Here is a 72,089-nt window from a genome sequence, read left to right as displayed (position 1 = left end):
TTTTTGGAATTTTATTATAAAAAACGTATGCAATTTCCAGAAAAGACTTTTTGGTTTTAGCCAGTTCTGTAAGATGGAACTTTAAGCTTCCCTGTGTTTCTAGTTGCCTTTGGCTTATCGACGTTAGTGGAAAATCACATATGTTCTTCCCTAACATACATGATTATTTTCAAAAACATAAAGCGACGGCAGGGTTAGGATATCTCTGTTTCCTTAAAAAAAAGATCTTAAAGATTCACGCGTCTTCAAATTGTAAATTGCTCTAATTGCTCTCTTTTGTAAGATAAAAATTGACTCAATGTCTGCAGCAGATCCCCATAAAATAAGCCGTACGAAATAATGCTATTAAAGTAAGCAAAATACACCAACCGTGCCGTCGCCACATCGGTTAGCTGCCGTATTTTCCAAACTGCAAAAGCAGCAGAGCTCAATCTACCCGCGATTGCTGTGACGTGAGGTCCCCACTGTAGTTTAGAATCGAGCGTTATTCCTAAAAATACTGTTGATTTTTACAAATTCAATAGTTTGACCATTTAACTTTATATTAGAACTGAATTCGAGCTAGATGAATTTATCAACGAGAATTTAATACATTTAGTTTTCTTAGGATTTAGTAACAAATTATTGGCAGCAAACCATGCGGATATCACGGACAGGGTTTCATTGGGCTCAATGAAGTCGGTATCTTTTCTACTAACCTTGAACAGTAAAGACGTGTCGTCAGCAAACATAACTATACCCGACTTTTGGCTTACCATATAAGTAAGGTCATTTACATAAATAAGATACAGGAATGGGGCAAGAATGGATCCTTGAGCCACTCCATTTCGACCACAGATCCCTCCATACCGTTCCGTTAATCGCTACTTTTGCTTTCTTTGTGTGAGGTAAGATTTAATGAGTTCTAAAGCGAGGCCACGAATGCCATAAAAATTTAACTTACAAATTAAAGTATCATGATCCACACAATCAAAAGCTTTCGAAAGGTCGCAGAATACACCTATAGCGTCATGTGATTCCTCCCAAGCTTGCAATATGAATTTAACTAAACTATGACCCGCGTCTGTAGTAGACTGCCTTTTGTGAATCCGAACTGCTGTGGATGCATGATTTTATGGGTATTAAAATGCGAGATCATTTGCGTCAGCATTATTTTTTCGAATATTTTGCTAAACGCTGATAGGATGGACACAGGACGATAATCAGAGGGATTATCTTTATCACCTGATTTAAAAATAGGAACTACTTTACTATATTTCATCAAATCTGGAAATACGCCTTCATCTATACAGCTATTAAATATAAATGCTAAAGTTGGAGCAACGACATCTAAAATGGAATGTAGAACCTTAACTGAGACGCCCCACAAGTCTTCCGTTTTTTTTACTTTCAATAATCTAAAAGTCTTAATGATGTCACAGGGAGAGACATGCGTGAATTTAAAATTACTTAAGTTTGGAATAGATACATTTTGTTTTAAGAGCGATTCAGCTAACTTTGAGGAAGACGCGAGACATTTTGTCGTTTCGATGGGGATTTTAGAGAAGTAGGTATTAAACTCGTTAGCTACTTTAACCGCGTCCGTTTCTAATACGTTGTTAATCTTTAATGATATAGAGGACTCCGCGTTCTTACGTCGACCGGTTTCAGTATTTATAATTTTCCAAACTGTTTTAATTTTATCATCAGAGGACTTAATTTTATTAGTTACATGGGCTGCTTTTGCTTTATTACATATAATTTTGAATAATTTTGAATAATCCCTGACATACTGGTGGAAACGTTCATCAGTGGTACACGATTTCTTATCATAAAGATCATATAAGACGTCCCTACTCCTACGTATTCCGGGTGTAGCCCATTCATTGAATGATAGTTTGTTTCCTATTTTAATACGTTTTTTACTACACGTTTTATCGTATTCCTCGCATACAGTATTTAACAATATCTTGAAATTTTCGTTTGGATTTTTAGTATTTACTTTTAAATTGTTTACTTTTTGCGCGATGTTTGTTTTGAGACGGTCAAGTCTTTGTTTGTTCAACGGCCTAATTTCTATGGTTTGATTAACACCGCCCCTAGCCCGAGGTAACTTCACTGTTTGAGCTTTGTGATCCGATCGTACTCCACTGATAACAGCTTTTTCTAAATACTTACAAGTTAACCAAATGTTGTCAATACATGTGGCCGAAGTGGTTGTGACTCTGGTGGGTTCATTAAATAAGAAATTTAAATTTAAAAGATTTAAAACAGAAATAAACTGGTCTTTTTCAACGGATTTGATAAAATATCGATATTAAAGTCTGCAGACCACCAGCGCTTTATTACGTTTTACTGATTTCCTTAGTCATCTTCCATAGTATTTATAAACAAAGTGAATACTCGGTTTATGGTCTTGTATATACATAAAATTAAATACTGTCGTTTCCGCAGAAGCGACTAATACACTCAACAGAAACGGCTGGACCGATTTTCATGGTTTTTATTTGTTGTATTTGTCTCCATCCCCAATAGCAGATAACTATTAAAACATTGGAAATCGCTGGCTATTGCATAATTATGTACACAAATTGCATTGAATCTTTTTTTGCCAGGTTTCCACAAGCAGATAATATCTAAGTTTAACTTTTCAGAGAGTAATTCTAAATCTAATATTTTGCCAGTGAAGCGATACCACAAAACTATAAAGGTATAATTCAAATAATTGAATAGGCACTATACCATTAAGCGATTCGAACACAATCCGGGAGTAACGTGAAGACGTCGCATAAAAAATGTATATCAAAAATGTATCAAAACTGAGTATTAAGTAATGAACTTTTAGGCAGATTTATATGGCGCGTGTATAGTTGATGGTTTGAAAACGCAATTCGACCCGCTAGATGTCGCTGTTGTTGGTATGTTATCATGATTTTAATGTTACTTGGGTATTCCGACATGATCATACTCATACCTTAACCTAATTTTTTAAGAAAACTGACTGGTGATTGACCCCTATCTCACCTGATGAAAAGTGCAGATGAGGCCAAAGCTGTATCTCACTGCTCTAGTAATAGCTTATTTTTAGAGTTTTACAAAACATCATCAAATACGTCATCATCATTATCACCACCGTAAGACGTCCATTGTTGAAGAAAGTTCTCCCTCTTGAACGCAACAACTTGCCACTTGCAACTCTCGCTAGTTCGTCGGTCTACCTAGTGGGAGATCTGCCAACGCTGCTTCCGTTTCAAGGTCGTCATCCGAGAACTTCTCTCTCCCCCGATTATTTGTTCTTATTTGGCCTGCCCACTTGCCCATTGCCATTTCAACTTCATCGAGCTATCTCGCCGACTCTAGTTACTGTCACCAGCACCAATATCTGACACAACAAAGTATCCATAAATTTCTGATACGACCCTATTTTCTAGGGCCAGTAGGACGTGTCAGATATTTTTGCACGCTCCGCTGTGGCAGATATTAATGCAGGTGGCTGTAAGACGTGTGAAAGACGGTCAATTAACCTGTCAACATTTGGGTTATTCCTACATTAGATATATTAGACTGGTAATGACAAAGCTATAACGTCAATTGTCGGCATATGACGTCCACGGCGGTAAACATCATGATAAAACGGGGCGTGAAGACCCTTGATTAGATTTCCTCATTACAACAATTAAATCATGTTTACCTAGTAAACATAAGACATATTATCTTCTTTTGCTGTATTCTTTGCGTCACAAATCTATGTAATTATTGCGGTCGATATTTGTTAATCTTATAAGCTTTTGTAACTTACCTTGTTAGGCATTACACGGGTATCTCGACGATGTTTTTATTATTATTATTTATTATTTTAAGAACTCATACAGTCGTACATTAATGAGTATACAGGTAAACCAAAAACAATATAAAGACCTCGAGGTTCATAAATATTCATAGGTACTAAAAGCTTTTCTTCACTAAAATTACGAAAAATTCAGAGGTTCAAAAGGGTATAAACCACAGATACAAACCAGTAGGCTAGCACGGCTTATATAATAATATATTATCTTGATTTTTATTACACCTATAAAAGATAATCGTTAGATACCTACCTACTGAATAATTGACAGACAGACAACGCACAGCCTAAGCCTCTGGAGCTGGAGACTTTTCATTTGACAGATATTCCTTTAGAGTCATATCGTAGAGTTATATAGGTGCATTAAGAAAGGATTTTACGAAATTTCCTCTAGAAAAAGATTTATATTTTTATTTCAAAGTGACTCTGGACCAAGAATTGTCTTGGAATTATTGGTTAATGCCGTCAACAACTTTAGGTACTACGAGTACTATCGTAAAGTGTATTACTTACGCGAAAGAAATTTCGAACAAAAGCTAGGTAGTTTACATGTATTATTTCCAGTCTTTGTAGTATTGTAGTTGTGTGTATTTTGGTTCTAAAACGTGTAAAACTTTTTTTCAGCCAGATCCTCTACATGGAGCAACAGGCCTACGACATACCTACAAACTATAACAGAAACATTCCACCCGGTGAGTTTTATTTTCTTAACTAGCGACCCGCGTCCCGGCTTCGCTCGATCAATTTTCAAACAAAAGATCTCTAATCAAAGGCACTTTTCATGTTTCCATTTCCCAAAAGCTACACCCCACCCGCGCGAAGCTGGGGCGCGTCGCTTATATATGTTATGTACCTATTTATGTAATATATAACCCTCCGGGAAAAATATCATCTGATGATGAATACCTCATTTAAACCCGTCGCTTAGTTTAAAAGATCAAAACGTACCTACCTGACTTTTATTTTATGTAAAAAAATTAACTACGCTATCTCAAACTAACAATGGTACTAACTATCAGTGTTATTCTCTCAAACTAACAATGGTACTATCAGTGTTATTCTCTCAAACTAACAATGGTACTATCAGTGTTATTCTTTTATGTTCCTACATATAAATTGCACTTAAGCGATCCAAAAATATTATAGTTTCAGAACTTTCAACTTATTTATTTCAATTTAATTTGTTTAAATTCAACAATATATATATACATATATATATATATACGATTACAATATACCGTGCCTTCTTGGTTCCGTTAAATTTATTTTTTAGGTCAAATTAAGCTAATTTCTCAGAAACATCATATTGAGGTACTACTTTGAACATAATAAATGTACGTGAAACCATCGATCGTAGTACATATATAAGACCGCGACGTGAATAGAATTAAAAGATTTGTCATTTCATAACTTCATAAGTACCTACGTAATAATAACAGTTTTCGTTACGATCTACTGCGTACTACAGCGGCTAACCGATAGTGTCATGTTCTGAATCAGGCGTTACTGCGGAGGTCCATATCAATGAACTGAAACATTTACTTCCTTTGGTTTTCTTTGCTAGCATGATGAACGATTGTGAAGATGGGTGTGAAGATGAGCTCTGATTGAGTTTGAAACGGGTCAGTATAGTTTAGTGGTGGTGATAGATGGGTTCGTGTGATTGGTGTAAATTCTTGTAGTGTGGTACTGTGGAGGTGGAGGAAATGCATGAACACACATTTCTTGCATAAACGTAGCTATCATAAGGTCGCGGGCGGGTGAGCAAAGTAATTGATTCAGTTTATTTAAAGGTGATACTGTTGGTTTCGGAGAATCGGGCCCATTTGTGCACTACAAGAAGGTTAACGGCGTAAGTTCGTATGATGATTAAAAAAAGCCAGCAGCGGATGCTGACATTAAGGTGGCGTCGGCCTTGCTAACGAACCCACCTTAATGAATGATTGGCTAAAAACCTCGGCATGTGGCTTCTGCTGAATAATATCCGGCCCTAAGTGGATGGAACGCCGTCATAGTTTGGTGAACGCTGTAATATCTGACAATATCTAGTCTAAAAATAGGTATTAAATTAAAGATTTTATTTGCTTTGCATACGTAGTAATTCCATGTTAAGAGTTGATAGTACAATTTAACTGCATTCAGTTGGTTAAAATACTTCAGTTGAAAAGAAAACTTGTTTGTATAATTGTCAGCAATAAAATCACATACAAAAAGTACATTTATAAGTAAAAATTCTCTTTTTTACAAATGTTTACTTACAAACCTTGAGGTACATAAGTACAAAGGCGAACTTTATATCTTTAAGGGGTCTCTAGCAGTCAACCTTTGAGTGGATGAAAGGAGCGTTCAATTAGTAAAGTCATGACATCTGTACCTATAACGAAGAACTCTAAAGTAAAAAAGTTTACCTACCTACCTACATTATAACCGTGTTCACAATTTAAATGTCTAAGAAGAACAGTAGGTAGGTAATTAAATCGGTTCAAAATTCCAAATAGCACCGACTTAAGCTAGACCCGTGATTTATTAACAATTATGCCTAACCTACGAACTAGACGACGCAATAAACATAATTTAATTTTGTTAGTTTAATAAATGTAATATCGATGATCTTAATTCAATGCTTGCCGCAACTAATACCAAATCAAATATAACGTTGTCCGTCGCCGCTGGATAAAACCTTTGAAAGTTTTTACAAACGATAGCAAAACTATTTGATAGTAATTGCTAGGTTTAATATTGGCCTATATTACAAACTGGACATAAATACTAAATATTTTCAGTTAGGTACACTGCGGATGAATGTCGGTGTCTATTGCCTGCCAACTCTGACGTAGTCATTTTAGCGGAATTGAACTTTAAGTATTGATTTAACAGTCGTGATAGCGTTTAAAGCTACAAAGTTACGATTTAGTACATGACAAACTGCTGCTGTAACAGCAGCATTTTAACTACTTAATAATGAAATGAAATGAAATGAAATGAAATGAAATGAAATGAAATGAAATGAAATGAAATGAAATTGTTTATTGCATGACCACAGGTATATAAATAAGATCCTCGTGTTTTGGTGTGTCCCTTTATGATCTACCATTTTCTTGGTGTACAATATAAAAAAAATTAAAAATTGAACAAAATTAAAAATCAAATCAATGAAATTAAATTAAATAGTTATACATTAAATGAAGTTAAAAATAAAAATAAACAAAACATAATCAATTAAAATACATTAGCTAGTCAAAAAAATAATAAAAATACAATAAAGTTCAATCACAATCACTCAACAAAAAATAAAAAAAAAATAAAAAAAATCATATACGCTACAATGTCAAAATTTCAAAACCATACATTAATAACCATAAATGTCAGTACTCAACTGATTAGTTAATTTATATTCCAGATATTCTTTAACTGTATAAAAACAGTTAGTCAAAAGCCATTTCTGCAATTTGGTTTTGAACACTTGTCCATTCAAAACCTTTAATTCGTCTGGAAGACTGTTAAACAGCTTTATTATAATAATAGCATATTAAAACCTATTTAGGGGGTTTACCTATTTAGTTAAGGGTATTGTGGCACTCTACTGTTGTTCTTCTTAATGAACATTTTTGGAACAAAACTCGTTAAAAAGAATCTAATATAAGTCATCATCATCATCATCATCCCAGCCTATATACGTCCCACTGCTGGGCACAGGCCTCCTCTCAGAACAAGAGGGCTTGGGCCATAGTTCCCACGCGGGCCCAGTGCGGATTGGGAACTTCGCACGCACCATTGAATCGCTTCGCAGGTTTGTGCAGGTTTTCTCACGATGTTTTCCTTCACCGCAAAGCTCGTGGTAAATTTCAAATGTATAATTCCGCACATGAATTTCGAAAAACTCAGAGGTGCGAGCCGGGGTTCGAACCCACGGCCCTCTGCTTGAGAGGCGATAGGTCAAACCACTAGGCCACCACGCCTTCGGCTTAATGTAAGTAAAGTCTGTAAATGTTAACTAATTTTCAACCGACAAAATAATCGTAGGTCTGTACCTACTTGCACTGAAAACAATTTTTTAATTTCGAATAAACAGCATTTAAATTTTATGGTAATTGAATAATCTGGAAGTGCACAACTTACATTTTATAAATTGACTTTATTACCAAAGAATTAATAATAAATTAACTATATAAAGGACCTATTTATAACATCTGCAATGATGAGTTAGCCCGCATTTTACATTCCACTTTCAAAATACAGCAATAATAATAAGGTTTATGCAAATGCTCGCTTGATGAATGTGGGTCTCAAGCGGTTGGCGCATCCCGGCACGGGCCTATGCTATATATAGGACATAGACAAACATTCTGTCCTGTATATAAAACAATACGTAGCCACTTTCCCCTCGACCCTCCACGCTAATCGCTAGACATGATTTTGTGGTAATAAATCCTTTTGATATGCCATACATTTTGTTATTTATTAAAAAAAACATAAGCGTAGTGTAAGTAGTAGTTATGAAATCAAAGAAAGACATCCTACATGATTCTAAAGGATAAAGGATAGGTAGCAAATTTATTAAAATTGATAGATACTTAATTTAAAACCTCTTAGCCTAAAATTCATTTCACTTCTCATGCTCGTAAAGTTCGTACTTATGCTAGATCTAGGCGACATAAAATGACTTTTTATGCTCTAGTGCATAAAATAAAATCTTCGTCTAAGACCAACGCAATCAGATGTAGGTTTGTAAACAGCTACAAGCAAAGAAGTTTCTACACACGCCTTGTATATATTTTTAATCATTTTTAATTTATATAAAACTAAAAATCAACCAAATCAATCAAAATAGATCATAAAAAATATATAAAATGGTTCATAAAATTATATAGTAATGCATGAACAATAAAAGGTACATAGTAAGTGAACAATTATTGTTTCCACTTTTTCTATTCATTTCCACGCCATCGGAGTGAAAAGCAGAGCGTGCCGGCTCTGGTGGCTATATGAACGTCTCGCGTAAAATGGCTCGTTTTATGCTCTTCTTGTACAATCTACTGTTGGACAAAACCTGAACATTTCAAAATTATTCGATTTTCGTTATATTTTTAGTGTCCTTCTAATGAAATGCTTTACGTTTTCCAGGAAAAAATACAACCGTGTACATAGGACTTAATGTCAACCGAGTTTCAGGAGTCGACGAAAACAAGGAGGTGAGTTAGAACAAATTTTTATCGAAGAATACACATACATCGATATCTTTAACATCATTCGGTAATGTAGTTTTCCGAGCGTTCAGAACATATATCGATCTAATAAACTTTCGTTTCTGATGAGCGGCACATTAGTTGCACTACTGTGGTTAGTCGACTCTACATGTCTAATCCGTGCCGCCTCAATGAAAGCCAACCTAAGGCCGTATTATTTAGCGCACGGTGTAGGATGAGGGTAGAAAGAGATAGGTAGTGAATGCGATCGCTTGCGCCCGCGTCTTAGAGCCGTTGAAAACGAGGCGAGCGCGCAGCGATTGTAGACTCTCGTACAATAATAATAAGACGCCCGTCTTCAGCAAACTCGCTGCGTGTTCGCGGCGCAATCGTCGCGCGAACGGAGCGAACTCGCTGCGCGCTCGCTTCGCTTTCAACTCGCCTGCAAATCGCTAGTGTGATAAGGCCCTTAGGTTATGCGGTCTTTCATCGGTGATCAATAAATAAATAAATACTTATGGCGAAATGTGCACTGGTTAAAAAGGGTTACTTCACACCGACAAGCGACGCTACGCTGCATGCATGTATCATTGAGAGAATAAGTACGTCAAAGTGTAAATGTTTGACGCGTTCTCTATAAAACGTGCAGTGTTGCGTGTCGGTCTGAATCGACCCTTAGTCTTCTTAGATCTATGCACGAAAGTGACTTGCCATGGTACGACTTTAAACTCATATATTATCCATGCTAAACGGTTATGCCTTTATTTCTCCAGGAAATAACCCTCGATGTGTTCCTGCGAGTGTCGTGGCAGGACGCGCGGCTGCGTGTGGGCATGCCGTTCATCGACCTGCCCTGGGAGTTCCGCCAGCTGATCTGGACGCCCGATCTCTACATCTGGCAGCTCCAGACTATGCGCATCCAGTCCGTGCTTCAGGAGATGGCCTCGCTAAGGCTCTACTCGAATAGCACCGTCTCAGTCAGTATTGGGTTCGTCCATTATTTATTTCCTTCAAGTTTCTTTCATCTTCATCATCATCATCCCAGCGTATATAAGTTCCACTGCTAGGCACACCCCTCTCGCAGAATGAGAGGGCTTGAGCCGTAGTTCCTACGCGGGCCCAGTGCGCGTTGGGATCTTCACACAATCCATTGAATTGCTTCACAGGTTTGTGCAGGTTTCCTCACGGTGTTTTCCTTCGCCGTAAAGCTCGTAGTAAATCTCAAGTGTAATTTCGTACATGAATTTCGTAAAACTCAGAAGTGCGAGCCGGGGTTTGAACCCACGATAAAACGCTAGGCCACCACCTAGGTAGTTTCTTTGGTTTTGCCGGACGTAACGTAACGATCGTTAAATAGATTACTAGGTGACCCTCGCATGATATCCCCAAACAGGTCTCGGAAGATGATTTTCGAGAATTAAAATTTTACAATTTTCTGTTACGTAGAGAAATCTTGACAGTTGGGTTGATCGACAACTTAATCAAGACGATCTCTATATTCTTTTGATCTAACTATTAAAGCACTCTTGTAACAAACAAATTTGTGTCTGTACCGTTGTCCAGCAGTGGTGTAGCGGTATAGCACGCGGCACGGAATGCCGAGGACCTGGGTTCGATTCCCAGTGCTGGTCTTATTTTTCTGGTTTTTCTGTGCATCTATATTTCAGTTTGTATTTTCAATTTAGATTTTACGGGATGACCGTAAAAGAAAAAAATTGGAATTGAAATAAAAAATACAAAAAGATTCCAAAAAAAACAATCTTAAATTGGTATGAGGCATCGATGGATTTAGTGATTTTCAAAAAATTTAAAAAGTACTTAAGAGAAGCTACAGCACCCTAAAGTTGACAAAACCTATAAAAGTGCAGGTTGAATATTTTGTACACATAATTTATTAGGATACTCGTATGTCTAGGATATGTAGCTATATGCAGATCAGAATAGGTAACATCAGGGACACATCTTAAAGTACATAATACCTAAGTAGCTAGTCGAAAAATCACAAGTCGAATAACGATAGAGCAGATATTGTATAGTCAAGTAAGTAACTGCTTACCAATTTTTATGAAATCAGAATAAATATAATAAGGCTGACTGTCACATTGATAATTTTAAATAACCTTTAATGTCTAGCTTTAACAACTGGTATTAAACGTTAAGGCGGTAAAGCTATTTCTTTATCGACTACACACCTCAGTAAAAAATGTAGCGCTCTAATTTTAATCGCAGACGAAAGCTGAAAATAAAGTTTCAAATTAACTTTTAATGTTAGCGACACATAAAACTTGCTATTGTGTCTAATGGTGTTGACATCTACACTGAATTTATTAGACGTTGAAAGTTTAGTTTCTGATACAATTCTGCTGACAGGTTAATAGTTTCAAGCCGTGTATTTAACATATGATTTGTGTGTTGGTAAAATTCTTTTTAATTATTTTAGCGCGACGATTACAATAAAATGCCAGATGGACTTCGTCCTGTATCCTTTAGACGTGCAAAACTGCAACATCGATTTTAGTAGTTGTAAGTAATAAAAACCATTTATCATTATATATTTTACTTTATTGCTTTTTAATAAAAATTACAAAAGCCCTACCTATATCGTATGATCTTCAGATACAAATAATCAATGAGTTTGAGTGTAATGCATGCCCTATGTGGATTTTACGCAGTATGTCAAAGCGGTTATTTGTTTAAATATCATATCAAGAAGTACCTACCACTAAATACTATCTGTACCGGTTCTGCATTTGTGTTTTGAAATACCTTTTTTATCATCCAGACAAATATACAGCAGAGGACGTCCGCTTCGAGTGGCGTGAGGTGCCGCCATGGATCGGCTGGGGACTGGTCGGCGGCCAGAAAAACCAGTTCCGCCTGCCCAAATACGTAGTCAGCTTCACAACGGACAAAAGTAATCATTTAGCCCAATATGGTGAAGGTAAATGTATATTTATTGCTTTGCGCTTAAGTTTGCGCCTCATAAATCACTAATCATGTACGTACCCCAATATTCAGACCGAGCGCGAGTGTGGTTTGTACAAATTATCCTGATCGTAATTTGCTTTTACGTTGACCATCTTAGCACTGATTTCACATGGTACCAACTTTGTGAAACGTTTCTCATTAATTAAGTACATATTGAATGAAGCTTTCAGCTACGTGGACGGTCCGAATTGTAATTCGTCTCGGTCTGACTCTACCTACTAATGTTGCTACGCGCTGTCGCTTGTCGCTGGCATGTCGCTAGGCCGCTAGGTACGGATGAAGCTATAACTTGCAACTATATACCAAACACCACTACATGCCAGATCGAGGCCTTACAGAAGATGTCAATTAAGGTAAACGTTACATGTTGTGGCCGAAAATTTATCCCTCTTTAACGTGTATGCCTGCTTGCCCGCTAGAGTGGGATAAAATATCACTCACGACATCTGGCGTAAATGCTTGTAGTGTATCTTGTCTAAAGTCACAGGAATCAAAAGTTCAATGTACCTCGCTCCTATGGGCAATAGTTTCTATGAGGATTAAACTCCTAATGCAGTCATGTTTGGTATACCTAGGTAGGCACATAATATAATCATTGCCTTTCTTGCGTATTAGTTAGCCATCCTGTCATCCGCGCCTAGCAAACTGTAGGGCTACTACGAAATTCGAAAATCGGAATTCGTATCGTACCACCCCGCTGACGCTAATATTATTTCATACGAGAGTGAGAGGGACGGTACGATACGAACTTCGATTTTCGAATTTGTAGTAGCCCTACTGAAACTTTTCTGTTCTTAGTGTTGGTGAAGTGTAGTCGGTTTATTTTCTGTTTCCTTCTAATTTATGTTTCATACTTAGTTATAGTGTGTGATTGTGAGAATTGTTGGGTATAGGTAAATTATGTTTTCTAGTACACAATTCCAATATCTGATCTAATTTGATCACATAATCACTAAATTCAAATACATGTACTAGACTGAGTAATTTACGTTATAGGCAGTCGTTAGTTTATCTGTGTCGTTGTCGTTAACATTAATAATATTAAATGTGATGTCCTGTGTTAGTTTGAAGATGTAAAGAGCTATTTTGTGTTTGTAAAAGTTGTTTGTAGCCTGTAATTAAATGTCAGTTGCAAGAAACGCTTTAGAAGTATATTTAAAGTGACAAAACTACAATTAGAAGTAAAACTAAGCAGCGATATAGTATAAGTGTCTACACAGTGCACAACGGTTCACCTTAATTGTATTACCAGCCAAAACACTTTGATTAACTAGTATGTACTGTACAATAGTCGTTTCACTTCAACAATCTGTAGAAAGAGATATGGGTCACTTGTAATTTCCAGCAAGATATTTTAATGATTACTATATCTCTAGGCGAGCATTCGGCGGCGCGGCTGAAGATCACTTTGTCTAGGGAGCTGCGAGGGTACCTCCTGGAGAGCTACTTGCCTTCGTCACTGTTCGTCATTATCTCGTGGGGCAGCTTCTGTGTCATCCCGGAGATCGTGCCGGGCCGGATGGTGCTGCTCGTGACCACGCTGTTGTCGCTCGTGACCATGTTTGATACGGTCAGGTATGTCACCCGAACAGAAGCCTACTTTTTTAGGAACTGCATGAACACGCATATCTTGCATAAACTTAGCTATCATAAGGTCGCGAATGAGCAGAGAAATTCTTTTAATTCATTGATATGGACCTCCGCAAAGTAACACCTGATTCAATTAATTATTCATATTACTTTTAATGAGCTTTATTCATTAAAAAGTGTTTTTCTAACTTTTTCACAGCACAAATTCGCCAGACGCTCTGGAATTGAAGTGCATCGAGGTCTGGCTGATCTCATGCACGATCTTTGTTTTCCTGGCTCTGCTGGAGTACTTCGTCGTGCTGTTCGGCATCCGCTACGACAAGAGCTGGTGCCAGCGGCGGCAGGACCTGCGGCGCGCAGCCTCCGCCGCGCAGCTCGCTCCACCACCTCTCCACGTCAATCATTCACAGGTACGAATGCTATCACAACATAGTGCATGCGAAGTAGCCTTCCACTCCATTTCCTCATTATAGTTCGCTTTTTCTGCTACACTATCTCACATAATCCGCCATAAGACGAGAGTGGATCTCAAAACCCCCTTATAAATCAGGTCAAACCGAACAAACCGGACGCAACTGCATGCAGTTGATCCCAGGCCATAAATTATTATTTTCTTGCGATTCCAGAGGTTGAGTTGCACTCCCGTGACAGGCACCCCTCAGGGCGGGGTCTTCTCCCCGCAGCTGAGCGTCGAAGACGAGGGCCTCAAGCAGCAGTTCTCGCACCAGACCATTCAGAGGGTAAATATTAAACGATCTTTACACCCCTGGTTCCTAATAAGTTTATTGCGTAGACTGTACTAGTACTGTAGAATGTTTTTGCAAATAATATTGAATGAGTACGCAAATCTGTGCCACTAACGTTTGCTCGGTGTGTTTAGGAATCTGCCTAAATTATGTTTTAAACTTAGGTAACCAATTTCTAGTCATCCCTCTCGGGAAAAAGGAATTGGAGAAAAAATAAAGTTGGAACTGAATCAAGATCAGGTAGTAAGGTAAAGACAAATCAAAAAAACACGCTGCACTGTGTGGCCGTAGCTCAACGCAGTATGGTTGTAGAAGGACACGACTAGGTGGACCAACCGTATTTTTTGTGGTAGATCACGATAAAAGTCAACATCACGCGCAAGACTAGGCTAAATTTCCGACAACTCTTCCAACGACTTTCCTTTGCTCCTGTTACTCTTGTGTTGACGCTCTGCTGTAAGTACCTATATATTGTGCAAGACGCTTATACCTACGTCCTTTGAAGCTCGCTTAGATACGTAGAACTTAATTTCAGATTTAATCAAACTGTATATTTTATTGTGTGCACAGCTTTCAGCGCATGTTAGGCCTACTCGATGTGTAACGGTATTTTAGGCTCGCGGAGGGAGGCTAAGTCTTATTAAAAGTGTAGGGCAGAAGTACCGTTTGTGGCCACTGTACCGTTTATGGACATTTATTGTTTAAATATACGTTTGAAATAAATGTATAGTAATAAATCATTATAAACTTTATTCGTTTCAGTATAAACTTTTGAAAACTCACTAAACATATTATTTTAATAATATAACTGTTTATATATGACGGCAAATGTCAACTGGCCAAAAACGGGCTTAAGGTGGCCAAAACCGGCACTTTTGCCCTATAAAGCTTGTGTATTTTTGTGAAATTATAATTTGTTTGTGGTCTGTTAAATGTTTGATGGTTGGTAGGATTCCCCTCCAATAATGGACACGCTGGAGCGGAACGGGTCGGAAGGCGTGATGGCGCGGCTCGTCGCCTGCGTGTACAAGGGCATCATGTTTTGTGGCGCCCAACATGGGGCCCTCGACCGCATCGCGCTCATGGTCTTCCCCTTGTGCTTCGTCCTTTTCGCCATCATATACTGGACCACATACCTAAGTGCTAACCGTTTTAACCAATAAGTGACATAGTTTTGATATGACGAGACATTTTTGACGCGCGCATTAAAATAGACTAAAAGTGCCTGTGCAAGGATGTTGTGAGTTATTTGTACATATTATTATTAGACAAATGCTAGTCGACTATACAACTTTAGTTTTACCTACGATCCTTCTACATGTAAGTTAGGTTAATTTTTACAACAAAATTTTAAATACAGAACGAGTTATTTGCAAGTGTTCCTGAGTAAAATAATTAGACAATTGATATCCTGCTGCTTTGTATGAACTTATAAATGGCTTGGGAAAGTTATACTTACTTTGACATCGAGAAAAATATTATTGTAAATAGCATACTTACTTAAAACCCAGGTATAAATAAATGCAATAACTATTTATGGCCGTCCAAAACCATAATCAAGAGTGCCTTTTATAGTAACCAACCTATTTCGTAAATACTTCTGAGAATGGTTAAACTGTAATTAAGTCAAACATTCTAACTTACGCCTTTTCTACTTCAGCCAATTTTATCAACGACTTTCACTTCGAGCTTGTAATATTTAAGCTATAAATATTTTATTTATATTCACAAACTATTTAAGAAATTATATATTTATAATTATATATTCGTACAATCCTGTGTAAAAACCGCTCAAGTGCCTATGGGTACTCTAGTAGTAAGTAATATCCCACTTAATCGTATCAATAGATTTATAAATCTGTCTGGCGTAAATCTACGCGTTGACGCTGAATGTAAGTTAAAAGAATTCTGAAAGAACTTATACCGCGACTTTTTTACCGCGGAACACATGAACATGGGCCTCTAAACGAGCCGTAACTTAAGATTGTTTTTCGGTCATCCCGTAAAACCCATATCGGAAATACAAACCCAAAAATACCAATCTTAATTTGATTGCTTAATAACGATATCTCTTGTCCGGGTGAGCGGTTAGTTCCAGTGGAGTGCTGCAAGTTTCTCGATGAGGGCTACAGCATAGATGTCGCTAGTGTCGCTGCTTAAGAAACAAACAGGCTGAGATATGTGGTGCATAGGAGAAATTCGTGTCTGTACCGTTGTCCAGCGGTGGTGTAGCAGTAAAGCACGCGGCACGGAATGCCGAGGACCTGGGTTCGATTCCCAGCGCTGGCCTTAATTTTCTGGTTTATCTGTGCATCTATATTTCAGTTTATATTTTCGATATGAACTTGTAAACAGGCATTTCTATTTAAGGTAGTTACCTCTAAGTATATAGGTACCTCATTAGAATTTGGATTTCTCTTTTACTCAGGATCCTTGGGAGGATGAGAACGTACTTACCTATTATTTTTGATGAAAAACAATAACAGTCAAAATACCACCAACGGGACTTATCACACTAACACACAGTAATATTTACCTCGACGTTTCGGCAACATTGATGTGGCCGTGGTCACGAGTAGACTGAAAATCAATATATATGAGTAAAAATCACGAAAGTTTAAAACGTTATTGTAACAATAAGAGTTCTTAATTTTCTATGGGTAGATTTTTTGTGACGAGCCATAAATTGTATGTATGTCTTTCAAAACGAGTTTAAAAAATATAAATACTTTTTCTCGAAAAAAATCCAAAATACCAAATTCTATAAAGTAAAGGTACACTACATAATTAAATAGAAATGCTTAAATAGCACATATTATATCTCTATGAAATAGTTGGTAAGTAATACTTTATATTTAGCCCACTTTCCTGACTATTGTCTGTTTCTTATATGCTTTAAAGAGCAAAAGGGACCATTAACTTAACTTCTAAAAGGTCTTTACCCAGGTGATTTCGCTGAGTCTTAAAGATTTCGTACTTACAACAAGGAGTCAAATTGGGTGTGAAAGCAGTGGCGTAGCTAGGCGTGGGCGGAGTGGGCCCTCGCTCACGGCCTCGCACTTAAAAGGGCCTCACGAGGCGTCTTTAAATGCGATGCGACCATAGAAAAGGGGCATTAGTCCAATCTATGCCAATGTGTGAAAATAACTCGCACCACATACAAATACAATGTGTGTTATACAAATATTAAATGATATTGTAACGGATAACTCACGTCTTAAACCGAGTTTAGCTCGACATGTTTCGGACTATTTCGTAGCCCTTCTTCTCAGGAGCACGCGAACGTGACTCTGCGGCTGCCGCAACACGCACACTACGCGCCACCGCTCTGCTCGCGCGACTGCCCGACGAAGCTAACAAAGCCGCACAACTACCCGCATTTTTATCGTTATTTTTATTGTAATGTCTGCGTCCATAGAACCCTACATCACCAAAAATACACAAACTGAATTGGCCTCTAAGACCCATAGTGAGTCAAATTGATTCGCCGACGTATAAGCTGGCTCGTCATCTGTCGTCTGTGCTGTTACGGGTTACGGGGAAGTCGACGAGTTTTATTAGGGATTCGAAACATTTCGTTGCCTTGTTAAATGATGTCCATATGCGTGAGGATGAACTGATGGTTAGCTTTGATGTTACATCTCTTTTCACCAATGTGCCGGTAGACGAGACTTTAAGAATTATATCTGACCTGTGGTGTGTCACTGATTTACCTACTGTGTACATGGAGGGAATTGAGTTGTGTTTGAAGAGCGGTTATTTGGTTTGGCGCGGTGATTACTATTTGCAAGTTGATGGAGTGGCCATGGGTTCACCGATTGCTCCGGTCACCGCAAATATCTTTATGGAGTGGTTGGAGGGAAAAGCTTTGAACAGCGCTCCTGTAGCACCCAGATATTGGTGGTGGTACGTGGATGACGTTTTTGCGATTGTGTCCAGAGATAGTGTGTCACATTTTGCTAACTACCTTAACACTTTGCACGATAAAGTTAAGTTCACGGTGGAGAGAGATAATAATGGACATTTGCCATTTTTGGATGTTTTGGTCATGCGGAGGCCCTGTGGTAGATTGGAATCCACAGTTTATCGTAAGCCAACTTATACGGATCGATACTTGAGGGCGGATTCACACCACCATCCTTGTCATTTATCTTCTGTGCCTAGAACATTGATTAATCGAGCCTTGACAATTTGTGATCCGAGATTTGTGGATCGTGAACTGGGTCATGTGAGACAAGTTTTGAAAAGCAATTGGTACAACTGGAGGCAGTACAACCGTGTGGCGGACGTGTCGGCTCGTCAAAGACCAGTGGGAGCTGAGTGGCTTCCGGTATATTTACCGTTCATTAAGGGGATAACGGATAAAATCGGGCACTTTTTACGACAAAGATATAGCATCAAGTCGATTTTCCGTCCTCATATGCAGCTTAGACAGTTGGTGCGATCGCCGAAGGATAAGGAGCCTCCGAGTGGTCCCGGGGTATACATGATTCCGTGTTCGTGTGGCAAGACCTATATCGGTGAGACTGGTCGTAACGTGTCTACTAAGGTATCGGAGCACATACCTACGTAGTATGAGGAAACAGGACGACAGGGGCTCTGCTGTGGCCGAGCATTCAATGGACTCGGATTTGACGCATTACATCAGGTTTGATAAGGTATCTGTACTTGCGAGAGAAAAGTTTTTCATTCCGCGGAAAGTGCATGAAGCCATTGAGATTAGTCGTCATCCGAATTTTAACCGGGATTGCGGTTGGTCGGTACCCCCGAGTTGGAAAACAGTTTTAAATACTCGTGCTGCGTCATCGGTTAGTGTGAACGTGCCTTTACGGAGCGATGTTGTTAGTGTTGTGTGCTACCCTACATTAGACATTGACAATAAAAATGACGATAAAAATGCGGGTAGTTGTGCGCCGTTGTTAGCTTCGTCAGGCAGTCGCGCGAGCCGAGCGGTGGCGCGTAGTGTGCGTGTTACGGCAGCCGCCGAGTCACGATCGCGTGCTCCTGAGAAGAAGGGCTACGAAATACACCCGAAACATGTCGAGCTAAACTCGGTTTAAGACGTGAGTTATCCGTTACAATATCATTTAATATGAGTGAGTCTCACGGTAGTTTCATGTTCAAAATGTGTTATACAGACACTATACTGCTTCAGCGGTATGATATACCAAGAGTTCTTTATACACCATGTTATTTTTGATACCCGTCAACTTTAAGGGGACAACCTACAGGTCAAATGAAGTTAATAACTCTTACTTTTTAAAAGATAATCAAGAGAAGATAATTAATTATTACCAGAAAAACAGCGTAAAGGTCCTTAAATGAAGTTTTTTCAAAGGCCATAACTAATCCGTTTTTAATTCACACATATTTATTTAGCAAAAGAAAGTTGGTTGGTTGGTTTTTTAGAAAAATATGGCTCTGTCCATTGGAGGACAATTTTGCCAGTGTCTAGTAGGTTTTGCCGTTGTACGGTAAAAAATTCTAGAAAACGAACTACGAGAGGTAATGGTGGATGAACGATGACAGCGCGAATCCAAAAGAAAGTTAAACATGTGGATTTTTTTGATGTCTATCTCTTATGTGTCACGTCAATGTCACTTGACAAGTTTGTTTATTTAACAATTTACTATTAACAATGACTCAAGTTATTATATGCATAAAAAAACCCTTAAGATACATTTTTTCCAATTTGACGAAAAAGTTAAATATCAGGTAGTTCATATCAATGAACTGAGCCGTCTGCCGAAGTTTACGGATATCAAAAAAACCCGGTGTATACAAACAAATTATTATTTTCATTATATTGTGTTATACATTGTTATTTTCATAGTACATGCAAGTCATAAAAAACTATAATTTTAGAGCAGCCTAAGACGTTTAAGTTTTGTAAACTTCTTAATCGATCTGTACTTATGTGTAGATGCTAGGTACCTAAATTGTGTTTATTTTAATATTTTGTAATTGAATTAACCACAGCTACTTATGTATGTAGGTAAACATTTATTAACGATCAATTAAATATTATTTATTATTATCTAATTATGAGACCAACATAATAATTACACATTAGTGTGGTTCATTGTTATGTATAAAGTGAAATATCTACAGGAAGACACTAACGATAATTTAAAGTTATAGGTATCTAAGTTCCTAAGGTAACGAAGTATCTGCCTGGATATCTATCTGTGGATTAGATACCTAAGATATGTACATACATAATTTATTTTTACGAGTTTAAGAAATAATTAATAAAAAAGGTAATATTTACCTGAAAATAAGTAGAAATAAGTTCTTTTAAAACATCTTCGACCGCAATACACGAACATATCATGTAAAACAATTAAGAGTTTCTACCTACCTAGTTACTTTCATATCTTAGGAGGACTTAAGTACCTACCTAATCTTGAGTGAAATTTAAAAATGAAAGTAGGTACCTTCGACCTTCTAGTTAGTAGGTACTTCAGAACATATTTCAAATAGTTTTAATAAAAAGATGTAGGTACTTATTGATTTTATAATTGAATTACCTACTGCTTAGTATTTTGGTTATAATATATAGGTACGTACTAAAGATACCTAGGTTGGTATATTTACCCTACTACCCCAAAAGGAAGGAATTGCAAAACCGAAATGATTAGATACTTTATAAATTGTACCTAATTATCACGTCTAGTCGATAGTTTTCATTATTATTTTAATCATAGCACTCATTCAATCAAAATACTGGTGAGTAGGTAAACGTAGCTTCACGCGAGGAAGTTCTGAGGCTGTTTCTGCTTCCCAAAAAATTATGGACCCTTTAAAGGTGACGAGATGACTGAGTAATTCTCTAAACCAGACGTGCCCTAAGTGGTAGGTATAGGTCCACCTGATACAAAGGCCGTACCTATTGTCAAACGCGCGGACGCTTGCTATCGCATTTATTATTTATTTTTTAACGGTGTAAGATGGTGTCAGAAAGAGATGGTGAAAGCGAGGCAAGGGCGTTAGACAACAAGGCCTCAGGACCCCTGGGGGTCCATGAAAGACCAGACGGGTGTCAACGCAAGGCTAGCGTCAAGCAAACATCAGACTTTCTATGATCACTGAAGGTGAAAGGCCTGGCAGGCATGGGGACGGAAGTTCAAAAAAAGAGCGTCAGAAATTGTATATAGGTATAGGTAGGTAGACCTATGAGTCTGAGTTGAGAAACTTCGATAGCGCGATGTAGGATTAGGTTGGGGTTTCTATATTTGCTCACTTCAAACTTCGATAGCGCGATGTACAAGTAGGTGATCTAGATGGCGCTAAGAGTCGCTACATAACTTGCGGATCGTGCAAAGGACTTATAAGTCTACCGAGCCTAGTTTAGACTAGAGAATCACACAATCTTCAAGAGCGTTGCCAGAGGCTGCAACCAAACCAGTCCTAAGTCTTTGACTTGATTTGCTTGATCGATCATTCCTGTAAGTCGAAACCAAAACGAAATATCTACAATTCATACTTTTCTCATTTTTCATATTAATTTGATTGTGAACAGCTCTAAATTATCATGCCAACGTCTGTTATGAAATGGTGCGGGAACAATGCAAAATTAAAATGTCCAGGGATCACTTTCCACTAGTAAGCAGTCGTAAAATTAGATTTATATATTCAAAAATGTTCAAATACATTATTATTTGGAGATGGTCAGTATTATGCAAAATCAAGTCTGTGGTCTATGGCTCACATAATGTAAATGACAGTTTCCTCATCCCTCTTCATACTTTCTTCTTTCCTGTATCGCCCAAACAATAGGTACAGTCTTTATTTTTCTGGCAGCTACACTCAAATAAACCACCATTATTGAAAGTTTTTCGTTGATTTTTGCTATAATTTTTTTTCATGATTTTTAGTGTGAATAATATAGGATACAATAGTTCATGTCAACTGCTCATCACCTTTTACAAAAGATTGCTTTTTCCGATGCAGAGACGTTCATTATTGAAGAGTCCTGGTGCTTCACCACCCGTTCCATTTCACCATATGCATTACGAGGAGCATAAATTTCTTAGCAACTGTGTTAAAATAAATAAAATTAATCCCATGAAATACTTGTTATTGAGTAGTACCTAACTCCGATGGTCAACTGTGGTCTTCACTTGTCTTTATCATTAGTTCTACTTCACCAAATGATGATGTTCAAGAGCAAATGCACGAGTTAGTACTAAGTAAATATATCTAAAATACCATAGGGTAGAGTTCCCTCGATTTCCTTAGGATCCAATCATCCAATCCTGATTTCGTGCCTATGGGAACTAATTGGAGTATTCTTATACAAACGATTTTTTTTTTCAAATCGATTCATAAGTAAATGACTGAGTTTTGAGGTAACAATCTAAAAAATACAACCGAATAGATAACCTCCTATTCCTTTAAATCGCTTAAAAAAACAAGCTGTCATTTCCAATATATGATACGTCACTGAAACGTTAGATGTAAGAAGTGATCCGTTTGAACGTCAGGTTGCACAAATTGCCGCCCCCGTGGTCATTGCCAAAAAATGTTTATTGACGGTTATTAGAGTGAAGCTTACCAGGAAAGGACGGCTTTATTTAAAGAGGTTTATCAAAAGACTCCTACAACATAACCAGTGTTCACCATTTATATGCTGGTCAAAAAATCGACAGGTCTTTGATTCACTCAACCTCGCTGTATATAAAATTTCACTAAATTGGAATATCTACTTCCGGATATAGGTACCTATCTAAAATGGTTATTCCAATTTCGTTAAGTTTTATATACACGATTGAACTTTATACAACACAAAGCAATATTTAATACAAGGTGGAGTCACAGTCCTGTCGAAATGTATGTCTTTGTTGCACATCTTAAAAAAAGAACTTTGTTAGCACATAGACGTGTGCCTTTTCTATGATACTCTCGTTACTCACACTTTCAAGTATAATAATTGAATCGTGTGAAAAGGCAGTATTAAATAGTAATTTGAATTCTTAGTCAATATTACTTTTAAACTTTATTCATAATGTTCTGTAAATAATGAAAATAATTAAATAAAAGACATTATTTTAAATTCAAAACAAGTTTTATTCATAGCACTGAATATCAACTGTTATGATAAATATCTACATAATATATCTACATTATTATATACACTATCACCATAATTGTGTGTCTTGTTAGTCATACCCATAGTATGAAGCATCTCTTAGGACCCGGGTCATATCTTCAGAGTTTCTCCTTATGCGCCTGCCGATGGGCTCTAAATCAGCGTAGCATTTTGGGAAGACCTTCTCGATTATATCTACAGCTTCAGCCTTCCCGATCTGTCTGACTGCTAGTACAGAGTACAAGGCTTTGGTTTTCACGCAATCCTGAAAAAGAACTTGAATAAATAACTCACTCAGCATTGCCAGTTGTCCCAACTTTGGCGGGACAGGTCGATTTTTAAATCAAAATAAAAAAGGACAGGCTCAGTTCCGCTTTTCGGGGATCGATCAAACAATTATTGTCAAAGTAACTTATTTTTATTAAAATGCATTTGCTATAACTATTTTTGTTATCTATTGTCATGTAAACAATTTAAAACTCAATAAAAAGACAAGTAATTAAAAAGTACCGATTATATACGTTTTGTTACTATGTCCCGCTTTCAACGAAAGAATCCCGCTTTTTTTCGCTCAAAAACTTTCAATAAAAAGTCTGGCAACACTCACTCGGTTTATTGCGGTTTAATAAATAATGAAAGTTGATTGATGGTGAAATAAAACCATTGACTTAGAAAAAAAACATTCAAACTTGTTGTGAAAAACATATAAATGAAACAGCTGAATCTATTAGGATAGAACATGGTTGAGAATCTCTGATGTACCATCAGCCAAATATGTGGTCTACCACCCGAAAGTTGATAATCGTTTCATGGCTTTCATGCCATAATACAATAATGCCAATAGACATGTCTGTCAACTTGAAAGTTTGACTTTAGCAACATTCATTTAATAGGAACTATGGTTTAAATGTCAATCCAATTTATAGATAGGGTAAACAAAGACTCCATTAACCCGAACACCTAGAACCTTATTGCAAAGTAATTAATCTGTTCAGCAAATCTATTAATTTATTAATTGAATAGATCAAAGTATTTTATTTTATTTTATTATTTACAATACTTGATTTAATTCCAAAGACTGTTTATTCAATTATAAAAGCAGTAACTATTTTTTAATTTTAAGGTAAATAAATAATAATCGCTTATTCAATCGAGTACTAATCGTTTTTTTTAAAGTCACATTTTCCAGCATCTCTACGCTAGTCTATGGTACTACAGATTATACACGAGTTTTATTCAAGAAATAAAGTTTTGACAAAGATTTTTCAAATGAAAATTAAATATTGAAATCAAGTGAATTTTGGTGAAAAAAAGTGATTAGACGTCTAGTTAAAAGACACGAATTATAGATTTTCGAGAATAGAGAATAGGAGTTGACAAATTTCGATATCTTGGATGCACCATAACCGACACTAACACCAGAGAGGAGGAGATATACATTATCCGCATTCAAAACACCCTGAGGTGCAGTGCAGCCCTCCACAAGGTGTTGGTGTCCAGGCTTCTCAGCAGGAATACAAAGTTAAGGATCTATAAAACTGTCGTAAGACCTGTCCTTATGTAAGGCTGTGAGACCTGGACACTAACACAAAAAGAGGAATATCAACTCCTTGTAGCGGAAACGAAGGTCTTGCGTAAGATCCTGGGACCTGTCAAGAGAGACGACGGCACGTGGAGGATCCGTGAAAACAGAGAGATCCAGGAGCTGGTGGCTGAACCCAAAATTATCGGCGTAACAAAATCACACAAACTTCGCTGGTTCGGTCACCTACTATGAATGGGAGAGGATCGGGCTGCCAAAAGAGCGTACGTGGGACGACCGGCTGGTCGCCCTCGCCGCCCGGTTGGGCGACCCAGGTACCGCTGGGAGGACAGTGTCCAGGCGGATCTGCGACGTCTCCAAGTCGACGACTGGCAAGAGGCTGCGCACGATCGGTACAGATGGCATGCTTTCGTTTCGGAGGCCAAGACCCTCTTTGGGTCCCTGAGCCAAATTAGTTAGTTAGAGAATAGGAGTGGAACAATAGTCGTCTACTTCACCTACATACTATGAGCACAGTATAACAAGTTTCCGTAATCCGACGGAGACGTCTAGACAGAGCAATCGTGCGGGGCGTGAGGGGTGAGACGCGGGTGAGGGGAGCCCCAGCTGCATACTTCGCCGAGTTCGCCGTTCTTAGTAGCTTGGGACAAGTCTTCTAGGGCTATCGCGTTTTTTTAACATTTAAATTTATAATAAAATTGATTATGGTGCATACGACATGTACTGTGAGTGCGTGCAAATCTTCATCTCACATACAATGTGTGGCCCAGAACCGGGGATAATATTAAAAACAGAGGCTCTATAGATCACTGGTAATTGGATCATCATGGTCCCACTTATCTAAAATCAAAACTTAACTTTTGTTTTTTTTTTCTGACAAACAATCGTAAATTCAATGTACGCCATCCTAGAACCCAACTGACGTCGCCTGTCACGCTACAAATATCACATTTTGGTTTACATTGCTTCTTCAAATAAACTTTAAAAAGTGTAATAAAAATTAAAAAACGAATTATTTTTTAAAGTTGCTGAAGTAATGTTGTTGAGTTTGATGAGTACGATCTACGTTTTAATTATTTGCCCCTGTTATAGGCCACACACGGTAGGTATATAAGGAACTAATATTTCATCTATTTATATATATTTTTTATATATATAATAATTTTTTTCAGTATTCTGAAATTATGCCAAATGCGTCTATAATTATTACAAAAAAATACAGAACGGGAACCATGTTCACGGCGAGCTTGCGGAGATCCGCGTCGGCGGTGGCCTCCTGGTAAGGCCTTGCGCCTGAACATGGCCGTGAAAATTCAATAACAGAAGTTTTAAGTACAATAAAAAAAAAGTTCAGTTTTTTTAAATAATAGATCGAACCGCCAAATGTTTTTTTTTATTGTTTTTTTTCCGGACCATGGATCATGGATTAAAAAGTTTTCTAGCCAAAAAATAACCAAAGGGAAGTGAGTGAAGCGACGAAAAGTTGAAACTTTGACGTGTTTTTTTTTATATAAAATATGAGTTTGTGGTGAAATGACAAAACACGCCTCCATTCTTTTTTTATATTCTCCAACATATACCGAAACCAGTAATTAATTATCAATTTTCTTGAACAAATCTCTCAACAGAAATTAGAAGGTTTGGTCAATTTTCAGTATTGAAGGACATTTTCTCCAAACAGGTTGAGTTTGGGCAGCCAAAATAAAAATACGTGTCCGTTATTTTAGACTACTCTATATCATATATCAAAATAAATCAAATCGGAGTCGGACAGTTGGGTACCCTTCCTTGTTAGTTACGTTGTTTTATAACAGAGTTCCGTTGCCTACCTTCCGGCTTCAGCATCAGATCAGTTCGAAAGAATCATTAACTTAAAGTTTCTTAGTCGCTTATCTAGGTTAAGTAATCATGATCGTTTATAGACGCGCGAACATTACTTAGCATTGAGGAGTTCCATTGGCCATCTACGGTCTTCTTCATCAGGTCCAGTTTACCAAGTGATACTTTGAATGTAAAGGCTTGTCTTAGTGCTAAAAATGCCAAAATCGCCATAGGTGTGCCTATAAATTTTGAGGTTTGCCTTCGATTTCCGTAAGATCCCATCATCAGGTCTTGACTTGGTGACAATGGGACCACCTCAGAAGAGTACTCTTTCGAATAAAGAAAGAATTTTGAAAATCGGTCCACAATTGACTAAGTAATCGGTGACCATACATAAAAAAAAAATACAAACATTGGAACATAGAACCTCCTCCTTTTTTGAAGTCGGTTAAAAATTAATGCAGGTGCCTAACCTGGTGAGCTTTTTTGATCTTCGACCAGGAAGCGTCGCCCTGGGACCAGGCGCTGGTGAATGAGCAATGGGTGAGGTTAGCTGCTCGGATCTCGGAGCATGCTAGGTGTTCCATGTTCTTAAAGTCCAACTCGTTGCGGCAGTAGTCAAACATGTGGATCATTTCGTGCACGAGGACTCCCTGCACCATGCCTTTCCGTGTGCTCACATTCTGGCACACAACAATCTAGAGACAAGAAATTATGAAAATATTATTTAATGTGACCGCAAATTTAGTTGTTATAGTATATTCAGACATGCTGATATTCTGGTATTGTACCTAGTTTTTTACAATGGTGTTACCATAAAATACAACAACAGAGAGTTTGTAGCTTTTGAATAAAAACCTGGAAATGAAAAAAAATTTTTTGTTTGTTTTAATTAAATGTTGGAAATCAGATTTCATCCACTTATCATAATCAGATTGTCTTGAATTTTTGTATACATATTACTTATCATCACCATACCCGGAACTTTCGGGGCACGGATGATTGACATTAGCCAAAGAGTAGGTATCGAGTTAATAAAAAATCAAAAAACCCGACTGCCTTAAAAATACTAAAATGAAGAAAACTAGTCTAGTGGGCTAGAACTTTATTAAGAAGCTAACATAAAGTCAACACAATCGGGACCCAATAGGTAAGAATTTTTGAGCGCCACGGTTTAAATGGGTCCCGACTATTGAACTTTAAGTTAGCTACTTAACAAAGTTCTAGCCCACTAGACTTTTTTCTTCTTTTCAGTATTTTTAAGGCAGTGGGTTTTTTGATTCTTTAAATTTATTGTTTTATTTCACACATTTTTGCGAAAATGGTATATTTTAACGGTTATAACCCATATATCTTTAGAATGGGCTAATTATTAGCTTTCATTTGATACCCACTTGATAGGTTTGAATAAAAATCATTTTTTGAAAACTTACAATCTGGCGCCAAAAATCCGCCATTTTGATTTTTTTAAGAATTAAATGTATTTACCCATTGTCACTCGCGTCATTAAGACGAAACCAATGACGTATCATTTATCAAAATCGGTTAAGCCTTTGAGTAGTTACGAGATGACATAGGAATAGACATACATACATACATACCTACATACGCGTCAAACACATAACCCTCCTTCGCAGTCGGGTAAAAAATAGAGTGCACTCTAGCTGGTTTCTACCTAATGAATAAGTAATCAATTAGAAAAAAACAACGGATAAATATAATTATATCGATATAGATACATACTTAAATAAACACCCAAGACCCGAGAACAAACATTCGTATTTTTCATACAAATATCTGCCCCGACACGGGAATCGAACCTGGGACCTCAAGCTTCGTAGTCAGGTTCTCTAACCACTAGGCCATCTGGTCGTCGAATATAATATTTATTTTATTCTGTTTTTAATATTCGTTTTTATAGCGGCCACAGAAATACATCATCTGTGATAATTTCAACTGTCTAACTATTAGTACAAGCTTTGCTTAGTTTGGGACTAGGTCAATTGGTGTCAAAGTGTCCCATAATATTTATTATTTATTATTATTATTACAATTCTCGTGACAGACAGACTGACCGACGGACAGTGGAGTCTTAGTAATAAGGTCCCGTTTTTACCCTTTGGGTACGGAACCCTAAAAAGTTGAATAACCTGTCAAAATAGAACGAATTGTAGTGTAGTGCTTGTTCTTTTTGCCGGAACACAAAATACAAATTGATTTAAATTGCCGAATTCTGTTTACCAGTTAGGTGGAATCATTAATAAAATTAGGAGTTGTAATTAACGCAGCTTCTTTAAAACGTAATTTTTGCCTTCAAATTTATTTATTTGTCTTCTGAATTAATAAATCAGCGACTAATTTTAAGCGTCTAATAAATAGGTAGGTTATACGGCGTCGTGAACGTACAACGGCGCGGTGGCCGTCGCGGCACGGTGCCGCGCCGTGCACGTTATACGGCGTCGTAGACGTAAAACGACGCGGCGCACGTCGCGGTACGGTGCCGCGTCGTGGAGATATACGGCGTCGTGACGTGAACGTAAAACGGCGCGGCGCGGAGGAACGGAGTGGAGGCAACGGAGCGGAGCGGAACATGGGGCGGAACGGAGGTAACAACGGAGCGGAGGCAGCGGAGCGGAGGTAACGGAGCGGAGGCAGAGAAGTAAAGCGGAGGCAGTGCCGCTGCCTCTGCTCCGTGGTACTCCACTCCAATCCACTATCTCTGCTTTACTCTGCTGCCTCCGCTCCATTCCACTACCTCCGCGCCGCTCTACTGCCTCTGCTCCGCTGCCTCCACTCCAATGCCTCTGCTCCGTGGTACTCCGCTCCGCTCCGCTGTCTCCGCTTTACTCCGCTGCCTCCACTGCGCTGCCTCCGCTCCGCTGCCTCCGCTCCGCCCCGCTACGGCGGGGTTTCTATTTTCTGCTTTGAGGTACAAAAGGCAACGACCGAACCTATCATTTCTTCAGTGTTGTGTTGTGTATCAAGGCAAAAGCGGCCCGCCAGAAAGTTGACGAAGCCCCGCTATGGCGGGGCTTCTATTTTCTACTCTGAGGTTCAAAAGGTAACGAACGAACCTATTATGCAATGAGTGTATTTTTGTCAAAGAATACGAGCACTTGTAAATCTTGTCTATTTGTGAACAAATACATGCGACTCGTTGCGGTATTGTGAATGCAGCACGCTCATTGGCGGGCCGGCCGGTTACGGCGCGTGCGCGCTCTCATTCCCGCGCAGCGTGTTGCTAATTTTCATTAAAAAAGAAGACGATTTATTTGCTAAGTGATTTATTTACGATGCTCTTTATTGGGGGTTGATTTTGATTAAATTAGTAGACAAATATTGAAGCTCAAAAATAAATAAAGTAGCTGACTTACAATATTAGTCGCCAAATCATCAATTTTGAAGATAATATATTTATCGGTAGCCAAGTTATATTATTTGTTGTTTGTAAATTGCCGATAGATTTGCATAATTTGCTGGTATTGTAAAGATGGCATATTAGTTTAATAGAAGCTGTTCTAATAACCCGTTGCTTACATACAAAAACAGATGTTCCGTTGCGGATGCTAAATAGAACTTTAATGTTTTAATGTTACTATTATAGTGATGAAAGGCTTGTTAAATGGTTTTTTTATGCACACAAATAAAAAAATATATTATTTGGATATATATCAGATATATATCGATAAATATAAAAAAAACCGATTTTTGTTTTTTATTATAAAAATCGGATTTTTTCGCACCCTGATTACAACTGCCGACGTAGAAAAAACATTCAGTAGGTTAAAATAGATATTTACAGCTAGACACCGCTGCTTAACTGTTCCAAATTTAGAAAAGATATTAAGTAATAATTTATTTCGAAAATCACAACTAAATCAACTACTAAATTTATTGCAGGTAATTAATTAACGTTTTTTATTATTATCTCATAACATAAGCCTTGGTACTAAACCTAAAATACTAGTATAGTTTACAATTTGCAGTGAGGTAATTATTCATTAGGCATAATATGATATTTTGTCACAATAACCTATCTATTAATGTCTACTCTTTAGCAAATCATTCGTGCCCCAAAAGTCCTGGGGTATAATCACAAAATAAACAAAAATAAACAAAATTACCACTTCCTTTGATTATCAATAAGGTTTATGCTTAATTTTTGCCTTAAAAGGAATAAATAGTTGCGCAATAATTCCAATTTGATCAATACCTGATTGAGTTCTGGGTCATAGCCCCCACTGACAGAGTAATCACAGACTTCACATGAAAAATGTCGTCGAATATCAATGGTGCTGAAAAAAAAGACAACCATCTTTATCTGTGTAACCAAGTACTCTAACCCTCGAACAACTGCTGTATAGGGCTCTGTTTGGACTCTTCCGGTTTGGAACTCTAAAAAGGAGAAGACGCGCTTCTTCTCTTATAAGCTATCTTATAACCCAAATCAAACTTAGTCAAATGTAAGTCATTCGACTGGATGACAAAATTATTAAAAAGAAATAAACTTGATATGAAAGTATATCGATTTTAAAATCAAATGTATAGACTGGATTGAGTAATCCACATTATCCCTTGTTAGCCAGACAACATATTGAATTACTATTATTAACTATATACCTAATTTTACTTCTTCCATCCACCTTCCATAGGTTAGGTACATACAGTAAATAACAAGAAGCTTAATTAAACAATAAGATTTTATAGTAATAAAAATAAACAAACCATCCCGAACTCTTTAGCGCTTTCATCATAAGCTTAACAATAGGACCTGAAATCAAATTTGAAACGTATTAAGTATATTAAGTACATGAGTATCTCCAATCTACAAAGTTAAATGGAATAACTTAAAATTGACACTTGTTGAGACTTACTCGTTTTAACACATTCGACAACATTCTGTTCGCATTTTAATTTCTCAACATTTTCTTTGCCTTCTTTACCAATAAGAATATTGCCGATTTTAGGTGAAAAAGTCCCGCGCCTTTCGGGATACAAATCATAACCCCATGCTTCTTCTTTTTTCGGCCCAGTCGAAGTTGGATTCGCGCTAGATTCCGTGTTAGTTTTATTTTCCGTCATTTTTGTTTTATGATGTAAATTCAAGAAGTTTTCGTCATTGATATTTTATTTCAGCACTACAGCTTCTTTCATTCAATGATTTTGATTTCACACATTCAAATTCATATGATTTTGACAGATCCTAAGACCCTGAGGAGTGAAGTAACAGAGTGACAAGCAGAAAACGTCAAATCAATGTTTTTTTATTGTTAATCGCTTTTAGGACAGACAAAAGCCCCTAAGTCAATGCCATCTTGTCGTCGTGTATAAATTCTAGATAAATACTCAAAGTTAGTGGGGCTATATTTTATTTTCTGTCATTTAGATTTGTCAGTAAACTGCGATACTTACCCTAATTATTATATCTATATCTATCCATCTATCCCTAAGAAATTTTAATAAGTATGTTGGTCATCAAATTAATCAAATCTGTCTCTAAGGACGTCTTGTAGGCTTTTTTAAATCTCGATTTAAGGCTTAAATTGACAGTTCTTGTATGGATCTGACAGAACTTAAGACCACTTAAACCTAGATTAAAAAGCCTGCAAGTAGACGTAAGTATGAGTCATCAGACTAATTCCTATACATTACAATACTCTTTGGACTAATTTAAACCTGTATCCTAAATTATAGTTTGATCGGGTGACACTTTTTCCCGGCCCGGACAACACCGACATGGAAATACCGGTCCTGTTTTTTGTGTAGACGCCCATAGCAACTGACAGGAGCTTCTATTTGCATTAACACGAAAAACAGGGTCGGTATTTCCATCCCGGTATTATCCGGGCCGGGAAAGAGTGTCACCCGTGTGATCATCAAAATTCGATCACCAAAATAATAGACCTGTGATCAGTTCCATAATTCGATGCTTCTACCTATTCCACCTAGCACAGAGTACTTTTATTATAATAGCCATCTAGGCAGGTTAAGTACCTACGACGACGAGCGAAGCGAGTGTTAGGTAGAACTGCGACCCTTAGTGAGCGAGCCGAGCGATCGAAGCGAGCGTGCCGCGGCAGCGGTCGACGAAGTGCAGAACCGAACATTTTTTGCTTATACTTGTTTGATGAATATAAATGTTTGTACTTAGTAGGTACTTGAGTCTCGGATGTTTGTAATAGTACATTGTGTCTTAAGGGCGGTAAATAAGGAATTACGAACGAGAGTCTATTAGAAGCCCGAAGTCGAAGACTGAGGGCTTTAAAGAGTCGATGTTCGTAATTCTAGTACCGCCCGTGCGACATACAATGTTTTATCACATTTGCGAGTAAATTTTTATATTTCTAAAAGAAAAAATACATAATTGTTCCAAATATTGGCGATACCTTAGGCTGCGCTCTTGGTAGCGCCGCCCTCCCCCTCTCCCCCTCCCGCAGCATGCGCCGCAACGTGCGTGTGCATGTGGTCCTGCAGCAGGAGCGCGCAGCAACATCAGTACGGGCACTGATTCATTTACCGACCTTGGGATTCACGACAAGAAAATTTGTACGCGCAATGACTCATTTACCAACCACGGGTTTCATGAAAAGCACATTACGATCGAGGGTTTTATTTGGGGGGGTTGCAACCAAGGTAGCCTACATGTTTCGACACTGTTTACGAGCAAGTGTGATGAAAAGTATATATGTATGTATGTTTACCCGTTGTTTAGCACACATAGAACAAACTTTGCTTAGTTTGGGGCTGGGTCAATTGGTATCATTTGTCAGAAGATATTATTATTTAATTATTTTTAGGAAGCCATTTCTACATTGTTTGGTGATTCAGTTTTAGTGACACATCTTTTATTTTGGAACCCCATATAATTATTTGATGATCAATATTATTTCAGAGTAATTTTTTAATACTATTTAGGTACTTAACCATTTGAATATTATTTGGCGAGTCAAATTAAGGTGACAGATCTACTATTTTTGGAACAATAGTACATTACTGCAGAGGCCATGAAGTAAGGGATTGATGGACGAGTTCGGGGTAGACGGCCGAGTCGTAGACGAGGCCGGATAAAACGAGTCCAGCAATCCCTGTTCTGGCCGAGGCTTGTATAGTACTTTTCTCAAACAATGTGAGGAAATACTTCATCCATCCATCCATCCATCCGTCCATGCATCCATCCGTCCGTCCGTCCATCCGTCCATCCGCCCGTCCGTCCGTCCGTCCATCCATCCGTCCGTCAATCCGTCCTTCCATCCATCCATCCATCCATCGTCGCGGCGCGTCGCATCGCATTGCGTCGCGTCGCATCGCATCGCAGTATCGCAAATGCTTACATAGTGGTGGTTGGCTGTTTGTAATTTCTCCTTTGTCAGTTTAATGTTAGTACGCAAATTTAAAAAGTTAGAGCAGCGGACAATAATGGATTTTCATACATACTTCATGGCCTAGGCCAAGAAGTTATGTAGGGAGGTGGTAGGGAGCCATAAATGAGAAACTTCATGTCTTCATTTCGTGACATTAACGCATACATCACAGAGTACTTTATTACATTTCCGAGCATGTTTGAGAAAAAGTTATTTATTAGGTCACCGAAAACGCATTTATTAGGTGATCAATAAAATCATAACCGTATATTTTGCCTCATAGAAAATAGTCGCGTAGCGGTGCATACCTACTTAGATTTTTTCATCACACTTGCTCGTAAACAGTATCATAACATGCAGGCTACCTTGGTTGTAACCCTCCAAATAAAATCCTCGACCTTAATGTGCTTGTCATGAAACCCGTGGTCGGTAAATGAGTCATTGCGCGTAAACATTTTCTTGTCATGAAGCCCAAGGTCGGTAAATGAGACAATGCCCGTACTGATGGCGCTGCGCCGTGAGCGCGCTCCTGCTGCAGGACTACATGGACCACATGCACACGCACGTTGCGGCGCATGCTGAGGGAGGGGGAGGGGAGGGCGGCGCTGCCAAGAACACAGCCTAAGGTATCGCCAATATTTGGAACAATTATGTATTTTGTCTTTTAGAAATATAAAAATTTACTCGCAAATGTGATGAAAAACATTGTATGTCGCACGGGCGGTACTAGAATTACGAACATCGACTCATTAAAGCCCTCAGTTAGAAGACTTAGGGCTTCTAATAGACTCTCGTTCGTAATTCCTTATTTACCGCCCTTAAGACATAATGTACTATTGTTTCGTTTTTCTGTGACAAGTTTTAACGGACAACCAAATAAACGTTTTAATAGCGTTTAATAACATTTATAATAAATAAACATAAAAAAGGTATATTAGGTAGGTACAACAAAATTAAAGAAGCTAAAACTATAATAGATGCGTTGAGCGAGGAAACTGCCAGCTCTTCGGTCTCCTGTGGTATCTCTTGAGTCTCTTTGATAGATCTTTGAAGAGACTCAAAGCGCCAGGGCCCCACGGACCAAGGGTCTCGACGCCGAAAGGTACAAAATCATATTCGGCACCGAGACCACTGTATTTTCCTGCTTTGGCAGTTTCTGCCATTTCTGCTGCTGCTGCTGCCCTTATTGATGTTCGGTGGAGATGAGACGGGGCCAGTGTGTAAAAAATAATAAAAAAATCAAATAAACAAAATACTTATATTGTTATGGAAAATCTTATTTATTTTTTATTATTTTTAATGTACATCTTTGTTTGTTATTATGATCCCATTCAATAAACACACAGTTTTCTTGTGCAAGCTTGAAATATTTGAATTCATTATATTCTGAAAAAAAAAAAATAAGTTAGATAACAAACAATATGTCATCAGTAAGTAATATTTGTCATCGCACTTGCTCGTAAACAGTTGTAACATGCAGTTTACCTTGGTTGCAACCCCCCGAATAAAACCCTCGACCTTTAGTTCTTGTCATGAAACCCAAGGTTGGTTAAATGAGTCATTGCCCATACGCACATGCTGTGGAGGGGGACGGCAGCGAGATGCTGGCGCTATGCCTGCGAGTGCAGCCAGGGCGGTATCGGCATTTTTTGTATAAATATTAGTTTTTCTTTTACAAATATACAATTTTACTCACAAATGTGATGAAAAACATTGTATGTCGCACGGGCGGTACTAGAATTACGAACATCGACTCATTAAAACCCTCTTCAACTTCGAGCTTCTAATAATCTCTTTCGTATTACAATATTTGCCGCCCTTAGGATACAATGTACTATTACATCTTTAGTGAAATTTTACATAATTGGTATTAGTAATCCGGCTCATTTTAATTATAATGATTATAATACTTACCTAATGCTTCTAGAAAACTATTAAAAGTATCCACATTGCGTATCATACTAGCAATATATACTTCAAGCAAATCATTTTTATCAAAAAAACTTTTTATAACATTACATAGGGGTTGTAAAATCGAAGGATCATATACTATGTCAGCACCAATAAGAATATCAGGCACTAAATTATTTTTAAGGTCTTCTGCATCATTCCAATCTAACATCATAACATCTGTAAATAAACAAGACAGCAATTTATTCAATTATTTGATACTTGCTGCATAGAGAAAAGCGTTACAGAAAGAGACTGATATAAAGATATTTCAAAAAACCAATTTTCAACCAAATTCATTTTTTTCTTCGCTAAACATTGTCTTTGTATCTATATTTTTATAATAATATACAGGATATGGCAAATTCAACAGTTGTCAAATACCATATTGATGGAGGTGTCTTATCGGTTAATTAAGTCCTTTTTGTTAAATCATCAGAAATAAAAAAGTTACCTATATTTGACACAGCATTTGGTTGAGCATCATCACTGTTATTTAATTTAGGTAAATTAATTTTAATGTTTCTCTTAATAGTTTTCAATACATCATTGTGACAGTCTGTTAACACAATTGATTCAAGGTTACATTCTTTAGCAATAGTGATGCCAGTGAATCCTACACCGGAACCAAGTTCAACCACTTTTTTATGAGCAAAGACATCTTTGTTACTAAGAGCCCAATCAGCTAACGTCAATGCGGCCTGAAAATTTAAAAAAAATACTGAAATAACTTAGAAATACTTTTGTCTCATCAAATAGGTATTCTGTTTCGAACTTCTTTCACTTGATAAATAAAATTGTAATAGACCTACTATTTATGTTACCTCCCAGGTTCGCATTCCAGTGGTCCCGTTGACAACCATATTATTTGTTTCCATAATTGTTATAATATTGCGAGTATCATTATTAAGAACGTAATGACGATGACAAAAAGTGTTTAAGCTTTTTTTGTTCATTAGAAAACACAGAAAAGTATAAAAATCATCATGAATTTCATGGTAAGATTCGATGCAATCAATTAGTTTCTTAAAGAAAAGTTTGGAAAACTCATTGTTAACAGGATAATTTTGTAATAATTGATTATGGATAGTTGCATTCACAAAAGCTTGTTGATTGTCCCAACACATTACTTTTGCTTCTTCAGGCTGGAATATAAAGAAAATCAATAAAGTAAATATTCATCAATTTCAATGATAACTATTAAAACTTTTACTTACTTCTAAATGAAAAGTTAAAGATCCTTTTAAATAGCATTTCACCAAATCAAAGACAACTTTATTTGTTTTATCTACCAAAGACATTTTAAGTACTACAAACAAAGACAAGCTCAACTACAATAATTTTAATTTATTCGCACTCGCAGACTTTGCATATGGTCTATTTCTATAACCTAGATATACTAGTACTAGTCGGGTGACACACTTTCCCGGCCCGGATAATACCTGGATTGAAATACCGACCCTGTTTTTCGTCTACACACCCATAGAAGCTCCTGTCAGTTTCTATGGGCGAGTATACTAAAAACAGAGCCGGTATTTCCATGTCGGTGTTATCCGAACCGGGAAAGAGTGTCACCCCTGTAGTCTTTGCTAGATAGTATCTAAAAACTATAAACTATAAAACTAACTAAAAAAAAGACAGTCTGACTGAAATGTCAAATATAAAAATAATGTGGCCAGCATAAAACGAACAGTGCTGCTCCATGATTTCGGTTTCCGATATAATTGTAAATAATCGGTAAAACCTATATTTTATTATAGCAAAAATAACATTAAAGCATTCAATATTCTACTTTCTATTTTGAAAATAAAAATGCACTTTTACGATAAAGTGATAAAATCTAAGCACAGGTAAGAATACAGTGTTCATCACTTAGTGCCAACGTAAAAAATCATAACACAGAGGGGCTATTACAAAACTTGGAAAAATAAGTGCGTGTCGCGCCGTCCCTTTTACTTGCGTATTCGTACTACGCGTAATGAGATAGGCGTCAGCGGAATGGCAACATACGAGGTTCGAGTTTTGCATTTCGCAGTACAGTAGGGCCCAGTAGGGCTACTGCGCGGTTTGAGAGTCGAGGTTCGTGTCGTGCCACTCGTGCCGTCCCGCTGACGCTAATATTATTTCATGCGAGAGTGGGAAGGACAATGCGATGCGATATTCGATTTGCGAATTTCGTAGTAGCCCTACAGATATCACACAATTTCAAAACGTCATCATGTTTTTCGTATTTGATAGACATTCGTCATTTTACTCGTATTATGATCGGATGTGCTCAGTGCGTTTTTTCGTGCTATGGTATGTGTGTTTTTATGGTAAGCATTGAGGGGGATCGTACTTAGAATGAAATTGAAACTTGAATAAGTATCAACATCTATAAAAAGTACAAATATCTCCAAAACAGTCTAATTTTTATTAGACCGATTTTACGTTTTCTAGAATGTCCTAAGTGACCTACATGTTAGTACGTCACAGATCCGTTCATATAACTTAGGTACCTACAAAATCTTTCGGTGATAACCGGTTGCGTCACATAACTATTTATGAAACGCAAAAAACAGGTAACACATGAATTATGGTCTGTCCCATAATTCGAGATACTAAAATGACGTTTCATGTGTTACCTGTTTTTTGCGTCTCATAAATAGTGATGTGCCGCAACCGGTTATCACCGAAAGATTTTGTAGGTACCTATGTATGTATGTCGTAAAATATTAAGATATGAACGGATCCGTGATGTACTAAAATGTAGGGTACTTAGGACATTCTAGAAAAGGTAAAATAGGTCTAATAAAAATGCGACCGTGTTCGAGATATTTCGCCTTGTTAGTATAGATGTTGATGTTTAAGTTTCAATTTCATTGTTTAGCCTCTGTGTATACATATTTGTATGTATTTACAACCATACACTTGTCGGCTTTGCTAAGAGGTTGACGTTTCCGTTTTTTCCGAGGCGAAAGAATTTTTTCTATGCGACGAAGTACTTGGCTACTCAGAGTCCATGTTTAATCAAACAAAAACACGACCAAACAAAATTAACAAATAAAAAGTCTATCTCAACAAATTTAACAAATAACGTCAACAGCAACAATAACACGAGAAAACGATGACAATACGAGTAAAGTACGAAAATCGGTTGAATACCACTTCAATACGAAAAACATGAACAATGACGTTGTGTGATATCTGAGGGCCTACTCCGGAATTCGAAAATCAAAGCTCGTACCGCAACGCCCCTCCCACCCCCGCACTAAATAGTAGTGTCAGGAGAACGGAACGACACGAACTTCGACTTTCGAATTTCGTAATAGCCCTGCTAGCTAGTTAGGGAACTACGAAATGCAAAACTCGAACCCCGTATGTTGCCGTCCCGCTGACGCTTATCTCATTTAACACGCGAGTGAAAGGGACGGTGCCATACGAACTTCGTTTTTCTAGTTTTTTAGTAGCCCCTCTGTATTATTTTTTACGTTGGCACTAAGTGATGAACACTTTATTTTTACCTGTGCTTAGATTTTATCACTTTATCGTAAAAGTGCATTTATATTTACAAAATGGAAAGTAGAATATTGTATGCTATAATGTTATTTTTGCTAATCGTAAAATATACATTTTATCGGTTATTTACGAAACCGAAATCATGGAGCAGCACTGTTCCTTTTATGCTGGCCACATTATTTTTACTTTTGACATTTCAGACTGTCATTTTAGTAGGGCTACTCCGAAGCTCGAAACTCGAAGTTCATGTCGTGCGGTCCCTCTCGCTCTCGTATTAAATAGTATAAGTGTCAGAGGGACCGCACGACACGAACTTCGAGTTTCGAGTTTCGGAGTAGCCCAGCTGGGATAGACCATAGTTAGACCACAGAATATATAATAGTACTATAGAGTAGAGATCTTGCACTTTGCAGGTAACACATGAAACGTCATTTCATTCATTTTAGTATCTCGGATTAAAAAACAGACCATACGTTACGATACGATGGGTGTAGTTATTGTACGACCTGGACAATGCTCGACCGATTTTGTACGACCTGATAATTCAATCACATGTCACTTGGAACACGGGTCGAGCTTTATCACCCCGTGCCAATTTTGTGCAACCTGCTATTGTACGACCTGATTTTGTACGACCTAATAATCGGAACTCACTTTTGACAGCCAGTAATCGATTCACATGATCGGTGGTCAAGAGTGAAAATCTAGGGATGGAGTGTGCTTAAAAATTACAGCTAACTGGTTGTCGATTTATCGATATTATCAACTGTCATAGATAAGTAAAGACGTACGATGAGATTAAGAAAGATTTGTTTTTTTCTAGATTGGAAAGGTGAAATCAGGTAAATATAAATTATTCATTTGTACTTAAGTAAATAAGATCATCTAAATCGATGAAGATAACTATAATATTATAGTTTCATTTAATTCAGGCAGGACTGGATCGTTAGGTGTGAGGTTATTTTATTTGTTTACACTGGTAGTGACTGTATGTCAAGTCAAATGGGCCAGAAAACTGGTACGATGTGGATCATGTGGATAGGTTAAAATACAGTGACAGGCCGGTTACCCATGTACCGGTTTTGGTTAACGCCGTTATGGTAATTCATGCTACTTATTTCCGTCAAAATGAGTACTGTGTCGATGCAGGTTTGATCAGAAAACAACCGCTAAACGCTAGTTTCTCTGTAAAAGTTCGCGTGGCGCTGCCACGAATACTCAGAATAAAATTTGAACTGATCGTTCATCCACCATTACCTCTCATATTTCGTTTTCTAGAATTTTTTTACCGTACAACGGCAAAAACTACTAGACACTGGCAAAATTGTCCTCTGATGGACAGCCATATTTTTTAAAGAAACAACAACAAATTTGAACTGTGTAAGTACTTATTACAAATTATTAATAATTGCCTCGTGAAAACCTCGTAAGTACCAAAAATTTGCATACATAGTGTTTTTCTTTTTAATGCGGTCGTGTATCACAAGATTTTCTCATGAATAGAATTATAAAACATTTTTGAAAAATTATGTTAGGTTAGGTACTTGCAAGGTTTTCACACGGCGGTGATGTGCTGTTATGTTATTAGTTCAAAACTCAACACAAGTATGTTTTGCTGGCTTATCCACCCCCTGAGTCAGAAGAAAAATAGGCAAATATTTATAAACTCCTTTTAAGTGCAAGTCTATGGGCGGTGGTGATCTCTTACCATCAGGAGACCCACTTGTTCATTTGACATCCAGTCTAATAAAAAAAAATCATGTATTAAAGCTATTTTGCCTATATACCTGCTAATTTTCAAGTCTAGTACAGGACAATAGGAAAAAAATACAATTATAGTTAACCTCTTTTTTTATGATTTTTGGACATTCACCAGGATTTAGATTTCTTTTCTTGTCTTGTTGTACAATCAACTATGAATCAATAGACTATCACCACCACCAAAACCAACCAGCCAGCTATCCACGAAAATATGCAGATTTTGAGTTACACAACAAATTAACATTTTTTTTGGGGATTGTTCCTGTGTGTCAGTGTTTCTGCATGTGTATCTATTTTATAACCAGTAAAACGGTTTTTTACTGGTTTTGGATGCCCTATCTTTTTTTGTCTTCAGTCTGTTGTAGTGCATACTTCCTGTGCCTTTCAGTTTTGTTGCCAATTGATTTGTGATTTGATAATCTGGCCTGATACAATTTGCTATATTTTACAATTTCCTGCTTAATTGTGCCCTATCTGACATGGATATTATATATATATATATATATAGACGACCAGAGGGCCTAGTGGTTAGAGAACCTGACTACGAAGCTTGAGGTCCCGGGTTCGATTCCCGTGTCGGGGCAGATATTTGTATGAAAAATACGAATGTTTGTTCTCGGGTCTTGGGTGTTTAATATGTATTTATGTATGTATCTTTCTATATAATTATATTTATCCGTTGCTTAGTACCCATAACACAAGCTTTGCTAAGCTTACTTTGGAACTAGGTCAATTGGTGTGAATTGTCCCTTGATATTTATATATATATAAATAATAGGAATGTATCTATTTGTTCCCTAATATATGATCCCTAACATAACATTACAATACAATAACTCTTTCTACCAATCAATGATCATTCTACCAAAAAAGTTATTTAAAGAATAACCAATGCTCACAGTATATATAAACATGACATGAGCATAATCCAGCCCTCTAGCTATGTGCTCAAAAGGAGTAGGTACCTACTGTAAATAATAGTTTCTGAATATTTACTGGACTACATAAAATTACTAGATGGTTTACATATTATAAAAAAACAACAATTTTTAAGTATGCAAATGCTTTTATAATTTAGATGAAAGAAAGCAAGGAAATAGTTTGTAAAAACATTAATTTCATATGAAATTGGGTTGATCAACTTTTTCTTGTCACTCGTTGCTATAGTTACAGTCTCCTGAGTCTCTTCAAACCATAAGTTTATAGGATTAATATTTGCCAAACATGCATTTTTGTGGTAGTTTTAAGCCCCTTCTATAATTGCTATTGGAAATGGAAAATTCATCATGGTCTTAGGAATATTGTGATAAAAAGTAGTGTATGTATTATTCCAGATGTCCTATCTACATGCCAAATTTAATCCAAATCCATCTAGCCATTTTAGTGTGAAAGGTAACAAACATACATACACACACGCACATACTCGCAAGCTTTCGCATTTCCTACTAATATTATGAATGCAAAAGTTTGTAAATCTGTTTCTTTGTTTGTTTGTTACTTCATCACGTCTAAACTGCTAAACCAATTTAGATGAAATTCGGGATACAGATAGTTTGCATCCCGGGGAAGGACATGGGATAGTTTTTATCCCGGAAAATGGCAAAGTTGTGAAAACTGAATTCTACATGGACGGAGTCGTGGGTAAAAGGCTACTTCAGTAATAAATAAAATACGAGAAATCAAGTGTAGATGGTTAATTGAGCGTATTGCCGATGATCCTACTAATATTGTAAATGCTGGCAATGTAGCAGCAACACACTTACTAACTGAGCCTTTAGCGCACGATACTGTCGCCGTCCACTTTCATATTGACAAAAATTAACTAAAATAATCATCTCATTTAAGCTATTAATCAACCGTTCTCTTCATGTAAATATAACAACCACAAATAAAATAAAAACCAATGTATGTGATTTCAGTTTCAAGATTGGTTTTTGAAATCTTTTTGTATTTTTTATATCAATTCCAAATTTTTGTTACTCATACAAGAAATACAAAAAGATTGTATATTATGTTGCATGTTTCAGAATGGACAGGTACTGCAGGGTTGCATACCATGCCTTGCAGGAAACCTAGCTGCTAAACCTTTTCCTAAAAATGGAGGGAAACGAGCAACCAAGCCTCTGGAGCTGGTGCATTCTGATGTATGCGGACCGTTGCGAGTGAGCAGCTTGAGTGGTGCGAACTACATTGTCACATTCACTGATGATTTCACCAGGAAGAGCTTCGCCTATGTGATGAAAAATAAATCAGAGGTATGTAACCGTTTCATAGAATTTAAAAATTTTGTAGAGAAGCAGACAGGTTTATCAATTAAATGTCTTAGAAGTGATAATGGGTAAGAGTATAATATTTTTTTTTTTTTCTGGGTTTTTTATATAAAGAGGGGATTGTGCATCAGACTACGGTACCATACTGTCCTCACCAAAATTCTTCTTCAGCAGTCAGGTCTTCCACAGCAGTTCTGAGGAGAAGCAGTGATGACTGCTATTTATCTCAAAAATAGGTCTCCCACAGCAGCTTTAGATGGACAAATACCTGAGGAAGTGTGGACTGGGTCCAAAATCATCCTTACTCACCTCTAGTGTTTGGGTGTAAGGCTTATGCACTTGTCCCAAGTGTCAAAAGGAAAAAGTTGGATGTCAGATGTAAACCATATATTTTTGTGGGTTATTCTACAACCACTAAAGGTTACAGGTTGGCGGATCCTTTAGATCCCAGAAATATTCTCTTATCCCGTGATGTTTTATTTTTAGAAGATCAATTTTTTAATAATGGACATAATATTGAGAATAATTTTAATGATAATAATTAATTTATATTATTGAATGGTCCTAATTTATTATGTGATCATTTTAATTCGAATTTAATTAATAATAATGAAATGAGCAGTAATAGTGAGTCAGATAAGTCGGAGTTAAATAACAAATAACAGTGATATTACATCATCTATTTTTGCAGATGCTTGTGACACGAGCAACGATGAGGACAGCTCCGCTGAGTGTCCGGCAGGTGGCGCAGGTGTAGAGCCAGTGTGGTCGCCGTGCGTGGGATCAGCTGGAGGGGAAGCCGAGGTCGGCTCGTCTTCTAGTTCTCGTCCGATTCGTAGTACACGATCGGTGCCGCCAAAAAGGTATACTGATTATGACTTATCTCTACTTGCTCAGGATTTACTTCTTGATGAGCCACAAACTTACAAGGAAGCTATAAGCAGTCTCAACAGTGAGGAGTGGGTAAACGCTATGAAACGTGAGTACAACTCTTTAATCGAGAATAACGTCTGAAAATTAGTGGATAGGCCCAAAAATAAAAAAAATTGTAAAATGCAAATGGGTATTCAAGGCGAAATGCGACGCCTCAGGTAGTTTCCAGCAGTTGAAAGCTCGATTAGTAGCGAGGGGGTTTACACAAAAAGAAGAGGTAGATTATAAAGATACATTTTCCCCAGTTGTACGCCACTCTACTATGAAATTGTTATTTAATTTGGCTAATGAATATAATTTAAACATTGACCATATTGATGTAAATACTGCATTTTTAAATGGTAGTTTAAATGAGGTCATTTATATGGAGCAGCCACAAGGTTTCAGTGATAATAATAATAAAGATAAAGTCTGTTTACAATTTTAAAGGCTTTACAAAGGCTAGTAGAATGTGGTATTGCAAGGTAAATGACTTGTTAACTAAAAATAAATTTACTCAAAGTAAATGTGAACCCTGTGTCTATTACCTTAAAAATGTTAAAGAGTTAATTATTATAGCTCTATATGTGGATGATTTTTATATAATTTACAGGTCAAATAGCTCTATTATTAAGACTGTATTAAATGTTAGAGCAAGAATTCAGTATTAAAAATTTAGAGCCTGTACAAAATTACTTGAGTATTAGAGTAACTAGAGATAGAGTTAAGGTACCTATTTTAAAATTGGACCAATATATCTATGTTAAGAATGTACTCAAGGGCTTTGGTATGTCACATTGTATACACAGTACTACACAGTACCGGTCAAAAGTTTAAGTTCACTCTGCGAAATAAGGTTATCATATTAAATTATGTTCAGAATATATTTTGAATTTCAAACGTTTAATTGTTCCCACGACTACCAAATAACAATAAAAATACCTCTTGCAGGAAGCGTTTTATGTTATTCGGAAAATTTGATCCATTTAATATTTTTTTCCTGTATTTCCTATGAGATTTTGTGGAGTTAGACATCATTTAAAATGGGTCGCAAAGCCGATTTGAGTGTCGAAACTCGTGCTGTTATTGTAGCTCTGTCAAATGAGGGCTACACAACGCGGAAAATCGCTGAAAAAATGAAGGTATCTCAAACCGCTGTCGTGAGTACTTTGAAACGAAAACAAGAAACCGGTCTTAATTGCAGTCGATCTCGATCAGGTAGGCCAGAAGTCACGTCTAAAAGCGAAGACCAATTTATTTGCGTGCAGAGCAAACGCCAACGTACTCCAACTGCTCCAGAAAATTGCGAAGAATTCAACGCCATCCGAGAACAGCGAGTATCGGTTTCGACAGTGCAACGGCGTCTGCGAAACTATGGTCAAAAAGGTCGTATTGCTGCCAAAAAACCCTTGTTACGTAGTCAGAATAAAGATATGAGGTTGAAATGGGCTCAGAAACACAAAAACTGGACGTCTGAACAGTGGTCTAAAGTTTTATTTTCTGACGAATCGAAGTTTGAAATTTTTGGGGGGAGACGTCGTCAATATGTCTGACGACAAGTAGGCGAACGAATGATAAAGCTATGCGTGATGCCAACAGTGAAGCACGGTGGAGGATCGGTTATGGGGACTGGGGATGCTTTGCGGGTGATAAAGTTGGTGATCTCGTGAGTCAATGGCATAAGGATAAGAAAATGTATCATAACATTTTGCAACGTCACGCATATCCATCTGGAAAACGAATTGTAGGCAGAGGTTTTGTTTTTCAACAAGACAACTATCCCAAGCATACTTCGAAGTTGTGCAAGAACTACATTTCATAGAAAGAAAAACAAAAAGAATTAAAATATATGGATTGGCCTCCTCAATCCGATTGAGTTGTTATGGGATGAATTGGACAGGAGTGTGAGAAAAATGCGTCCAACCAATAAAGAACAGCTTTGGGAATACCTGCATATTTGTTGGAATTAAATTTCGGCAACGACACTGCAAAAATTAATTACGCGAATGCCGAAAGTGTGTGCGGCAGTGTTGAAAGCAAAAGGCGGATATTTCGAAGTCTAAAGTTGGCAAAAACTGTTTTTTTATTTATTTAATTGTGGTTTTAAATTAGAGGATAAGCTTTGTTTTTGTATTTATTAAAAGATTATAAAATACTTTTATTGACACATTGTGTTATAGCTTCATTTGGCGCTAGTATTATTTCACGAAAAACTTTTTCACGAACGACTTTATCACGAAAACTTTATCACGAAAAACTTTATCACGAATAGACTTTACCACTAAAGACTTTTTCACGAAAACTTTACCACTAAAGACTTTATCACGAAAACTTAATCACGAACAGACTATATCACGAAAAGACTTTACCACGAACAGACTATATCACGAAAAAACTTTACCACGAAAACTTAATCACGAACAGACTATATCACGAAAAGACTTTACCACGAATAGACTTTATCACGAAAAATGTTTGAAACTTCTTCACGCTGAAACGGCTGGAGGGATTTAGATGAAATTTGGCAAAAAGTTAGTTTATAATCTGGATTAAAACATAGGATACTTTTTATCCCAATATTCCCACGGGATAGGGATACAATTTTGAAATAACAACCGCTAGGCTTAGATACATGAAATTTGGTATGTAGATAGTTGAACGTCTGAAATAACACGTAAATAGCTTTTTGACCCGATATTCCCACGGGATACCCAGGGATAAAATCTCGAAATAACAACCACTGGGCTTAGAGCCATGAAATTTGGTATGTAGGTAGCTGGACCTCTGCAATAACACATAGGTTATTTTTCATTCCGATATTCCCACGGGATAGGGATAAAATTTCGAAATAACAACCGCTAGGCTTAGATACATGAAATTTGGTATGTAGATAGTTGGACTGCTGGAATAACACGTAGATAACTTTTTGACCCGATATTCCCACGGGATAACAAGGTATAAAATCTCGAAAAAACAACCACTGGGCTTAGAGCCACGAAATTTGGTATGTAGGTAGCTGGCCCTCTGGAATAACACATAGGTTATTTTTTACTCCGATATTCCCACGGGATAGGGATAAAATTTTGAAATAACAACTGCTTGGCTTAGATACATGAAATTTGGTATGTAGATAGTTGGACGTCTGAAATAACACATAGATAACTTTTTGACCCGATTTTCCCACGGGATACCCAGGGATAAAATCCCAAAATAACAACCGCTGGGCGTAGAGCCCTGAAATTTAGTATGTAGGTAGCTGGACCTCTGGAATAAGTTACTTTTTGTCCCGATACTCCCACGGGATAGGGATAAAATCTTTAATCATCAAACATACAAACACACACACTTTCACATTTATAATATTAGTATGGATTTATATGTGGCTGTTTATCTCACGCCTATATTCATTTTAGACGTGTATTATATTGTACGATATATGTATGTGTAGGTGTATTTTTGTTGCGTTTTAATATTCTGAAATAAGGTTGCCATGAGGAGACCGCTCTTAAGCGATAAGACTGCCTATTGCTTTTTTCTCTCATTGTACCTGTTTTCTGTATAGCTTACTTTTTCTGGTGTACAATAAAGAGTAATTGTATTGTATAGGTAGGTGAGTTAAAATTAGTTTGAAATTAGTTTAAAAATTCAGTGAATTAGCGCATAATTAGTAGCCAGTACCAGAGACAATAGACCTTTAAATCAGCCCTAAAAAGCGCCTTCTTTATTTTGTTTGTGAAATTATAATGTGCGGATTAAAGTACCTACAAGAGTAGAAAAAAAGTATTAGAAGACTTAACTACTCGTTAACTTGTAAAGCCTTACCTACTTTGCTGATCTTTCCATCCGCCTGCAAAAACACGCATTTTTCTATTTTTTTTTTAAGTGAAAACAACGGTTTTTGAGACATCAATGCAGTTTTCCTATTGCCTTCTTCTTTTTTAGGGTTCCGTACCTAAAGGGTGCCAACGGGACCCTATTACTGAGACTCCACTGTGTCTGTCTGTCGGCGGCCGAGTCGCCTAGCAACGGCTAGCTATGTCGTTTGAATATTTACCTACTTTTAGGTTTGCGATTTTAATGATGTTTTATACAGGTTTCGATAGTAAAATTAGTGACTGTCTAATTTATTTGTTTTTGTGCCAAATTTATGAACCACAAACCTCAATGAAGCCAACTTTAATAAAGCGCTCGTCAAATCTGCACTGTCATCACTATGTTTGCCTATTGTTTTTAACACTAGAACAATCGACTCGCACTTGACCAATTTTTGTTCTATATTTAGCTATGAATTGCTGTTTCGCAAATAAATTAATTTGAATTTGAAGATGAGCTCTGCTTGAGTTAGATGGATTTTTGTGATTTGTGTGTGTTCTTGCAGTGTGAAGTTGGAGGAACTGCATGAACACACATTTCTTGCATAAACGTAGCTATCATTAAGGTTGCAGGTGAGCAAAAGTAGGTAATTGTTTTAGTTCATCCGTTTTCTTTATGTAATACTTACATATAATATCTAAATACATAATCCATACTAAATAGTGTTATTGACAACTTACATTGCGATTATTGATTAAAATTGCTTTTTTCTGTTATTAATCTATCTATTTCCTTTATTATCCGGGCTGCTATAAAAAAAAACCTAACATCGAAGGCTAAGGCGGGAGCTACGCTCCGCTTCGCTCCCGCCTTAGCCTTCTGAACCTAACCTATCCGAGTCGCTTCTGCTCCGAACCGTCTTGCTCGCTCGCTTCGCTCGCTCGTACAAATCAAGCAGCGCTTTGAGAAAGACCATCATTGCCAAGAAGAAGGCGCCGCAAGAAACTTGTGAAAACCGCAAAATACTTAAAAACTACAGTATTCAATTAAAGTAAAAATTACAAAATAATAATAATAATACAAAGATGTACGGGGTCCATTAGTTACAAATCTATCCCGTGGGATTGTCCGGATAAATACTAGCGTATGTGTTATTCTAGACATCCAGCTACCTTCATACCAAATTTCTTGACTCTGAGCCCAGCGGTTATTATTTCAAGATATTATCCCTATCCCGTGGGAATATCGGAGTGAAAAATAACCTATGTGTTATTCCAGAGGTCCAGCTACCTACATACCAAATTTCATGGCTCTAAGCCCAGCGGTTGTTATTTCGAAATTTTATCCCTATCCCGTGGGAATATCGGAATAAAAAGTATCCTATGTTTTAATCCAGATTATAAACTAACTTTTTGCCAAATTTCATCTAAATCCCTTGAGCCGTTTCAGCGTGAAGAAGTTTCAAACATTTTTCGTGATAAAGTCTATTCGTGATAAAGTCTATTCGTGATATAGTTTTCGTGATAAAGTTTTTTCGTGATAAAGTCTATTCGTGATATAGTCTATTCGTGACTTAGTTTTCGTGATAAAGTCGTTCGTGAAAAAGTTTTCGTGAAATAGTTTTCGTGATATGGTCTTTTCGTGATAAAGTTCATTCGTGATAAAGTTTTTTCGTGATAAAGTCGTTCGTGAAAAAGTTTTCGTGAAAAAGTTTTTCGTGGTTAAGTACTGACACGGCTTCATTTAACCGAAATTACAGAGTGAACCTAAACTTTTGACCGCTACTGTAGACTCTATTCCAAATTTTTACTTTTACTGTCATCCCGTAAAACCTAAATTGAAAATACGAACTGAAATATAGATGCACAGATCTGTGCATCTATATTTAAGACCTTAAAGTAAACATTTGGAATTAAAATAAAAAAAATACAAAAAGATTCCAAAAAACAATCTTAATTTGATTGCTTAATAACGATATCTCACCCTTTGACATTTAATAATATGATATCATTTTGTTACTTTAAGACTAGAGTTAGGGAAACTATTTATTGTATTTTACTTTGTGACATTTAATTTTCATTATGATGCGCTGTTATTAATTTGGTCATCTGAATTAACCTTTAGATCCTATCTTATGTTATGTAATCTACTGCCAGGTCTCTTCAAATGATTACGTACGCCGACAGGCACATCATAGCTTGCGCTCTTGTTTGTTTGGCACCTAACTATACCTATACTGACAAAATAAATAAATTAATTTGAATTTGAAATATTTCTTGTCCGGGTGAGCGGTTAGTTCCAATAGAATCCCGAAAGTTTCTCGATGAGGGCTGCGGTATAGATGTCGCTAGCGTCACTGCTTAAGTGGCTAAATAAGAAACGAACAAGCTGAGATATGTGGTGCATAGGGGAAATTCGTGTCTGTTCCGTTGGCCAGCAGAGGTGTATCGGTATAGCACACGGCACGGAATGCCGAGGACCTGGGTTCGATTCCCAGTGCTGGTCTTATTTTTCTGGTTTTTCTGTGCATCTATATTTCAGTTTGTGTTTTCAAGTTATTAATTTCTGTTTCGTCTTTTATATTATTAGCGAGGCGTATCGCGTATCAAATCATAACTTCGTATCGTGAAACAGTATCAAAACATTGATACGCGTATCCGATCGCGAGTGTATATAATATACGCGTATCAACATCGATCCCGAGCGATCAGATACGGCGCGCCGCATGATTGCGCTGTTTTTGCGTCCACGCTGGCGTAAATGAGTGGTAATTGATCTCCAAATACCTAATCGAATCATTGTATTTTTTAGCTGATGTTGGCACGTGGCCATGGAGCTCACACTCGAACTAACACCGCCAGACGCGCTGCCGTCCCCGCGCCGCGCCAACTCTTAAGGATGTCACTCTGGGATTTTTATGATTATATGGTACGGTATTTTTTGGGGGTCTCTACCCAAAGCGACCCTGTTGCATAAGTCTACTACTAACTACTACTACGATCCACCTATCCTTGCGTCCTGCAATGTGCATTGGGGGTGTGCAGCTGCCTGCTGCCTACCCTGGCATTGACTCACTGCACGCTCACGCTTCCGTCCATCTGTCCGTCATTCCGTCTGTCTGTCACAGGGTTGTATCTATTGAACAGTAATAGCTACTAAATGTTTACGAACTATAGATATTACTACACTAAAGAGCTATTTCACCACCCATTGAAAGAAAAGAAAGAAAAACATTTATTCGTGACATTTCGTTCCATGCCTGCTATACGGCCACATCTCAAAAGACTATTTTTTCGAAAAATCGCGTGTTAAAATTTTGGCTGCTTAGTCCGTGGTAGTAAAAAGGGTCTTACTCCTTTAGTTTTGAATGAATCAACTTTGTTACAGTTACAACATCACTGTAAACTGTGTTGCGGCCTGGTGTCAGAAGTGAGCGCGACGGACGTTTCTCTTTCGCTCCATTGGCTCAAGAAACGCCGCGCGGCGCGCACGCATTACCTGTACTTTCATTTAGTTTTGATTGAGAAATGAAATACATTTGTAGTTTGAAAACATTGGATTAAGATTCATTCATTCCCCTGCTACGGAACATTGGTGAACTCGACGTGACACCGAAGTACAACTGAATCACATATAGTGTACATATGTGCCTCAAGCTTTTAAAATGGTACCTATATATTTTACAGTCTCTGGAACTTAACTATCTACACACGCTTTCTTATAATGACGAGTAACCACTTAAGAGGTTATCCTGAACCTAAAGCATTCTTACTACATTACATACATATAGACATGTGACAAATCGTCACTACTTTGAAAAAATCTCTTATCTCAAATCAATACGTCAACAAATTTGACCCTTAAAACAATGTTCATTAACTTCACTCTGAAAGATCATCGATTTTGAGATACCAGCTTTTTTCAAAGTAGTGACGAAATGTTACTTAAATTTATTTTTCCTTTTTAGTTCATTTATTTTTTCTAATAAAAGCTTGTTTTTAAAAAGATATTTTTTTTCTTTTATTACATATTACATTACTTATTACAAGTGGTTCGAGTATTGGGACTTCTTGACTTCGCTTATTCATAATAACATCAAAATTGAACCAGTTCATAAATTTTACTAATTAAATTCTTTCCTTGAAGAAGAAGCGTCTCGTGTCATCAGCAATTTAGAAGTAACCGCAGCAAATTATAAAGAGGCCTGGGGTCTTCTCTGCTAGAGATACAACAATGAGAAACGGTTAATTAGTAATCATTTCAATTCTTTGCTTAATATTCCGCCAGTACCTACTTACATCGTGATTCCGCCAAAGGTTTATGTTTTGTATTTGATCATGGTTAAAAAAAATTACGTGCATTGAACACACTGGGTGAGCCATCGGAATCTTGGGAGACCCTGATCATCCACTCACTCAGCAAAACTTGACACCCTGACTAGCATAAAATGGGAAGAACATAAAAATAGTTTCCGCAAATTTCATAAGTCAGAAAAATCACATGCAAAATCATTTGCAATTTCAGCGCCATCTGGCTGGAGCACCTTCTGTCGCGTGCGCTCTGTGCAACGGCGGCCATCGCTTGTACGGCGCCTCTTTCTTAGCCAAGTCTGTCGACGAGCGTATCTCTGAAGCGTTGCGGCTGAAGAGGATATACGCGGTATCGGAAGTTTTTGGTAAAAAATTAAAGTATAAACATTTTTAAAAACAAACTTTTATTGAATTAGTGAAAATCATGACTTGGGCAATTAAAACATTTGGGAAATGAAACATTTATACTATAGGTCTTAATAAATAAGTTATTATTATATAAACGCAATAATACTAATATATATAATAAACAGTAGGTACCTACAGAAAAGACAGGTATAATATGGAGAATACAGGTAATATTAAGGGTTATTTAATCACTAGCTGTTGCCCGCGGCTTCGCCCCCGTTCGTTGTAATTTTTGTTTCATAAAAACCTTCTCTTGTTAATAACAAACGTAACAAAAAAAGAATTAGCGAAATCGGTCCAGCCGTTCCTGAGTTTTGCGCTTAGCAACACATTTTACGATTCATTTTTATTTATATAGATATAGATAGATAGATAGATTGAAAAGTGTGTGTGAACAGGTGTCGGCAATCGAATTTAACAACCTCTTATCTATCTACTCTACTGCTATTTAAAATTTACTAGAGGCGTTTTAAACCGAAATTCGGCAGGCGTCAGCAAAAAAAATATGGCGAAGAATTTAAAAAAATCTAGGTATTCTAACAATAAAATTATAGGTATCAAATGAAAGCTAATAATTAGCTGATCTTAAAAATTGGCTTATTTTAAATAATTATAATATGGGTTATATATAACAGTTATAAATCTACACAGAAAAATCAAAAAGTATAAAATCTAACAGTAAATTTAAAAAAAAACCCGACTGCATTAAAAAATACTAATAAGAAGAAAACAAGTCTAGTGGTCTAGAACTAACTAAAGTTAAACAGTGGGACCCATTCAAATCGTGACTAGCTCAAAAAGAAATAGCAAGTACAGTCAACAAAAAAGCTTGTATTGAAAATGAAATTTTTATGGTTGGTTATTGGTATTTTTAAAGCAGTCGGGTTTTTAAGTACCTATTCTATTATATTGACCTAATACGCAAAACAAAGTATTATTTTTTATATTTTTTGCAAATGTTTTTAGGTTGTTTGAAAAAGTGTTGCAATAAATAAATACTGAATACTCTCTTGTGAACAAGATAGCTATTAGTAAGTTTTGCGTATCAGGCCAATATAATAGAATATTTGGGAACAATATAGCTGTTTACTTATAATATTATTTATAAGAAAACAGCTATGTTGTTCTGAAATTCTCGGCGACAAAATGGGCACCTTGTGCCGAATAGCGACTCCTCTACGCCGTTGAGGCAGTCGCCACACAAGGTGTGCCCGCACGGTATCAGTACCCGTGCGGGCGGGTTCTCGCGGCAGACGCCGCAGCGAGCCGGGCCCTGGTGTTCTGGGGTGGCTGGTCGGGACTCTGCAGCGACGGCTGCATCCATTTCCACCTCGACCTCCTCTGCCACGTCCGGCACGTCGTTGGCTGCTAGACCAGCTCCCACGACGATGGCCTGGCTGGTCATCACTAGAAACTCTCGGAGCGTGATGGTTGCCCTAGCGAGAGCCTCTAGGTTGCCAGCCACGACGTTCTGCTTCACCAGAACGCCAGGGCGGGCGCGCCTCTGCGGTAAATAGGCTCCGGCGAGACTGGCCTGCCGCCGCGATGCGCACACGGCAAACTTTTGCTGCAATACCTCTGAAAATAAATAAAAATATGCAACGATAAACCTAGGTGTTACGCAATATATATTTTAAAAAAGTTTTAAAACTAAGTCTGCAATGTTCAATCAAACTATGACATTTAGGCTGGAAATTTAACAATGCCTTGGGTAGTAATAGAGACTTGGGTAATAATTGGGTAGGTAATAGAGACGGAACGTTTTAAGCATATTTTATTGTTATCTACTGTACATATCTTCTATCTATACATGTAAAATGCTTTGTCCTGAATGACTGACTGACGGATCAACGCACAGCCTAAACCGCTAATCGTAAACTTAGAGGGTGTGTTCTTTGTATGACGTAGGCATCCGATAATAAAATAATTTTCCGAAATTCTACACCTAAGGGGGTGAAAAAGGGGGGCGAAGATTGTATGGGACAGCGTGATTCCTTAGTCCAAAATAAAAAAGTTTACGAAAACAAGCTATACTGAAGTTGTATAGAAAACTACACTATCCCTGACTGACATAGACTACTTTTCTCATCTTTTAGTTTTCGAGTAAAATGCCCATGACATACGGACGGACAGACGGACATGACGAAACTATAAGGGTTCCGTTTTTGCCATTTTGGCTCCAGAACCCTAAAAACGTCTGCCTATATTTGTATTTCCATATAATCCGCCGAAAAATAAATCAAAACACGAAAAAAAGGATCGCAGAAAGTAAATGGATGTTACTCCAAATTTAACGCGAGCGAAGCCGCAGAAAAAAAAAGGTAGAGAGAGAGAGAAACATTTATTTACACATATTTGATACACATAAAAATACATAAAAGCTAGTTCGAATATAAAAATACAAGCATGTAGTCAAAGCAGGTGAAAAAGCTAGTGTAGGCAATCACATTATGTGATATGAGATATAAAATAGAATGACAACTTACCTTGCTCGTCTAGAGCCTGTTGAAAATGAAAATATCTGGAAATATATACTTGTCAAGTCTGTAAAAAATATCAAATAGGTACATGTAAATAAAAAAATTACTACATACCTAACTACTACATCTACGCTCATTCTAATTGAGTATGGTCTAGTCTAGAAAAAAATAATGCTATAAGAGATAGTATCAGAAACAATTAGTTTTTTAAATCTCCTGTTAGATATGTTGGTGGATTCAGCTTGCGGGTCTAAAAACTGAATTATTCAAACATATTTTGACAGTAAATTATCACCTATTTTAGGGTATTTCTTTTTGCCATCCGGATTTTCCGGAACCAAATTTTGGTGGATTCGAAAATATAGGTTCTTAAAATTACACGTACAAGCCGTATACAAAAAAAATAGCCTTATATCGAATTATTTCCAAAAAAACTTGTACAATGACCAGGCTATAAAGTGAGAGAGACTGTAGAAAGGACTGCATGTAGGTACCTATACGTACTTGCGAGTACGAATTGGCCCTGTAGGCATTGCACAAACAAGTAGGTACCTACTTCCTTACTAAAAATTTTTGTCAATGATATTTTCCTTACTCTGAGAGTATAATATATTTAATAACTACAGAATTTCTAATATACTTATTTTCAAAATACACTAAAAATTAACTAAAAATAGACTAAAATATTCGAACTACAAATGTTAAAAATAAGTTTTCGTACGCGTGAACCGCCAAATATTTGGCGAAGCTCCCAGCATTTTTTTCAAGTACGCGTGGAAACTTTCCGCTGTATTTGAAGTCCTGTGTGATTTCTGGTAGACTGAAAATGTTTCAGGACGGATCTGAAAAATAATTTAAATTAAGCCAAAAAATCAGATCTCTGCATCGGTTACGCACAAACTTCATCAAGGCGTGGAAAACTTATAATATTTGTTTGTTTTAGGTACTCACTATATTCATCCAATAATCCCGGAAATATAGGTGGTACGCATGATTCAATGGAATTTGTAAAAACATTGCTGCGTCTGTTTGCGCTGCGAACGCCGCGGGCGCGCGTTCCGCCGGCAGCAGCGCCAGCGTCGCGTACAGCCGCACCAGGCGCATGGGGACGTGCTCCTGCCTCCCTCGCTTTACCAACGCCTGTTGATGAGATGACTTCATTTTTACTACGATACGGCTATAGCACCCTGTCCCCTACCTTAAACCTCAACGGTTAATGGCATCGACTTGAAATTTGGTACGGAAATGTAGTTTGGAGGACAACAAAAAGTACAGTCAGCAAAAGCTTGCACTAATGGTGAATTTTTTAACAAAAACTTATTTTTGTTTAGAAACATTACATAACAATAAAGATTCACTGTGTTACAACACATCAAACATGAACAAGTATTTACGTACCTGCAGGAAGTGAAAATAGCACCCCTGTAGTGGCGCGTCTGTCACCTCTCGCAAGGCGCCTTGCAGCGCTGGCTCGTAGTCACTTAATACGGTTTCCGGCTCCGGGTTGCCGGCCAACTCCCACACCTTCTGAAGAACCGCTCGGTACAAATGTTGCCTACGATTCTCCATGAGCGCAACAACAGGGTGATAATGTTGTCCCATCGCGACTGTGTGCAGCGTGAGTAGCTGGTAGGCCTGCAACCCGGCCGGGACCGTCAAAAAGGTGCCGTCCGCTACTAGGACAGCGCTTTCCCGCAAGCACTCTGCGAAGCCGGGCATGCCAATAATCACTGCGCTGGCCCCACCTGCGCTTACTAATGCCAAATGCATTGGGCCAAACACAGGATGTGCTGCCAATGCCCGGCTGTACTCCGGCAATGTTCCTGGCACCGCCGGCTGTGTGCTGCGCCTCCACTTCCGCATGGATGGTAGCACCCTCTCATACATCAAGTGCGGCGCAGCGAGTGGATACCTGAAAGAATAAATGTACTATCTTAATACTTAATATGGTACCTTTTAAGTATTAAAAATTTAAGACTCCCAAGTAGGTCTGCAATAAGCAAACTGGCCGGAATATTTGTATGAAACTGAAAGAGCACTTGAAAAAATTATTTTAGTCAATATAGAGAAATATTATTCACAAAATAAGGAATAAAGAGTTTCCTATCGGTTCATAAACGACAGATTTCTGACGGAACAAACATACAACAACACAACAACAACCTCCTACTTTTTGAAGTCGGTTGAAAAGTACCGTAGTTGTTTATTTTATTTTTTTATTCTACTGGATGGCAAACGAGCAAGTGGGTCTCCTGATGGTAAGAGATCACCACCGCCCATAGACACCTGCAACACCAGGGGGATTGCATATGCGTTGCCAACCTAGAGGCCTAAGATATGGGATACCTCAAGTGCCAGTAATTTCACCAGCTGTCTTACTCTCCACGCCGAAACACAACAGTGCACGCACTAAACTGCAGGAACTCTTCTTTTCTCTTCTCTCTTTCTATTACTGTTTAGAACTAAATTAAATAATTCAGTGATTAATTTTTGTTTCCTTTCTAATATTATAAATCCATAAAAATTGTATATCCTTAACCCTGGTTTAGACTTGCAAGAAAAATCGTGCAAGTTGCATTACATTGCGAGGCCGTAAAGCCAACGAGTCGTTCGTAATGATCAATCGAGCGCCGCAATGCAATGCAACTTTCACGATCACGACAGCGCATTAGTATAAACTGTATCTAAATGCTGTAAATTTCCATTGGTTAATCCTACTTCCTACTAATATTATAAATGTGAAAGTTTGTGAGTGAGTGAGTGAGTATGTTTGTTACTTTTTCACGCTTAAACGGCTGAACGGATTTGGATGAAATTTGGCGGAAAGTTAGTTTATAACCTGGATTAAAACATAGGATACTTTTTATGCCGATATTCCCACGGGATAGGGATAAAATCTTGAAATAACAACCGCTGGGCTTTGAGCCATGAAATTTAGTATGTAGGTAGCTGGACCTTTGGAATAACACATAGGCTACTTTTTATCCCGATATTTCCACGGGATAGTTTTGTAACTAAGGGATCCCATACATCCGTGTATTATTGTAGTTTTTAAGTATTTTATTTTGAAAAAAAATGACTTTCTGCCAAGCTTCTTGCGGCGCATTCTTCTTGGCAATGATGGTCTTTCCGAAAGCGCTGGTATTTTAAAAACTGACGTGTAAAAGTGCCCATTGCCGCCTATTTAATGAATAAATGATTTGAATTTGGATAAGGAAAAATTTTTAAATTTTAGCACTGGGTTTAGAGTCTTGAATTTTGTACAGTTATTCACAACACAACCTCAATGAAGAACACGATATAAATTTTGGAAATTTCAAGGGGAATTTTGTAAAATCCCGAATAATTCAATTGCAACTACCAGACCGAATAGTTTACGCGTGCGAAGCCGCGGGTAAAAGCTAGTAAATAAATAATAATAAATGTGTGAAACAGAAAATACAGAAGAAGAATAAACTTACCGTTCTGCTTCCTCCTGAAAAATTGTTTGTAGCATGGTAACTTCCATGCTACATCTGTTCTTGAGTCGGCAGAACATTTCATTCCTAAAAATTTTACAATTTGTAGTAGGTATTTATTCTTAAAACAGGAAGGTTTGTTATTAGGTGGCTGCTCATGTGGTACCTGCTCTATGGCCTAAGGGCACACACGGTAAAAGCACATTAATAACTTTTTAAATTAAAGAATTAATACGTATTTAAAAAAAATAAGTTTAAACACCCATACATTTAGTACCTACGACGTTCCTTGAGGCTGTTTGCCTACAGTAAGAGGTAAAACTGTTTAAGATTCATTATTCACTCGAATAAAGTGTAATCATGTAATAAAACTATCTTATATGAAATACACCCTTGGTGTACACCCACGGTAGAGGACGACCACCAAAAAGATAGACAGATGATATCCGGCAACAAGCTGGAGTAAACTGGATGCGAGTGGCAATGAATAGGCAAGACTGGAAAAGTAGAGAGGAGGCCTAGTCCCAAGACGGGCGCTATAAGGGCTGTTATAGAAAGATAGATAGATATGAAATAATGAATAATAACATCTATTTTTTAAGGAAGCACATTTTTTGTTTACAGCAGTTGCTCAAAGTGCCGCCCTTGTGCGATACATTGCCGGGCTCTCTTCTATGTTTGTAAATGAACTTTCTTAAAAATTTAAAATGATATGTATTTGATTGATATGGATACTAATTGGATAAATTAAAATAATTAATCAATAATATGATAATGGTGAAATGACTAGGCCTCTATTAAGTGTATGGAAGGGTTTGAAGGTAATATTTGGGATATTTCTGTTTTTTCTTAAGTTATTGATGTTAAAATAAAATCACATGTCTCATTGAGTAACGTACTTTCGATAGCAATTTAAACCTTTCTGATATATATACGGAATAATTGCCTGGCTACATTTAACGATTACATCTTGTGTACGATCCACTAGGGTAGGGTTAGAGTAGGTATAGGTAATATTTGGAAAGGCTGGACTTAGAACACGATAAAAGAAGCATATTTTATCAAATATTTTTTTCTTTTTAATACGAGTTATATAATAAGAGAGCTATACATACCTCTGTGGTATCCAGGGTTCCGGTTCATGGTCATGTTGACCACGGATTGGGCCTGGTATACCGGCTCTTATAGTGAACTTTACTGGGCAGTCACTGTTGCCACATCTGTAGCTAACTGTTTGGCCCCGGTGTCGCCAGGCAGTGTAAAAATACACTCCCCTTTGAACCCACTCTGCTTCGCCTCGAAATTTGGAGATAACCAATACTTCCATTATCGTCGCCGTGCACAACTGAAAACTGGCTTCAAACTGGCGGCAGTTTCGCGGTTAATTTTCGGTCAGTTCAGAGTGACAGTTGCTTTCAAATTTTTGGCTCGCGCGTTCGCATATTTACCACAGACGCGTAAAGGTGAGGAATTTGAAAGAAAACGAAAATACGGAATTTTGGAATTTTTAGAAGTAATTCAACAGGAGAAGATTAAATGGGGTTATTTATATACTCCATTTAATTTAAGGTTTGAATTAACGGTCAAATTGTAACAAACGTTTCTCGGTATTTCGAACACAAATGGACTAAAAATACCTAGATGTACATTATTATGTTTTTAATATAAAATGTTAACACAATTTTAAATAGTTTTGTTGTTTAATTAGAAACGTGTGCAAGTTTTAACGTTAAGTTTCAAATGTTAAAATAAATGGAATTTAAGTGAAAGTAACAGATATTTTACATTTTGATAATAAATAATAGTCTTCAAATTTATTGTTTTTTTTTTATGTAAACGCAGTTTAAATAATTTATTGAACAGGTGTTACTTTGCAGAGGTCCATATCATTATCAATGAACTGAAACAATGTTATATTTCTTTGCTCCAGAGATGTGAGCTCCGATTCCATTTCCGTTAAGTCGGAACTTCCCTTTGATATTAAACATTCGTTTCGGTTCCGGTTCCGTTACTTTTGACACGGAAGTTATATCGGATGTCAATGCTTAGCGCGGCGACTGCGTTCCGCTTTCGGTTCCGATGAAACGACGTCCGTTACATCCCTGCTTTGCTCTCCTGCGACTTTATGATAGATAGCTATACCTACATAATAATAGTCCGAACAAAGTCAATCCTGACACCTGTCATACTGGTACAAAATACGTTAATGTTTTTCGAAGTATTCAGTCAGTATGGGAGTGACACGTGTCAGGATTGACTTCTCAACGGCGGACTACTATACGTTTATGCAAGAAATGTGTGTTCATGCAGTTACTCCACACTGTGAGAACACACGTAAATCACACAAACCCATCTATCACCACCACCACACTACACTGACACCCAGAGCTCATCTTTAGAGCAACAAAACCGTTCACCATGCTACCAGATGTTAAACTAGTGTAGTGTACACACATTACTTGCATATAATATAATATGTATATATACCCACGTAGGTATCATAAGGTCTCGAGTGAGCACAGAAATTGTTTCAGTTCATTAAATGTAGTATAGGCAAACTAGCATGCAGCCTGATGCGAAGCAACCACCACCGCCCATAGATACCCACAACACGAGAGGTATCAGGTGCGTCGCCGGCCCTATGAGAGATTGATAGACTTTCAGTCGAATAAAAAAAAAGAACTAGAGAACCTTGCCATTTGAACAAGCTATTCGAGCACATGTTTAGCCCCACTTAAATATAGTACCATGGACTCTGTTTTTTTTTTATTTTAATGTCAAAACTATACTTATTTATTTTATTCCTTCCTCCTGTCTATTGTAAAGGTTGTCTGGAAGAAATTGCTCTGAAGTGATAAGGTAGCCTATTGCTCACCTTGTAATATCTCCATATACCTATGTTTTCTGTACTGCTGTGTTGGTGTTCAATAAAGAGTTATTGTATTGTATGCTTACAGTCAAGTGGTGGTTGGCTGTTTGTAATTTTTTTTTTCTATAGTATGCTTGGAAATGTCCGCCTAACTGTCGCAAACATAGTACCTACACGAAGTTCTTCCATATGACTGCCAAAAATAAAAATCACTTGAAAAATATATTGTATGAAATTCCATTCCATACAGTTTTTTAACTTTTAAATTCACGTTATGACTACGGCAAGTTAATCTAAACAGCCTGACGATCTAATTCCTTCTACCTTTTTTATTTTTACGTCCTAGTCTAATATTTAATTTAGGAAGAGACAGCGTCTTTAAAAATGTCTCGAACAGTGTCACTGTTTTTTTTAAATATTTCTTGTTCAAGAACAATGAAACCGAAAAAGGTTACAAAGGAAATTAAAATGTACTAAAACTAGTGTTAGGTACATTGCATTTAACTATATATTGCATTTGCATTTAATTTGATACAACTTAACAACATAATACAATTTCTTTTAAATTACATTATTATTTCTAATGAAATGGCGTTAACCCGTGTCGTGTATTTTAAAAATACATATATAAGAATTGCTCGTTTAATGGTATTATAGATTTTCTCTATATATATATATATATATATATATATATATGGGGGATCTTGGAAAGGGCTCCAACGATTTTGATGATGAAATTTGTTATGTAGGGGTTTTCGGGGATAGCAAATCGATCTAGCTTGTTTTTATTTCTGGGAAAACGCTTATTATTGTGGTCCAGTGGTGGTGTAGCGGTATAGCACGCAGCACGGAATGCTGAGGACCTGGGATCGATTACCAGCGCTGGTCTCTTTATCTGGTTTTTCTGTGCATCTATGTTTCAGATTGTATTTTTGATGCCTATTATAGAGCTTTAACCCGAGCAAAGCTCGGTCGCCATGGTACTAAATATAAAAAAAACAAGTAGGTATCGCGGGAAAGTATAATGGTGGGTACACACTAGCCCAACGACCGCCAACGACGTTAAACGTTGTCTCCGCATGCTCGTTGGCCTTCGAAGGTGCGTCAAAATTTCAAGCAAACGTTCATTGGCATCTGATTCCGGCTCGCATTCTCAATTCAAAAAACAATAAATTAAAAAATCAAAACCCGACTGCGTTAAAAATACTAAAAAGAAGAAAACAAGACGTGGACGTAGTGGTATAATGCTACATTTACACGTTTGCCGAGGATTGCCACGCGTCCATAAACTCCAACCCTATTCAAACACTTGAATGCCATTTACACGCTTGCAATCGCGTCAGTGTATTCCGTAAAACGGTACTTAGTGATTATTATATACTCTTTGGTATTCCGGACGTAGCAGATATTTTTGTGCTCGTCTCCTTGCGACTGCGGAGTGGGAATCGGGTCTGTGGCTGCAGGCGCTACCTTCTCCAAACATAGGTACTTTTTTAGACAACACCACCTTTCGCCTGGCAGCTAGCTTACGTTTGGGGGCATCAATAAATCAGCCACATCGTTGTCAATGCGGCGCCATGGTGGACATACTGGGTCACCATGGCCTCTCATGTGTCCGGAGCGCTGGTAGGATCTCCCGCCACGCCAGTATTAACGACATCATCCGTCGGGCCCTTGTCAGTGCGAGAGTTCCGGCAGTCCTCGAACCCAGCGGGCTGGCCAGGGACGACGGCAAGAGGCCTGACGGAATGTCGCTGGTGCCTTGGAGCATGGGTCGGCCGCTAGTTTGGGATGCCACTTGCGTTGATACCCTAGCACCGTCCCATGTTCCAAGCACCAGCGTCACCGCTGGCGCTGCGGCATCTTCGGCTGAAAGCCTCAAACGCCGCAAATATGCCGCCCTGGGAACCAGCTACATGTTTGCGGCATTTGGTGTTGAAACCTTGGGGCCTTGGGGGCCAAGTGCGCGTCGGCTGTATAAAGATTTGTCGACGCGCCTAATAGAGGCCTCGGGCGACCAGAGGGCTGGCCACTATTTCGCACAGCGTATAAGTATCGCTATACAACGAGGAAATACGGCCAGCCTTCTGGGCACCTTACCCATTGACGGCGATTTAGGCCAAATTTTCTATCTATAGTTTAATTATGTTTTATTATGTTTTTTTTTTTACCCGCGATTTGGCAAATTTCGGATGGGCGCCAGGTTGGCTAACCAAGAGCTACCAGCTACATATTAGTAATCTGTGGGGCTACCCAAACACACAAAGCTTTTTTTTTTAATATACGGCTACTTACTGTTTTTGGTAGGATTGGTATAAAAAAAGTCTGTCAAAAAAAGAAAAGAAATTAAAAAGTGGCAACACTGTAGTGTCCTCCCTTTTTGGTTTGACAGGGTTTGAAAGGGATGGCACTACAGTGTTGCCACTTTTTAATGTCTTCTCTTTTTTGACAGACTATAGCAACAATTTTTTGTACGCAATCTGTCAAATGTCATATAACCGTCAGGTTGAGCAACCTAACACTAGATTTTTACACTGTGCAGCAGGGCTACTCTGAAAATCGAAACTCGAAGTTCGTGTCGTGCGGTCCCTCTCGCTCTCGTATTAAATAGTATAAGTGTCAGAGGGACCGCACGACACGAACTTCGAGTTTCGAGTTTCGGAGTAGCCCTGCAGGCTTACAATAAAAAAATACAAACAAAACTATTCCATTGTCAAATTTACACTAAAACGTAATTATTTTTTTAAATCAAACTGTATTTAATCTAGGTTTCAACATAAACAATGTAAATATTTAATTCGTTTCAGCTTAATAAAAGCTTTTAGAATATAAGACAATGTTTGCATGCCAATGTATCTAGCTAGACATGTCATAGCACATTAGCACTATTTTATAAGACCATTTTACCATGTCTAAAAAAAATACACTATTTCATTTCATAATTTTATAGCAAAAATACTTGTGTTACCTCCTTGATGGTGCAATTAACTGCAATTAAAAAAAAAATTAAACAATGCAATAAAGGATTTTCATACATTTCTTCTGATCTAGAGCAGAAAAGTTCCGCTTTGTGCTGGGTTTTTAGTGCGGTTATGATGAAATTAAAGCATAGTTGGAAGATAATGATTTTATACATGATGGGCGACACAACTTTTGGCACTTTGGGAGCGATTATTTCTGAAAAATTCACTTCATCAATTTTTTTTTGAGAAACGTTAATATCTTTTCAAAAGATCTGTCGAACTATGTGCCACAGGTTGATGCGAGTTAAAAAAAATTTAATTTCAATTTCTGTTACGTGTATGGACTATGGAGTGCCCCCCTATAAATGTTTATTTTTGTAATTTAACTACAAAACTAAATAGCGGATTTTACAAGATATCTTTACTCCAAGTTTCATTGATATACATCTTGTAGTTTTAGAGTAAAATGCCTGTGACATACCTACGGACGGACAGACGTACTTGAAAAAACTATAAGGGTTCCGTTTTTGTCATTGTGGCTCCGGAACCCTAAAAAGACATGACGCTTGTTAATATTCCCGCCAAAAAATTTTTTTGTTTGTTTTTTGTCTTTGCTGTTCGAGCTGCCTCAGTCGTGCTGACGCTTTTAGGGCCCAATAAACACGAACTGTAGCCCATTTAATATAGCAACATTAGAAAACACTATTATGTAAATTAAAACGTAATTTGACGTACAACATGTCGGCAATATATTTATTTATAGTTATATACTTAGATAGAATATTCATCACAGGTTCGCCATTATCGATAGAATACCACACTAGCTCATTGGACAGGCATGACAGAAAAATAAAATGTCTATGGTCATTCGATTCGATTGGATTCCGATTATAACGTCGTACAATAACAGGTCGAGCATTGACTGGCCGAGCAAAAATTTGGACACCCTAATAACGCACGACCTAATATTGTACGACTTGATAATCCTAAGCTAAAATGTGTTCGTATTATCAGGTCGTACAGTGAAGGCTGAGCAATACAGGGTCGAGCATTACAGGTCCCCGTAGGGTATCGACAAATCGTTGCGTCAAACTTTCTTTACTTGCGTCGTTCCAAACAGGACGTGAATTTATTAAAAATTGATTTTATTTTCAATATACGACTTTATAAACAAAGAATTAATTGTAAACCTTAAAAACTTACAATCGTGCCAATAATACGAGGATATGTAGAAATATGTGAAAGTGTCGCATCATTTTTGTGAATTGTTTATTTTGCATGGTTTCAAATACCGCCAGTTAAGTGCCCAAAATGTTACATTTAGGGGTTCTTTCGTAATCGTCGAGGACACATGATCCGCACTATGTTTGAATAAGCTGTCGTTTGCGCCATCAACATTTATAATGCAACAAGATTGTTTTGCGGACGAGAGCAATAGCAAACGGCGGAGGCCTACGAAGGTCTTGAAGATAGCTGAAAGCTTCACGAATTTGGATGAGACTGCGAAGGCGGGTCGCTTCGTGAGTGGCCCGAACTGGCGGGCCGGGAGGCGCCGCGATGGACTCGAGGTAGGACCAAGAAGTGCTGTGATGATGAATATTGTGCTAAGGAGTCGATAGTGAGTGATGACAGTGAGAAGGTGGGAGATCGGAGGGTGACTGGCTCTTCATGCACGGCCCTCCGGACTGCTGTGGCTGCCCTGTACCCATTTGATGACTTCAATTTGGAGAAGATTGGCTCTGGATTTTCTCAGAAGTTAAAGTAAGTGTTAACAGTGTTTATCCCAATATTCTCCTATTTTCTTCTTATCATTTATTAAGTGTGTTCATTTTGATTAAAATTAGGAAATGTTTTAAATGCGCTTGTGAATCATGAACGATTAGTTTTTTTCTCAAAAAAGTCTGTAAAAGTTGACATTATTCTTTACATATCAGAAGGTGAAGTCCATTGTTTATGGTCAGTGAAAAATTAAAAAGTTTAAAAGATTGCAGGTGCGCTAGCTCGACCATAATAAATTAGCGCGCCTCATGCTCAACTCAGCCAGCCAAAGCCTACTTCCAGGCCACAACAATAATCTACTATAATCTACAAGATCTGAGAGTAAGGAATGGGATGAACATTCTTGATAAACAAAAACAACTAAAAGTAGTAGATGCCCTGAAAATATTGTTTCCACATAGTCAACCTAGTCTATTTAAAATATTATAGGGACATACAGTTATGGGTAAAGAGAAATGATAATGGGAATAGGAATTCTAGAAAATACACAACAGAAATATTATTTTAATGTTTATATAAACCTTCCAGTCCAGTAAGATCATTGATATCTATATAAATCAAGGAAAAATTAAATTAAAAAATCCGTGTAATTTTATTATGTACATTCATTAGATTTTAGATATGGCCAATTTTTGACTTATGGTATTGTAGTAAAAGTGAAGATATTACAAGTATATAAAAAATATTTACTTTTAACACATTGATGGACACTAGTTTTAATTAAACATTGTTAAGCCTTATATTTCAACACCTATAAGTGTACTGTCCATCAAGGTGTTAAATTAGCATACACTGAAAAATAAACGGCTTCCTTACAAAATAATAATAAGCAGTTTATTACCCTCATGGTAACTATGGTAAACGATAGATGAATTCTTATAGTTCCAGCCATTAATGAATGGCACTGAACTAACTCAGGGTCTTTAAGGGGGGGAGGGGGTCAAGTAAAATCTTTCCAAATCTCACTTGGGGGAGAGGGGGGATTTAACAAATATCACATAATTTTTTTTCAACAGAAAAACCGTGTAAAATTGTGTCAAAGTAAAGTTTATTAATTTAAGTTGAAATATTTATTATTTATTTTTATCACAGTGATTTAAAATTTTTGGTAGTCGTAAATAAAATTAATAAAACAATTTTTTTTTTGTATTTTTCTTTTTAAATCCAACGGGTTTACAGCCAAAACACATTTCAAAAAATCTGACACAGATTTGGTAATTTTACAAATTTCTTACGGATTTCAGTATCACTGAATAGAATAAAATGTCTCACGTAATTTATGGACGCCCCCTTAGCCACAGAACTGTTTTGTCTCATACAAACCACAACATAAACTTGTTTATTGATAATCTCCCTGTGAGTAACAATTACACTGTCCTTGATAATGACCATGGTTAGTTCAATTCATAAAATAACCTGTGTATTTATGAATGATTTAATTTTAATTTATCCTTGTGGGGTATTCTCGGAATTGCTATGTAATACACACAAACACTACCTGCAATGAAACCTGGAATATTTTCCGGTACCACAAATGACCATTTGAGTGCCAACTGAAATTAAACAAATCTCTTAAAGTAGTGCCTATGAGTCGCCTGGGACTTAAAAAATTTGCCCATCTAGTAAAACTATGGAACTAGGACACATGCCTTACTTAACTTCTTACATTCTTCTCTGTCAGCTTTGCCATTGAAATCTTTGTCTGATCTGCTGCATTGCATGCAATTAATATAGTTTTTTTTTATTATTGTACCTATTCTGCAAGACCACAAGAAAATACAGCCTGCCTTTATCTGCCTGTTATATCTTATTATAAGTTTATAATAAATGTTAAGAAGAAAAAACAATTACATCATTCACAATTTGGTTTATTTATATGCAACATTTATCTATACTTAACCTCTTGTACGCTCAGCGCAAGTCTGCACCAAATTTAAGGCTATCTTTTCCATTTAACTTTAATCACCCCTAAACCACTGAACCGATAAGTTTGACCGCTATGTGTGTGTGTGTGTGTGTGTGTGTGTGTGTGTGTGTGTGTTGTTGTGCGTGTGTGTGTGTGTGTGTGTGTGTGTCTGGCACCGTTGCTCTTAAACGGGTGGACCAATTTGAATGTAATTTTTTAATTGAAAGCAGGTGTTTAAGCAATGGTTCTTAGACATGTTTTATCAAAATCGTTTCAGCCGTTTTTGAGATATTGAACTTTGAAGTGACAAAGTCGAGTTTTTCGAATTTTTGTTGGTTAGGTGATATTTATTATGACAAATATTTGAAAAAATCCATGCATATTATGTTTTGACTCATCAATTAATTCAACAAAAATATGAATTATCAATATGAAGTGCAATGGATGATTTAGATTATTAAACACTTTTGATATGCACTTTTTACTTGTTCTGTTCGACTTTTGGTTTTAAATTTTATGCACTGGAAATTTGTGTTACAATACAATACAATTGGGATGCACAAAAAAAAATAACCTATAGTTTTTATTTTATTTTTGGGAAGAATAGGATATTTTAAGATACCATTTTCATCGATTTTGAATTTGAATGGGTATTTAATTTTGTACAATTTTTTTACGAAATAGGAAATACAAGGAAACAGCCTCATTATGTCACTAGATAAATTTAGGTTGTACATAACATAATCTGTGGCATTACAATGTGACAGACAATATATACAATACAAGCATGGCTTAGGGTCCTAAATGAACCATGAAAAATAGTTTTATTTATTTCTCTTCTTTTAGCTTCGATTATTCCTATGTTTGTTTAATGGTGTGATAGTAAATAAAAAGTTTTGAGATGCAATTTTATACCAAGTCGGTTATTTTTGTCAGTACCAGGGCCATAGAACTCGATTTTCACCAGCTTGTTTCTTTTAAAACCGTGGAAAATATATTTTATAGTTCTCAAATAAAGAGTAAGCTAAGTATATTCATAATTTTGTTTGCAATATTAATAATGTTAAACTTAAAATTAAAACGGGATATAAACAAGCTACAGACCAAAATACTAGGGTTTTTGAGGAAGTGATTATGAGGAAGAGGAAGTTTCAAGCACAAATTTAGAGGATGCGGATGAGGATGAGGATATTTTTTGAGGAAGAGGATGCAGATGAGGATGCGGAAAGAGGATGATGTGAAATATATAAATACTAGCAGACCCAACAGTCGCTGTCCTGTATGTACACACACAAAAATAATGAAAAGAACATTTTCCAGTGGATCAAATTGTGAATCAAAACCATTCTCGAATTCCTCTTAAATTCCTCTTAAATTTTGAGGAAGCGATAGCGGAAGAAGAATTTTTTTTTTTTATTTATTAGGATGCGGTAACGGTTGAGGAACTCAAAACTTCTGCATTATGAGGAAGCGGAAGAGGTATCGTCAGCAACCCTACAAAATACACATAGATATGGACCAAAAATGTTGCTTTTTCCATGGCTTGTTTACAAATCATTTCTGTATTTTTTTATACTTTAAATCTGTTTGCATTATAGTTTTGTTTAATTTTGGTTTATTACAGATTTTAGTATTCTGTTTTTTTTTTTAACTTTACAACATATAAATAAAACATAAATTACTTGTAATGACTTCATTCCATTCCATTGTCCATTCTTGCATTCATTCAATAAGTAAAACCACTGTATAAAATTCGCCAAAAATCTGACAACACTGAAAACATTCTATAGGTAGTGCCACGAGAATTGAAGTGAATGATTACACGCACAGCTACAAAAAGAACTGGTTGCACAAAAGGAGAATGAAAGAAAGAAATAATAAATTTATTTGCCAAAATTCGGCACAGCAAACAAAATTACAATTAAAAATGAATGAGTAGGTAAATGTCAGAATCCTGCTGTCTTTACATAACATCTTATTGTGTCCGGAACTTCATCTTCAACTCTGGTGGCACTACTTATACCTACTGTAGTGAATTAAATTTGAAGTATAGCTAGGCAGCGCCACCTGAAGTATAGGTCGTGCACACAAGATGTAATGACACAGACAGTGACACCAGGATTTTGACATTTACTCATTCATTTCATTTCTACTCCTTATGTGCAATCAATTCTTCATGTAACTGTGTGTGTAATCATTCACTTCAACTCTCATTGTACTACCTATATAGGTATTTGCTATCATTAACCCCAGCTTTTTTGCCATTTGTCATTTGCAAAAATACTTACATCTGTGTGACAAAAGATTTGTCACACAATGTTTCTGTTAACACAAGTGATATGAAGAAAGGAATACCTTAACTCTGACATCACTGGTGTTCAGCCCAAACATTCTTATTAACTTAAAAATTGTAGGTGGTAAATATTGACTATGAGTATCTTGAGATATATGATAATAATAAACGTAAACACATTGATATTACGAAAGTGTTTAAAAACCATTGTTCTTATGTTGTACTTTCAAAAAAACTTCTATTTATTTGACTAAAATTCATGAATTCTATTTTTTTTTTTGTGTTGTGGCTTAAGAAATGCAAGTATTTTTGACTCAATTTATCATTTTCTGTCATTGTCAGTTACGTACGTACGTAGTCTATAGTACCTGGGCGACCGACCTTTGCTCGGACTAAAACTCGATGTCAAGTGTTTTACCAGAGATAAGACCAAGCTAGATCGGTTTTTCATCCCCGTAAACCCCTACATACCAAATTTCATCGAAGTCGTTGGAGCCGTTTCCGAGATCCCCGAAAGAATTGCTCGATTAAAGGATATAAAAACAACAGTCGTGTTAGTTACCATTTATACCTAACTCAAGAACGGCTGGACCAATTTATATTATTTTTGTTTTTTGGAATAGGATAATAAGTATTAAAAACATTGGAAAATTGTCGAACAATAAAATAAAAGCAAAAACATTTTTCGGAGGTTTCGAGTTGAAATTAAAACCATAATTACAGAAATCTATAGTCCATTGAAGCTGTGGAAAAATCAAATTTGTAAGTTAACTTGAAAAAAAAAAAAGATGCGGCCGTTTATGTCGCAAAAATCGTATATTTTGACATTCAAAGGAATCGGAATTGGTAGGGTATGTGACAAACAGTACCAACTATCCATTGACCTTAACATATCTTAATATATATAATTCTTCTGTACGTGTGTTTGTCACTTAACTACTCCTAAAAGGCTGGGCCGATTTAGATGAAATTTTGTGTATAAGTTTCAATAGGTTCCTGGATGGTTTGAAAACATAACGGAACCCGGTAGGTGTGGCGCTGCTGTCGGTATGTTATCATATATAATGTAGTGCTGCTTTTCCAGGCAGGACAACGTCTGGCGGGTCAGCTAGTTACGCTTATATATTACGTAGGTATCTGCTATTCAATGCAAATTAAATAATGAAGATTATTATTTCTCTGTTGTTAAGAAACGTTTTTCATACATTTACGTCTTTTTTTTATTTTGATACTTACGTCATTCTCTTTGTTAGTGACTGTAATGTCAAAG

At 37.1% G+C, this 72,089-nt stretch overlaps 4 protein-coding genes across 10 annotated transcripts in view; 1 reads left to right on the top strand and 3 right to left on the bottom strand.

The window, feature by feature from the left end:
* The window catches only part of LOC141427669 (glycine receptor subunit alpha-2-like), a 24,999-nt gene extending 8,680 nt beyond the window's left edge, over positions 1–16,319 (top strand). The window contains exons 2-10 of the mRNA XM_074087269.1: positions 4,448–4,515; positions 8,948–9,015; positions 9,783–9,997; positions 11,450–11,532; positions 11,792–11,950; positions 13,374–13,572; positions 13,787–13,997; positions 14,214–14,327; positions 15,284–16,319. Of these exons, the coding sequence (XP_073943370.1) occupies positions 4,448–4,515; positions 8,948–9,015; positions 9,783–9,997; positions 11,450–11,532; positions 11,792–11,950; positions 13,374–13,572; positions 13,787–13,997; positions 14,214–14,327; positions 15,284–15,496 (1,330 nt within the window). The 3' untranslated portion in view covers positions 15,497–16,319. The remainder of the gene's footprint in view (positions 1–4,447; positions 4,516–8,947; positions 9,016–9,782; positions 9,998–11,449; positions 11,533–11,791; positions 11,951–13,373; positions 13,573–13,786; positions 13,998–14,213; positions 14,328–15,283) is intronic.
* Positions 16,320–21,840: 5,521 nt separating this feature from the next.
* LOC141428036 (mitochondrial inner membrane protease ATP23 homolog) lies at positions 21,841–32,035 on the bottom strand. The gene is made up of 5 exons (XM_074087726.1): positions 31,663–32,035; positions 31,514–31,559; positions 31,002–31,083; positions 27,262–27,486; positions 21,841–23,689 (listed from the first exon to the last, which is right to left on the bottom strand). The coding sequence occupies exons 1-5, from the start codon at positions 31,868–31,870 to the stop codon at positions 23,495–23,497; spliced, it is 756 nt and encodes a 251-aa protein (XP_073943827.1). The 5' UTR covers positions 31,871–32,035; the 3' UTR covers positions 21,841–23,494.
* Positions 32,036–35,028: 2,993 nt separating this feature from the next.
* Positions 35,029–37,759, bottom strand: LOC141428031 (protein-lysine N-methyltransferase EEF2KMT-like). Of its 4 annotated transcripts, none has more exons than XM_074087716.1 (6): positions 37,659–37,759; positions 37,317–37,541; positions 36,924–37,244; positions 36,554–36,800; positions 36,064–36,279; positions 35,029–35,535 (listed from the first exon to the last, which is right to left on the bottom strand). In XM_074087716.1, exons 2-6 carry the CDS (start codon positions 37,398–37,400, stop codon positions 35,426–35,428), a joined length of 978 nt encoding a protein of 325 aa, XP_073943817.1. In that variant the 5' UTR covers positions 37,401–37,541; positions 37,659–37,759; the 3' UTR covers positions 35,029–35,425. The 4 variants fall into 4 exon arrangements, with proteins under 4 accessions (XP_073943817.1, XP_073943819.1, XP_073943820.1 ...); XM_074087718.1 differs by having other exon boundaries at positions 37,317–37,498; positions 37,659–37,758; XM_074087719.1 differs by having other exon boundaries at positions 37,317–37,408; positions 37,659–37,751.
* A 15,285-nt stretch (positions 37,760–53,044) lies between these two features.
* Positions 53,045–58,051, bottom strand: LOC141428029 (uncharacterized). 4 transcript variants are annotated; one of them, XM_074087715.1, is made up of 5 exons: positions 56,950–58,051; positions 56,503–56,691; positions 56,273–56,393; positions 55,558–55,573; positions 54,409–54,649 (listed from the first exon to the last, which is right to left on the bottom strand). In XM_074087715.1, the coding sequence occupies exons 1-5, from the start codon at positions 57,436–57,438 to the stop codon at positions 54,508–54,510; spliced, it is 957 nt and encodes a 318-aa protein (XP_073943816.1). In that variant the 5' UTR covers positions 57,439–58,051; the 3' UTR covers positions 54,409–54,507. The 4 variants fall into 4 exon arrangements, with proteins under 4 accessions (XP_073943813.1, XP_073943814.1, XP_073943816.1 ...); XM_074087714.1 differs by having other exon boundaries at positions 55,558–55,615; positions 56,950–58,050; XM_074087712.1 differs by lacking the exon at positions 55,558–55,573 and having other exon boundaries at positions 53,045–54,649; positions 56,950–58,048.
* Positions 58,052–72,089: the final 14,038 nt, after the last annotated feature.

Source organism: Choristoneura fumiferana, chromosome 5, assembly GCF_025370935.1.
Source record: "Choristoneura fumiferana chromosome 5, NRCan_CFum_1, whole genome shotgun sequence".
NCBI lineage: Eukaryota > Metazoa > Arthropoda > Insecta > Lepidoptera > Tortricidae > Choristoneura > Choristoneura fumiferana.
This window is presented reverse-complemented; position numbering and strand designations above follow the sequence as displayed.

What these genes read in the sequence shown, in the direction of transcription:
- LOC141428036 (XM_074087726.1), bottom strand. Translation starts at nt 31,870, where the DNA reads ATGACGGAAAATAAAACTAACACGGAATCTAGCGCGAATCCAACTTCG. An exon ending in TGTCGAATGTGTTAAAACGA is followed by an intron (nt 31,560 to 31,662) that starts GTAAGTCTCAAC and finishes ATTTGATTTCAG; the next exon opens with GTCCTATTGTTAAGCTTATG. An exon ending in GCGCTAAAGAGTTCGGGATG is followed by an intron (nt 31,084 to 31,513) that starts GTTTGTTTATTT and finishes CTTTTTTTTCAG; the next exon opens with CACCATTGATATTCGACGAC.
- LOC141428031 (XM_074087716.1), bottom strand. Translation starts at nt 37,400, where the DNA reads ATGTCTTTGGTAGATAAAACAAATAAAGTTGTCTTTGATTTGGTGAAA. An exon ending in CTGGAATGCGAACCTGGGAG is followed by an intron (nt 36,801 to 36,923) that starts GTAACATAAATA and finishes TTAAATTTTCAG; the next exon opens with GCCGCATTGACGTTAGCTGA. An exon ending in AAATGCTGTGTCAAATATAG is followed by an intron (nt 36,280 to 36,553) that starts GTAACTTTTTTA and finishes GTTTATTTACAG; the next exon opens with ATGTTATGATGTTAGATTGG.
- LOC141428029 (XM_074087712.1), bottom strand. Translation starts at nt 57,438, where the DNA reads ATGTATGAGAGGGTGCTACCATCCATGCGGAAGTGGAGGCGCAGCACA. An exon ending in GGGATTATTGGATGAATATA is followed by an intron (nt 56,394 to 56,502) that starts GTGAGTACCTAA and finishes ATTATTTTTCAG; the next exon opens with ATCCGTCCTGAAACATTTTC. An exon ending in AAATATTTGGCGGTTCACGC is followed by an intron (nt 54,650 to 56,272) that starts GTACGAAAACTT and finishes ATTTATTTTCAG; the next exon opens with AGGTATTGCAGCAAAAGTTT.